The sequence below is a fragment of the Mizuhopecten yessoensis genome, unplaced genomic scaffold (assembly GCF_002113885.1).
Source record: "Mizuhopecten yessoensis strain PY_sf001 unplaced genomic scaffold, ASM211388v2 scaffold716357, whole genome shotgun sequence".
Taxonomy (NCBI): domain Eukaryota; kingdom Metazoa; phylum Mollusca; class Bivalvia; order Pectinida; family Pectinidae; genus Mizuhopecten; species Mizuhopecten yessoensis.
The window spans coordinates 612,485-684,573 of NW_018480076.1; the positions used below are offsets into that span (position 1 = coordinate 612,485).

Genomic DNA, 72,089 nt, shown 5'->3' on the forward strand with positions numbered 1-72,089 from the left:
GGCACTGGAGTGGGGCTAACATACACTACGGTGTGAGGCTTACAGGCACTGTAGGGGGCTGACATACACTACTGGGTAAGGCTTTACCACACTGTAGTGGGGCTAACATACACTACGGTGTGAATTTTACAGGCACTGGAGTGGGGCTAACAAATACTATGGGTTGTGGCTTACAGGCACTTTAGTGGGGCTAACATATACTATGATGTGAGATTACAGGCACTGTAGTGGGGCTAACGTATACTATGGTGTGAGATTTGAGTATCTGTTGGAGCTGACATACACTACGGTGTGAGGCTTACGAGCACTGTAGTTGGGTTAACATATGCTATGGTGTGAGGTTACAGGGACTGAAGTGGGGCTAACATACACTACGGTGTGATGCTTACAGGCACTGTAGGGGGTAACATACGCTACGGTGTGAGGCTTACAGGCACTGTAGTGAGGCTAACATATACTATGGGGTTAGGCTTACAGGCACTGACACTGGAGTGAGGTTAACATATACTATGGTGTGAGGTTACAGACACTGTAGTGGGATAACATACACTATGTTGTGAGGGTACAGGCACTGTTGTGGGCTAACATAGACTATGTTGTAAGGGTACAGGCACTGGAGTGAGGTTAGCATATACTACGGTGTGAGGCTTACAGGCACTGTAGTGGGGCTAATATATACTACAGTGTGAGGCTTACAAGCACTGTAGGGGGTAACATACACTACGGTGTGAGGCTTACAGGCACTGTAGGGGCTGACATACACTACGGTGTGAGGCTCACAAACACTGGAGTGGGGTTAACATATACTACGGTGTGAGGCTTACAGGCATTTTAGTGGGGCTATCATATACTATGGTGTAAGGTTACAGGCACTGCAGTGGGGCTAACATATACTATGGTGTGATATTCGAGTATCTGTTGGGGCTAACATACACTACGGTGTGAGGCTTACAGGCACTGTAGTGGGGCTAACATATACTATGGTGTGAGGCTTACAGGCACTGTAGTGGGCTAACATATACTACGGTGTGAGGCTTACAGGCATTTTAGTGGGGCTAACATATACTATGGTGTAAGGTTACAGGCACTGTAGTGGGGCTAACATATACTATGGTGGGATATTTGAGTATCTGTTGGGCCTACCATCCACTACGGTGTGAGGCTCACAAACACTGGAGTAGGGTTAACATATACTACGGTGTAGTGGGGCTAACATACACTACGGTGTGAGGCTTACAGACACTGTAGTGGGGCTAACATATACTACAGTGTAAGGCTTACAGGCACTGGAGTGGGCTAAAATACACTATGGTGTGAGGGTACAGCCACTGGAGTGAGGTTAGCATATACGACGGTGTGAGGCTTACAGGCACTGGAGTGGGGTTAAAATATACTATGGTGTGATGTTACAGGCACTGCAGTGGGCTAACATACTCTATGGTGTGAGGTTACAGTCACTGGAGTGGGGCTAATATGTATTATGGTGTAATGCTTACAGGCACTGTAGTGGGGCTAACATACACTACGGTGTGAGGCTTACAGGCACTGTAGTGAGGTTAACATATACTATGGTGTGAGGCTTAAAGACACTTTAGTTAGCTAACATACACTATGGGGTGCGGGTAAAGGCACTGTAGTGGGCAGACATACACTATGCTAACATACACTACGGTGTGAGGCTTACAGGCACTGGAGTGGGGTTAACATATACTACGGTGTGAGGCTTACAGGCACTGTAGTGAGGTTAACATATACTATGGTGTGAGGCTTACAGGCACTTTAGTTAGCTAACATACACTATGGTGTGAGGGTAAAGGCACTGTAGTGGGCAGACATACACTATGGTGTGAGGGTACTGGTACTGGAGTGAGGTTAGCATATACTACGGTGTGAGGTTTACAGGCACTGGAGTTGGGCTAACATATACTATGGTGTGAGGTTACAGGCACTGTAGTGGGCTAACATACACTATGGTGTGAGGCTTACAGGCACTGTAGGGGGCTTACATACACTACGTTGTGAGGCTCACAAACACTGGAGTGGGGTTAACATATACTAAGGTGTGAGGCTTACAGGAACTGGAGTGGGGTTAACATATACTACCTTGTGAGGCTTACAGGCACTGTAGTGGGGCTAACATATGCTATGGTGTGAGGCTTACAGGCACTGTAGTGAGGCTAACATATACTATGGTGTTAGGCTTACAGGCACTGTAGTGGGCTAACATATACTACGGTATGAGGTTACAGACACTGGAGTGAGGTTAACATATACTATGGCGTGAGGCTTACAGGCAATTTAGTGGGCTAACATACACTATGGTGTGAGGGTACAGGCACTGTAGTGGGCAGACATACACTATGGTGTGAGGGTACTGGTACTGGAATGAAGTTAGCATATACAACGGTGTGAGGTTTACAGGCACTGGAGTTGGGCTAACATATACTATGGTGTGAGATTACAGGCACTGTAGTGGGGCTAGGCTTACAGGCACTGGAGTGGGGTTAACATATACTACGGTGTGAGGCGGACAGGCACTGTAGTGATGTTAACATATACTATGGTGTGATGCTTACAGGCACTGTAGGGGGTTAACATACACTACGGTGTGGGGCTTACAAACACTGGAGTGGGGTTAACATATACTACGGTGTGAAGCTTACAGGCACTGGAGTGGGGTAAACATATACTACTGTGTGAGGCTTACAGGCACTGTAGTGGGGCTACCATATTCTATGGTGTGAGATTTAGTTGGGTTAACATATACTATGGTGTGGTGCTTACAGGCACTGTAGTGGGCTAACATACGTGTGAGGCTTACAGGCACTGCAGTTCCACTTTAGTGGGGCTAACATATGCTATGGTGTGAGCTTAAAGGCACTGTAGTGGGGCTAACATTCAACGGGTACAGGCACTGGAGTGAAGTTAACATATACTATGGTGTGAGAGTACAGGCAATGTAGTGGGGCTAACATATGGAGTGAGGTTAACATATACTACGGCGTGAAGCGGACAGGCACTGTATGGATGTTAACATATACTATGGTGTGATGCGTACAGGCACTGTAGGGGGCTAATATACTCTATGGTGTGAGGGTACAGGCACTGTAGGGGGCTAATATACTCTATGGTGTGAGGGTACAGGCACTGGAGGGGTGGGGCTAACATATACTACCTTGTGAGGCTTACAGGCACTGTAAGCATCACACCATAGTATATATTAACCTCACTACAGTGCCTGTAACCCTCACACAGGAGTATATGTTTACCCCACTCCAGAGCCTGTAAGCTTCACACCGTAGGATATGTTAACCCCACTCCAGTGCTTGTAAGCCCCACACCGTAGTGTACGTTAACCCCCTACAGTGCCTGTACGCATCACACCATAGTATATGTCAACATCACTACAGTGCCTGTCCGCCTCACACCGTAGTATATGTTTGTCCCCTACATTGTCTGTAAGCCTCACACCGTAGTATATGTTAACCTCACTACAGGCACTGTAGTGAGGTTAGCATATACTATGGTGTGAGGTTACAGGGACTGGTGTGGGGCTAAAATATACTATGGTGTGATGTTACAGGCACTGCAGTGGGCTAACATACTCTATGGTGTGAGGTTACAGGCACTGTAGGGGGCTGACATACACTACTGGGTAAGGCTTTACCACACTGTAGTGGGGCTAACATATACTGTGGTGTGAGGCTTACAGGCACGTTTGTGGGCTAACATACACTATGGTGGGTGTGAGGCTTACAGGCACTTTAGAGGGGCTAACATATGCTATGGTGTAAGATTAAAGGCACTGTAGTGGGGCTAGATTTGAGTATCTGCTGGGGCTCACATACACTACGGTGTGGGGCTTACAAACACTGGAGTGGGGTTAACATATACTACGTAACATACACTACGGTGTGAGGCTCACAAACACTGGAGGGGGGTTAACATATACTACGGTGTGAAGCTTACAGGCACTGGAGTGGGTAAACATATACTACTGTGTGAGGCTTAAAGGAACTGTAGTGGGGCTAACATACAACGGTGTGAGGCTTACAGGCATTGAGTGGGCTAACATATACGACGATGTGTGGCTTACAGGCATTTTAGTGGGGCTAACATATACTACGGTGTGAGGTTACAGACGTGATGTTAGCATATACTACGGTGTTAGGCTTACGGGCACTGGAGTGGGGTTAACATATACTAAGGTGTGAGGCTTACAGGCACTATAGTGGGGCTAACATATGCTATGGTGTGAGATCAAAGGCACTGTAGTGGGGCTAACATTCAACGGGTACAGGCACTGGAGTGAAGTTAACATATACTATGGTGTGGTGCTTACAGGCACTGTAGTGGGGCTAAAATATACTATGGTGTGATGTTACAGGCACTGCAGTGGGCTAACATACTCTATGGTGTGGTGTGAGGTTACAGACACTGGAGTGAGGTTAACATATACTATTGTGTGATGCTTACAGGCACTGTAGACTGGAGTGGGGTTAACATATCCTACGGTGTGAAGCTTACAGGCACTGGAGTGGGTAAACATATACTACTGTGTGAGGCTTAAAGGAACTGTAGTGGGGCTAACATATACTGTGGTGTGAGGCTTACAGGCACGTTTGTGGGCTAACATACACTATGGTGGGTGTGAGGCTTACAGGCACTGGAGAGGCACTGTAGGGGGCTTACATACACTACGGTGTGAGGCTCACAAACACTGGAGTGGGGTTAACATATCCTACGGTGTGAAGCTTACAGGCTCTGGAGTGGGGTAAACATATACTTCTGTGTGAGGCTTACAGGCACTGGAGAGGGCTAAAATACACTATGGTGTGAGGGTACTGGTACTGGAATGAAGTTGGCATATACAACGGTGTTAGGTTTACAGGCACTGGAGTTGGGCTAACATATACTATGGTGTGAAGCTTAAAGGCACTGTAGGGGGCTAACAAACGCTACGGTGTGAGGCTTACAGGCATTGAGTGGGCTAACGTATACGACGATGTGTGGCTTACAGGCATTTTAGTGGGGCTAACATATACTACAGTGTGAGGCTTACAGGCACTTTAGAGGGGCTAACATATGCTATGGTGTAAGATTAAAGGCACTGTAGTGGGGCGAACATATTCTATGGTGTGAGATCTGAGGATCTGTTGAGGCTAACATACACTAAGGTGTGAGGCTTACAGGCACTGCAGTTCCACTTTAGTGGGGCTAACATATAGGGCTAACATACACTATGGTGTAAGGATACAGGCACTGGAGTGAGGTCAGCATATACTACGGTGTGAGGCTTACAGACCATGTAGGGGACAAACATATACTACGGCGTGAGGTTACAGGCACTGGATTGGGGTTAATATGTATTATGGTGTGAGGCTTACAGGCGCTGTAGTGGGGCTAACATTCAACGGGTACAGGCACTGGAGTGAAGTTAACATATACTATGGTGTGGTGCTTACAGGCACTGTAGTGGGGCTACCATATTCTATGGTGTGAGATTTGAATATCTGTTGAGGCTAACATACACTAAGGTGTGAGGCTTACAGGCACTATAGTGGGGCTAACATATGCTATGGTGTGAGATTAAAGGCACTGTAGTGGGGCGAACATATTCTATGGTGTGAGATCTGAGGATCTGTTGAGGCTAACATACACTAAGGTGTGAGGCTTACAGGCACTGGAGAGGCACTGTAGGGGGCTTACATACACTACGGTGTGAGGCTTACAGGCACTTTAGTGGGGCTAACATATGCTATGGTGTGAGATTAAAGGCACTGTAGTGGGGCTAACATATTCTATGGTGTGAGATTTGAGTATCTGTTGAGGCTAACATACACTAAGGTGTGAGGCTTACAGGCACTGCAGTTGGGTTAACATATACTATGGTGTGAGGTTACAGGGACTGGAGTGGGGCTAAAATATACTATGGTGTGAGGTTACAGGCGCTATAGGGGCTAACATATACTACGGTGTGAGATTACAGACACTGGAGTGGGGCTAACAAATACTATGGTGTGAGGCTTACAAGCACTTTAGTGGGGCTAAAACATATCGTATGGTGTGAGATTACAGGCACTGTAGTGGGGCTAACATATACTACGGTGTGAGGTTACAGACACTGGAGCGGGTCTAACAAATACTATGGTGTGAGGCTTACAGGCCCTTTAGTGGGGCTAAAACATATCGTATGGTGTGAGATTACAGGCACTGTAGTGGGGCTAACATATACTATGGTGTGATATTTGAGTATCTGTTGGGGCTAACATACACTACGGTGTGAGGCTTACGAGCACTGTAGTTGGGTTAACATATACTATGGTGTGAGGTTACAGGGACTGGAGTGGGGCTAAAATATACTATGGTGTGAGGTTACAGGCGCTAAAGGGGCTAACATATACTACGGTGTGAGGTTACAGACACTGGAGTGGGTCTAACAAATACTATGGTGTGAGGCTTACAGGCACTTTAGTGGGGCTAAAACATATCGTATGGTGTGAGATTACAGGCACTGTAGTGGGGCTAACATATACTATGGTGTGAGATTTGAGTATCTGTTGGGGCTAACATACACTACGGTGTGAGGCTTACGAGCACTGTAGTTGGGTTAACATATACTATGGTGTGAGGTTACAGGGACCTGAGTGGGGCTAACATACACTACGGTGTGATGCTTATAGGCACTGTAGGGGGCTAACATACACTATGGTGTGAGGGTACAGGCACTGGAGTGAGGTTAGCATATACTACGGTGTGAGGCTTACAGGCACTGCAGTGGGCTAACATACTCTATGGTGTGAGGTTACAGGCACTGGAGTGAGGCTAACATGTATTATGGTGTGAGGCTTACAGGCACTGTAGTGCGGTTAACATATACTATGGTGTGATGCTTACAGGCGCTGTAGTGGGGCTAACATACACTACGGTGTGAGGCTTACAGGCACTGTAGTGGGGCTAACATATACTATGGTGTGAGGCTTACAGGCACTGTAGTGAGGTTAACATATACTATGGTGTGATGCTTACAGGCGCTGTAGTGGGGCTAACATACAACGGTGTGAGGCTTACAGGCACTCTAGTGGGGCTTACATATACAATTTGTACGAGGCTTACAGGCACTGTAGGGGGCTAACATATACTACGGTGTGAGGTTACAGACACTGGAGTGAGGTTAACATATACTATGGTGTGAGGCTTACAGACACTTTAGTGGGCTAACATACACTATGGTGTGAAGGTACTGGTACTGGAGTAAGGTTAGCATATACTACGGTGTGAGGCTTACAGGCACTGGAGTGGGGCTAACATATACTATGGTGTGAGGTTACAGGCAATGTAGTGGGCTAACATACACTATGGTGTGAGGGTACAGGCACTGGAGTGAGGTTAGCATATACTACGGTATGAGGCTTACGGGCACTGGAGTGGGGTTAACATATACTACGGTGTGATGCTTACAGGCACTGTAGTGGGGCTAACATACACTACGGTGTGATGCTTACAGGCACTGTAGGGGGCTAACATACACTATGGTGTGAGGCTTACAGGCACTGTAGAGGGCTAACATACACTACGGTGTGAAGCTTACAGGCCCTGGAGTGGGGCTTACATATACTATGGTGTGAGGTTACAGACACTGTAGTGGGGCTAACATAACTACGGTGTAAGGCTTACAGGCACTGGAGTGGGGCTAACATATACTACGGTGTGCGGCTTACAGGGACTGTGGTGGGGTTAACATATACTACGTTGTGAGGCTTACAGGCACTGGAGTGGGGCTAATATACATTACGGTGTAGGGCTTACAGGCACTGGAGCAGGGCTGACATGCTCTGCGGTGTAGGGCTTAAAAGAACTGTAGTAGAAACTGAATAGTTAGGGGACAGGGTCAACAAGAACTTGTCAGATAGATTATAATTATTCGACTATGGCAAAGGTCAATTTTGTTAGGGCTTACAGTCACTGGAACTGGACTTACAAGTATATGGTGTGTTGAGTAACGTGATTAACCTTTTTTTAAACGAAGTTGAATGTAAGGCTCAAACATCTGATTCTAACCATTTGCACAGTATGCCAAACATGTATTTCACTGCACCATGTAAATGTTTGGTCTCTTTAGGACCTATCGGTAATGCTAGTCGAAAAAACATTGGCAATCCAAAGCGGTCTTAACTACTGTAAAACACCTTATGAACATTATACAAGTTACAGGAGCACTGGTTGATTTCAAATTAATAATGAGTGAGTCAAATGTGTATATTATGAGCAGTGCTACAACTCAAATGAATTATTGTCGTCATCAGGGTTGGGGAAAACTTCCTTGACTTGGAAATCTACAAGCAGAGTCTACAATTTGTTGATTGAAAGGTACACGCGAGACACTTATGTGATTGGACCTTTAAAAGTGTTAGTTAATCATATCTACTTCCTGTATGATAAAATCGACATTGACCTACATTATCGTCACAACTGAAATTCATAGGAGAATAAAAGAAATCTGTCTAGAATCCCTTACATTATATACTACAGTGGTATTGAATTTGTAAGGAAGTATTAAATTCTGCTTTTTGATTGTGCGTTGTAATGCATTTGCAGACAAAGAGGGAAAAGAACAAAGCTTTTAGTCATGACGCCCTTTATATTTCCTTAAACGGGTATCAATTATATACCATAAAGACTACCTTTTATGAAAATGTACCCTAACCGACGTACTTTATCAGCGTCAACATTGTATCACAATGCACATCCATGATAACTGTAAAGTTTAAGGTGCCTCAGGAAGCAGTTTTATCGTCACTACAAACTTGACCTTGATCATCTACCGTAATTAAAACGAATTGCGTCACGAATCAAGCAAAAGGAGAGACGTACATGCCGGGGGAAATATCGCAAAACGTCAGGCAAGGAGATCACGAGAGGTGCTTTAATGTTATAAGTTTAAGTTACCAACAGTTCACAAGATGGGAAACAATATCACTTTGTACACCATCTACTCTTTCGGCATGTTCTACATTTCAGGTAATGTATCAAATACTCTGTGATTTCCAACAAAACTTTGTATTGCTTTATTAGAAATGGTTGGACCTATCTTGTTTTATGCACAGTAACGTTAGACGTGTTAAATATTCAAATTAAGATTTTATAAACATTGAATGTCCTAACGGCCGTATAAGATCATATATGTTTACTTTATTCTATGACGTTAAATAAAACATAAAATCAATAGTAAAACAAAAATCTCCATATAATTCGGAAAGGTGATTTTACCTGGATTAGACCTACATTAAAATTAATGGCGTGTGTCGTCGATGGAGAATATAACACTTAACTTTACGAAACACCAGGTCTATTTCCTCTTGTTCTTTCTTAAGGGTTTTCATTAAATCTTTCCTTTGTTCTGTTTTGCCCTGGTGTAATTCAAAATATGGACACCTGTCTGTTACCTGCGATATAATAACATTAAAAATATAAAAACAAAATTGACATGATCTTACAATGTAACACTTGTTGATACTTTTCTATCTATTTTCTAGCTGGATTGACTGGTTGCTGTAATATCGTCACCATAGGAACTTTGATAAATGTCAAGTGCATAGGATGTCGTCTACAAACTGTACCGGAGGATTTACCAATTAACGCGACTGTGTTAAATCTACAAAACAACAATCTGACTGTATTACATCAGGATTCATTCAGATATCTACAACAACTAGATAGTCTGATATTATCATCAAACGGATTATTAAAGATTTCGTCTGGAGCATTTGATGGTTTGCAGAACCTAAAATTCCTCGATTTATCCAACAACCTTCTCGACAATTCATCGTTTGGTGTATTTTCTTTTCAACCTTTAATACGTTTGACACAACTGGATTTACGACAAAATAGGTTTCGTCTAAAGAAAAGCTATCCAGAGCATGCAATGCCGTATTTGTCACAGGTTGAAACTCTAAAAATAGACGTTTTTAACGGATTCCGTTTCGGCATTGGGTTTTCGAATTGGACCAAGCTGAAACAAATAGAATTAAATAACGTTACACATAGAAGAATAGCATTACTTAATTCGACATTCCTTGGACTTGAGCGGACAGTCATATCTCATTTGACTTTACAATTCCCTATGAAAATGTTTGAAATAAACGCATTGTCCCCATTTCGCCATCTAGTATCACTCTACTTTGATTCAAGGCGAACAATGGAAATCAGAGATGTCCTGACAACAACACTTTACGGATTACAACAGAGAAAAATGGAATATCTAGCACTAACAGGCAACTTCTTTACTTCTACTAGTAGTGTATTGTTGGTGAAATTGGACTTCTTATATCTACGCACAATATGTGTTCGGAACCTTGATCTTACTAGAAATACTATAAAGGGTATAACATTTGGGGCTGTATTGTCATGGTCTAGTAGGAAATGCCTGGAAATATTTGACCTATCCTCAAACAATATCGATTCTTATCAAACTATTTCCCTGCTGGAATTGTTTCCATCTATTACTCATGTTTATGGTTCAAATCAAATTTTTCGAAATTACAGGAAACGTTCAGCAACGATTAGACACGAACCTACGATTTTTCTACCCCATTCTCTTGTATATCTGAACATATCCCGAGTCCCTTTAAGTAAATCACTTTTAAATATATCAATTCATGAAAGTAACAGTCTCGAAGTTCTCGATATAAGTTATCCGTTGAGGCATTCGTCGTGTTCCTATGGACGCTTAAAAGGTTTGGTCAACTTAACAGAATTTTACATATCAGGATATGAGTGTTCAAAACCTAATCAGGAAATGTTTGGCGATATGCCTTACCTTTCAACGTTAGAGGCAAAGCAATGTAACCTCGGACATGCGCTTGCGAAAGACAACAGTTTATTATTCAAAGGAAGATACAATCTCACTATCCTGGATCTTACCGGCAATAACATAGATTTATTGAGCCCCAAAATATTTTCAGATCAGCAATATTCACTGAAAACGTTAATTCTTGCTTCAAATAAATTGATTAGCCTTCAAACGCACATCTTGATGGAACTTCATGCGTTAGAAATGTTGGATGTAAGTCATAATTTCATATCATCGTTGACAAAATCAGACATTGCACTTCTGGATACACATCAAACTAAATCTCCCGCATTCAAAGTCGATATGTCTGGAAACCCGTTGTTGTGCAGCTGTGAAGTATTAGACTTTCTTGACTGGGTTGGCACAACCAACATGTTACATAACAGAGACGATATTTTATGCAGTACACCAGATGGCAGTCAGATAAAGGTAATGACGTTCCTTCAAACTTTTGGTCAATTTCAGGAAAGTTGTGCTTCTCAATTCTGGTTAATCATATCTCTGATATTGATCGTCGTTATCGTTTTTACCGCTTTCCTATCCAGAGTGGCCTGGAAACGCAGTGTGAAATTGAGGGTGTGGTGTAGACAGCCTTTGGAATATAAAGTATTTCCATTCGATGTCTTTATAACCTACTGCGATGAGGATGCTAGATGGGTCACTCAAATACTTGTTCCTTGGCTAGAGCAGGAAAATATTGAATACTGTATCGATGAAAAAGATTTCGATGCGGGATATGACAAATGTGACAACATTATGAATGCTATCGATAAATCACGTAAGTCTGTTTTTGTTGTTAGCTGCAATTATTTTAAGAACGAATGGCAAACTTTCACAATGAAACTAACCAGTGTGTATTGTTTTCGTGACGGACGAGAACATATGAATGTCATTATTCTATTGAATGATATGAGACGAAGTGAATTTCCGAAACTTATTCGTAAAAACTGGGATGAAATACGTCCTATTATATGGTCTGACGAACACAGTTCTGATGAAAATAAGCTCACCACAGCTACATGTACAAAGGGATTTTGGAAAAAGTTGTTGAAACGAATTAATAATGGAAACAGAATATCCGGTGAAAAATCTTTTCCAGAATCAACAGTGTGATCTACGTTCAGTATGCTAACCATAACACGTCAAACTTAAGTCGAGAATTCCTTTTGGGATGGGGGTATGGAAATAGAAATAAAAAAAGGTTTACGTTTAAATCCTTATAGACTTTCATTATCATCCTATGTATTTTGGTGTATTTTCTTTTATTTGTATTTGTGAGTATAGTGTATATCGTGCACTTGTATTCATTATGTCAATATGTATATGATGTACATATGTTAAAAATACTTTTAAGTACCCGGAAGTATATTTTAGAAATATAAAAATCCAGATCGCTTAAATTGCCTTTATGATACCAGGTGTAACTGTACATAGCTTTACGTCTATAGTTGTAAGTTCAATACACATAAAACAGGAGAAACTCAAAGATAGCCTTGTTATTACAACCGTTTGTATATTGTTTATGGTCAGATTATGAGAATGTTCACAGTTTTTAATTCTTTATTAGATTTAACATAATAATATGCTCGTTTATTAGAATACGCGTAGCAATTGTCTTTATTTATAGGAAAAAACATCATTATGGATGATGGATTAGTCGGTTACAGGAATATTTGAATTGATATGTTGTTTTACGCTTCCTAAAAAAATCTGTATTTCATGGCGTGTTGATATGTTATTCGGATATATTATTGCGTTAATCTAGCCAATAGATGTTTCAGTAATAATACAAAGTCAACCTGACATATCCTCCTTACATTAAAGCTCTTCAGTCTATGCAATCTTTGAACTGCGATGTTGTCCTATCAACCAAAACAAAGTAGCAACGTACAATAATGATGATGTAACAACTGTTTTACCGAAATGACTCGATTCAGCTACGCTTTGTACATCAACTATTGTACATACGCTTACAGCGTAGCCGAATTGACATCGTTTGTGTGGACAACTCGTACACAATTTGCACCTTTGTGTTCATACGCTTCACTGGTCATTTTTCCGATGAATGTAACAGTGTACATATAGTACTAGTCATCGAAACGTCACATAGAAAATGTTATTGGTTGTGTAAGAAGAACTGTTTATAACCCATACTTACCAAGCTGAAAATATATATTTTTTTAAAAAGGGGTAGGGATTGAATTTCTTAGCATTAGCTGTCATTGTTTGGCGCTAATGCTATGATCTTCCTTTGTTAAACTTATTATATATATTCATTTCTGCTTGTTAATTAATAGTTATCTGTATTTTGAAACACCTTGTTGAGTTAATGAATCGACTGCTTGTGTTACCAATTCATCCAGCGTACAAACCTGTACTGAAAACAGGTCTGCAACCTGACGAAGTGTCGAGGTCTAGAGAGGACTACAGGGGAAGTCGTTGGCTCGTAATAATAACCAAAAACTATACGATTACGACATAGATTAAACGGAGTGACAACAGTTGCATACCCTCTCCAGACTCCCCTATTACTTTGAATCTGTGAAACTCTATTTAAACAATAACTGGTTGTCTAGATGTAATTATTGTTGATATAATTACAAGTGGCCTCTGGCAAATCCCATAAAACCCGCTAGGGTTAAATTGTAGATTTGCCAGAGACCACTTGTAATTATATCAACAATAATTACATCCAGACAACCAGGTATTTTTTTATATTTATACATTTTTCTTTTTTAAGACATATTCCTACAAAAACCATTTGCCCTGCCTCAAAATACATTTCAGGCGGCCATTTTGTTTGTTTACATATTCCTACACCTGAAACAGGCAGTTGTAATTATAGTCGAGCAGTTGTAATTATAGCCTATGTAATTACAGTTGCCCTCTAACACTGTTGTAATGGGACGGCGCGGGGGCAAATGTAAATATTATATTATGATGAAATGAATTAATCAACAGATCACCTTTTACGTATTATATGATGTTTTCCTTTTTTGTCTTAAAACAATAACAAAATAACATGAAGAACGATATTAATACTGAAGGGACGTTGCTGTCATGTGTATATTTCCAAAAACAGTATAAAGCATATAAGTCGTATTAATATACAAATCGTATTCAGAATATTTACGCAGGGTACTAGAAGTCATCGTCATGAAATAAAAAAGAAACCATGTTACACATGTTCTGATTAATCTCGAAGCTATTCGTGTTTTCCGTGACTGGAATAGTTACTTCCTGCTACATACACGTTATATCCTTTCACCAAATATTCAGGTAACTACTTGTGTCTGTGATAGTAAAATAAAACATAATCGATGTCCTTCCTTGTTCACATATACAATACCGTCGCCATTTTAGCCATGTTAAATAGAAGAAACCTGTCCCGGACAGGTAACAAGATAGCCAGATCATAACATTAGTATGTGATAGCTCCAACAGATATAGTAAGTACCATAGAAAATAGTTAAATCGTGTTCACAAATTCAAAACAGATCCCTTTCCAGAATTAAAACGACTGTACTGGACATCGCGTCACGAGGCCAGCCAAAGGAGAACACTCTCGCATATACTGGGGAGATTATCACAGGACACCAAGCTATGTGATCGCGCCTTGTCGATTAATTTTATATGTTTAAGCTATCGATAATCAACAAGATTGCGAAACAACATGGTGGTGTTCATCATCGGTTCTATTGTTACATTTTTGTATGCTCCACATTACAGTTAGAACTTAGTCTGTGTACGTTATAAAATTAAGTAGTAATACAGCAGGACCTGATCATTCATAGCAATAGGTATGTTAGGGCCTATCCCGTTGTGTAGAGAGAAATATAAGACGCAATCAAGATTTAAATTAACATTTAGCAAAATGTAATGAATTGATGGTATATAATATATGTTAAAAAAATTGTATCATGTCAATATTTTACCAATATGAACAAAAAATGCTATTCCTGTTAATTCTTAATACAATGTATATATTACTATGCATTTTGTCCAAGAGTATGTGATGTATACTATGTTCAGTAAATATATGTTGTACTTGTGTATATTGTGAATATTGCCCAATATACCAATTTTAAGTAATTCGTATATTACAAGCATACGTTTGCAAGGACCCAGTGTTATTTGGGAGGTTACCGTTGATATTACTTCTTTGACCCCGATTGTGAATACAGGATATGATATATACTAGTGTATAATGTGTCAAGGATATATTGCAATCTTATTTTATTGTAAATTCCACGAATCCCTGTATATTGAATGCGTTTCCTAAATGTGTAAATTTGGATTATTGTGATGAATGTGTATATGCTATCTACAGTGTATCTTGTATATTTTTTGTGAATTTGTGTTTATTTTGAACTTGTCGCTGGTGTGTTTATTACGCATTGTATGTTAAGAATTGTGTATAACGTGTATATTGTTTCCAATTTTAAATGTGTACTCATTGATAAATTGTACATTATATGTATTGTGCATATTTTGTGCTTGTGTCCAGTGCTTGCTATCAAGTGCACTATGTAGTGCACAAGTAGTGAACAAGGAAATGTTCAAGACAACATTGAAGTTTACTCCAATGTTAACTCTAGTGCACAACGATGTGAACTCTAGTGCACAACGATGTTAACTCCAGCGCACAGCAATGTTTACTCCAATGCATTACAGTGTTAACCCATCTTTAAAAGACTGAAGTACATATTTCAACAATTGTTTTAATGTCATGGGTTAAACTCTTGATATGAAAATTGAAAGAGTAAGGAAACACTCATTGGACTGAATATTTCAATATATCGATAAACCTAAATTTTCTCATTGCTTGAAATATTAAGTGTACATATACATGTAAATAGAGTTGTACACTATATCTGATGAATGTATAGAAATCCATAGATATCTGTACTATTTCAAATAACATGGTTTATAAGTACAGTTTATCATAGTTAGATTTGTATCAGTTGTAGTGCCAGGATGAGAGAACGGTTATTGTTATGTGATATGGGTTAATGTGGTAAGTTTCGCTATACATTTATACTTTTTTTTTATGAAAATATTAAGCTTCCTACAATAAGGAAAATTTAGAAAAATATGAGTTAATCTGGTTTTGATTTCTTTATTATACTTGTATATACGTCAGGTGCATGTACATGCTGATGGATGATTTAGGAAATACATCCCCCAACCACCATCCCCGACCCTGATTACACTATGTCCCCAGCAACTAATGGATAATCCAGTATACAGTTGGCCTGGTGGCACAGTAATGAATTACCCCTTGTTATCTATGAAATAGGTTTATCAATTTATTAACAACAATCAAATAAATAGAGTTTCTCGGAGAACTTTTAGTTTTATTCACACAGTCAGAACTTTACTTCAATGGCAGGTTGAAGTATGGTTACTACGGCAACGTAGCTATACTCCGAGAGATATTTTCTTTTTAAACATGATATCTACATGAGAATATGGGCAGTGACCACTCACTCGTCATTTACCTAGGGATTCTGATAGGCTGTACCTAATTTTGAAAACCTAGTGTGAAGGCATTTAATATTGTCAATTAATTATGCCCATTGTCTGTACAGTAGATACACAAATAAATCAGTAAACGCTAACAGGTAAGATACTATGCCTGTATCTTTGTCAGGCAAAGACAGCCTCTGGCACAAATCTATTTAAAAGATTAATATTCTGCTTAAAAATATTTACTCTAGCACAACAATTGTACCGAAAAGATTTCATTTTCATCATATTGTAAACCTAGGAATCTGTTTTGCATTAATGAAAGGCATAAATTGATTTGAGTGGGAAAAAAATGTACGCTTTTTTTGTTTAAGTAGTAGTCTGTGGAGTGCACTTTCTGTGCATGGTAATATTAAAAGCATGGACAATCTGTCAAGCATTTATGGTTACCACTGAATTTAACTTGCTTGAATGAATCAGAAGACTCCGGTGAACTGGACTTTGGCTTACATTCACTGTGGTGTGGGGCTAACAAGCACTGGAGTGGGGCTTACGTAAACTTTGGGTTGGGACTAACAGGCACTGGAGTGGGTCTCACATACACTGCGATGTGAACCTTAGCCTCGTACCACAGTGTATGTAAACCCCACTGGAGTGGGGTTAGCATACACGGTGGTGTGATGCTAACAGGCACTTGAATAGAACTTACATACACTGCAGTTTGGAACTAACGGGTCCTTGAGAGGGGCTTACAAACATTGCGGTGTATGGCTTACATGCAATGTAGTGGGGTTCGCATTCTATGTAGTTTAGGGCTAACATGGGGACCGGGCCAATAGGAACTTGTCGGTTGGATTATGATTATTGCACTATGGCAACGGGCAGATTTGTTGGGGCTAACAGTCACTGAAATGGGACTAACAAGTATCTGGGGTGTTGAGTAACGTAATTATCATGTATTTCTTCAACAAAGTTGAATATATGGCAAAAACATCTTATTTTAACAATACAATTTGTTCAATATGCCAAACATACATTACAATGCACCATGCAAAGGTTTCGTCTCTTTAGGATCTATCTCTGATGCTATGAGCCAAAACATTGGCAATCCAAAGCGGTCTTAACTACTGTAAAACACCTTATGAACATTATAAAAGTTACAGGAGCACTGGTTGATTTCAAATTAATAATGAGTGAGTCAAATGTGTATATTATGAGCAGTGCTACTACTCAAATGAGTTATTGTAGTCATCAGGGTTGGGGAAAACTTCCTTGACTTGGAAATCCACAAGCAGAGTCTACAATTTGTTTATTGAAAGGTACACGCGAGACACTTATGTTATTGGACCTTTAAAAGTATTAATAAATCCTATCAAATTCCTGAATGACAAAATTAATATCGACCTACATTACACCCACAATTCAGAGTCATATGAGAATACAAGAAACCTGTGTAGAACCCCTGACATCATATACTACAGTGGTATTGAACTCGTAAGGAAGTATTGAATGCTGCTATTCCATTGAGCGTTGTAACGCAATTGCAGACAAAGAGGAAAAAGAACAAAGCTTTTAGTCATGACGCCCTTCATATTTCCTTAGACGGGCATCAATTATATACCATAAAGACTACCTTTTATGAAAATGTATCCTAACCGACGTACTTTATCGGCGCCAACATTGTATCACAATGCAAATCCATGATAACTGTTAAAGTTGTAGGTGCCTCAGGAAGCAGTTTTATCGTCACTACAAACTTGACCTTGATCATCTTCCGTAATTAAAACGACTTGCGTCACGAATCAAGCAAAACGAGAGACGTATATGCCTGGGAAATATCGCAAATCGCCAGGAAAGGAGATCACGGGAGGTGCTTTATTACATACGATTCATTCAGATATCCAATGGATTATTAAAGATTTCGTCTGGAGTATTTGAAGGTTTGAAGAAATTCAAGTACCTCGATTTATTAAACAACCTTCTCGACAATTCTTAGTTTGATGCGTACACTTTTCAACCTTTAATACATTTGACACACCTGGATCTACGACAAAATAGGTTTCATTTAAAAACAAAATATCCCAAGCATGCAATACCGTATTTGTCAAAGGTTGAAACCCCACAAATAGATGTTTTTGAAGGATTCCGTTTCGGCATTTGGTTTTTGAATTTGACCAAGTTGAAACAAATAGCTTTGAATCTGGTTATATATTATAGTATATCGATTTTGAATTCGACATTCGTTGGCCTTGAGCGGACATTCATATCTCATTGGAGTTTACAATTCCCAATGAAAAGGTTTGAAATAAACGCACTGTCTCCATTTCGCCATCTAATATCACTCAAGTGTAATTTAAGGCGAACATTGAAAATCAGAGATGTCCTAACACCACTAAATGGATTATAAAAGAGAAAAATGGAATATCTATCATTAACACAAACTACTATTCATATGGCAGTGGTGTATTGTTGGTGAAATCGGACTTCTTCGCACGATATGTGTTCGGACCCTTGATCTTCGTAGAAATACTATAAAGGGTATAGAAATGGGCGCTGTAGTGTCGTGGTCTAGTAGGAAATGCATAGAAATATTAGAAATATTCTCAACTAGTTTAAGGCCCACGAAAAAAATGTTATCATTCTTGTTTTGTTTCCGTCTATAATGCATTTGTATGGTTCCAATCAAAGTTCACCATATATAACGAAACGTTCAGCAGTGTTTAAAAGAAAGCGAACATTTTTTCTACCCATTTCTCTAATATATTTAAATTTATCCCGGGAATCTGTAAGTAGATTAAATGGAAATTTTACATTTTATGAAATTCTCAAAGTCCTGGATGTGAGTTATCCGTTGAAGCATCGTTCCTGTGGCCGTTTTAAAGGTTTGGTCAACCTTACAGAATTCTACATATCATGATTTGAGTGTTCATATCCTAATCAGGATTTTTTTGCCGATATGCCCAACCTTTCAACATTAGAAGCAAAGCAATGTAACCTCGGACATGTGCTTGCGAAAGACAACAGTTCATTATTCAAAGGAAGATACAATCTCGCTATCCTGGATTTTTCCGCTAATAAAATAGATTTATTGAGCCCCGTAATATTTTCAGATCAGCAATAATCACTGAAAACGCTAATGCTTACTTCAAATAAATTTATTAGTCTTCAAACACACTTCTTGATGGAACTTCATGCGTTAGAAACGTCGGATATTAGTCATAATTTCATATCATCGTTGACAAAAACAGACATTGAACTTCTGGATACACATCAAACTAAATCTCCAACATTCAAAGTCAATCTGTTTGGAAACCCGTTGTTGTGCAGCTGTGAAGTATTAGACTTTCTTGACTGGGTTGGCACAACCAACATGTTATATAACAGAGACGATCTTTTATGCAGTATAGCGGATGGCAATCATGTAAGAGTTACGACTTTTCTACAAACATGTGATCAATTTAAGGAAAGTTGTGCTTCTCAATTCTGGTTAATCATATCTCTGATAGTTATTTTCGTTTTCGTTTTTACCGCTTTCCTATCCAGAGTGGCATGGAAACGCAGTGAGAAATTGAGGGTGTGTTATAGACAGCCTTTGTAATATGAAGTATTTCCATTCGATTTCTTTATAACCTTTTGCGACGAGGATGTTAGATGAGTCACTAAAATACTTGTTCCTTGGCTAGAGCAGGAACATATTAAATACTGTATTGATGAAGAAAGTTTCGATCTGAGATTGGATCTTTGTGACAATAGAATCTTCCCCTACCTTGAGGGTGTGATAGAGAAATATCCAACCCGAGGGGTGATGCTTTTTGGTTATCTAACCCGAGGCTCTGCCAAGGGTTAGACAACCAAAATAATCACCTCAGAGATTTTCTGTCACCCCCTCAAGGTAGGGGATGATTGTTTTTCTCCCATCCTATTATTTCAATCACAACTCCAACGAAAATACTGTAAACCAAAACACATGTGGGGTATGAAAGTCGTCATACACTTTTGATGACGTCACAATTACCGGTGATGCATTATAATGACGTCACAATTGAACACGTGCTAATCGGCACGAGGCTATCTCCCCCTAGTTGGTGACAAGCTGATCTTTCCCGGCTATAACGGGAGACACACCTGTGAAGGGTGAGAGAAAACATGATGAACGCTATCGATCACTCACGTAGGTCTGTTTTTGTTGTAAGCTGCAATTATTAAACTTTCACAATGAAACTAACCAGTGTATATTATTTTCGTGACGGACTAGAACATATGAATGTCATTATTCTATTAAATGACATGAGACGAAGTAAATTTCCGAAACTTATTAGCAAAAAAATGGGACGAAATAAGTCCTAGTTAATGGCCTGATGAACACAGTTCTGATAAAAATAAGCTCACCGCAGCTAGAAAGGGATTTTGGAAAATATTGTTGAAACGAATTAAAAATGGAAACAGAGTTTTGGGTTAAGAATCTTGTTCCGAATCAGCATAGTGATCTACAATCAATTTAATAACCATAAAACGTTAAACTGAAGTCGTGAATTCTTTTTGGAACGGGATTCTTTAATAGAAAGTTAAAAAAAAAATGGATGTTAAAATAGCTTAAGTTCTACTGGGGGGTTTTATCAAGAAATTGTGATCATTGTGATTACTCTGTATATTTAGTGAACTTGTGTATATTTTGCACTATATTGTTTATTACTCATTGTATTTTTTGTTTAGAATTGTGTATCAAGTGTACAGTATTTCCAACTGTAAAATGTGTACCTATAAATAATGTATATACCATATGTGCATATTAAGTTCAATATATAATTATGTTTGTTATGTGATGTGATAGTTTTGAAAAAACATATTTGAATTTAAAGTCAATTTTTTTTTAAACTTCAAATTCAAGTGTTTAACTGCTTTTAAGCTTTAAGCTTTAAGTTAAGTCAAATTATTCAGAATTACCTATATAATTTCGTTGTTTTGTTCGATTTGTCAGCAATCCTATTCAAATATAATGAACTATAACACTGAACAAAATACAGTTAACTGTCAGGGGAAACAAACGTACAACATGTAACAACCCACAAATCACGTGTTTTCCCGTTTAAAATAGATAGTTACTGTCTCTGTTACTTCTATATAAACCTATTGTGATAAACAATGTCTACCACTTATGCTTTTTCCAACAAACAATTTATTACGTAAGTAAGCAAACTGGGAGTAGAAAAATACTATATAGACAAATAATATATAGACAAATACTATATAGACAAATACAATATAGACAAATACTATATAGAAAAATATTATATAGACAAATACTATATAGACAAATACTATATAGACAAATACAATATAGACAAATACTATATAGACAAGTACTATATAGACAAATACTATATAGAAAAATACTATATAGACAAATACAATATAGACAAATATATAGACAAATACTATATAGACAAATACTATATAGACAAATACCATATAGACAAATACTATATGGACAAATACTATATAGACAAATACTATATAGACAAATACAATACAGACAAATACGACAAATACTATATAGACAAATACTATTTAGACAAATACGACAGATACTATATAGACAAATACTATATAGACAAATACGACAAATACTATATAGACAAATACTATATAGACAAATACGACAATTACTATATAGACAAATACTATATTTAGCTACATTAACGTAATGAATTTAAGCTACCAACGGTTCACAAGATGGCGAACAACATCGTGGTGCAGAGCATCTGACCTTTCGTCAAGTTCACCATTACATGTAATGTATATGTTAGTCCGTGTACCAACTGTATGTATATGTTAGTCTGTGGTACCAACAGTTTGCATATGTTAGTCTGTGGTACCAGCTGTAGGGTTTTCTAGTTGCACAATTTTGATAAATTATTGTGTCAGGTACTACTATAAATATTTACAAAACAACAAATAGTTACGATCTGTTTCATATCATTTTAAACGTTACACTGACAACAGTGTTATTATAGAGATGACGTGGTAAATATTTACTTCAGTGATGGCAGGTCACGTCTTATTGATTGATTAACTTTGAACGTGTATCCCCTTCAGCATATAGCCAAAGCAAAGCAATGGGAGTGATTTAGGGAATGAAATAGTAACAAAATTAGTATTTTACATGTAACAACATGTCATTCCTTACACTAATTACACGGGATATTCTGTTTCAGGTTATTGTTTTAGGCATCAATAAACATTTGGGCAAAAAATGTGCATTTGTTTTAAAAAAAAAAGTATTGTTTGACGTTTACAAATTGTTGCGGTAGGCGAAAAGGACGACTGAGCATTATTTATAAAAAAAAATATATGTTATAACTGGCGTCACAGCTGAACAAATTTCACACGAGCTATATATGTATTCCCACGACTTTATACCATTAAGCATGTTACAATTGAGCTGATGTTTATCAACAAAAGTTATTTTACTTACTAAACACTTGTAGATGTTGGGTCAGTTCTTAGAAGAAACTTATGATTTTACCAACATACTTTGGCTAAGGAACTGTGCCATGAAGCTATATGCTAGATTCGTGTTCTTAGCAATGTGTTTTTATATCTTTATCAAACTCCTGAAAAGGGATGCTTCTTTCCATCTTGCCTATGTTAAATATATGCGACACAAGTTCAAAAGTGATAACATTAGGAAACACGATACACAAGATGGTGGCGATTCTAGCGAACATCCCAAAACTTACAAAGAAATTTATTTGAAACATATATCTTCCAAAAGCCTGGCAGAGAATAACTACACAGACGGAAAAGTTATAGAGACGCTACCTGCAAACCAGACTAGTCGTCTGTTTGGTATCAATGCTGGGAAACTGGTCAAGGTCATCAGAACGAATGGCTCAGTAGGTAAGTTTGATAGTATTGTAACCTTGTGAGGCCTGTAACATTTGTTCTATTTTAATGAAATGGGACGTCTAATTGGTTGATGGCAGCGACACATTTTTGTCATCATTACAACGTCTGTCAAACGAAACTTCGTCAGATAAGTAGTTAAAGAGATCAATTAGGTTAGAAAATAAAAATTCGGTCTTTTCAATATGGCAGACGACACAGAAGAAAATCACTTGTTGTTAAGGGTAATTAAAATAGTAATCACCGCTTACTATCATTATTGTGGGAACAAACACATTGGGCGCCTCTTACAATTATTGTATTGGAGTCAACACGTCTGGCGCCTCATACAGTCAAAGTAGTGGCGTGAATCTGTTGCAGCTTTTATCATTTCAGTAAGATACAGCGTACAAGTAGTTTTTAGTATATTGTTTTTACTGTTAATATCACAATTACATTTATATCATGTTAGAATCACAATGACAATTATGAACTGTTAATGTCATAATTATAATAACACACTGTTAATATCACAGTATCAATTACAAACTTTAAAGTCACATAAACAATTACATACTGTTCCTGTCAAAATTACAATTACCTACTGTTAATTTCACAATTTGATACTGTTCATGTCACAATTACAATTAGATACTGTCCAGATCACGGTTACAATTTTATACGGTTAATGTCACAGTGACAATTACAAATTTATATTTTACAATTAAAACTATATACTGTGCACGTCCCAGTTACAATTACATATTGTTAATGTCACAATTACAATTACGTTCTGTTTATATCAAAATTACAATAATATACTGTTAATGTCACAATTAAAATTAAATACTGTTAATGTCACAATTACAATTACGTTCTGTTATATCAAAAGTACAATAATAAACTGTTAATGTCACAATTACAATTACATATTTTAAATGCCACGATAACAACTATTTATTGTTCACGTCAGAGTTTCAACTATATTCTGTAAATGTCACAATTACAATTATATATTGTTAATGTCACAATTACAATTACATAGTGTTTTTACATACTGTTAATATCACAATTACAATTATAAACTATTAATGTCACAATTACAATTACATAGTGTTATTACATACTGTTAATATCACAATTACAATTATAAACTATTAATATCACAATTACAATTATAAACTATTAATGTCACAATAACAATTACATACTGTTAAAATCATAGTTACGATAACAAACTGTTAATGGCACAATCACAATTACATATTATAAATGTCACCGTCACAATAACACACTTTAAATTTTACAATCACAATTACATACTGTCTATGCCACAATTTCAATTACATACTGTTCATTTCACAATACTGTTAATATCACAGGTATAACTACATGCTGTTAATGTCACGTTTACAATTACATAATGTTATATTATCATTTCTTCGTATTATAAAGAAAACAAGCTTATTACGTCAGGTCGACCACATTTTTAAACTTTATATCATTATTACTTCCAGTGGTGGAGCAGAGAATCGCAAACAAGTATCGTCTTATAAGAAAACTTGGTGAAGGATATTACGGAAAGGTTTATTTGGCCACTGACATCAACAGCGGAAAATCAGTTGCCATCAAAGTAGAGGACACGAAAAAGGTCGCCCCATTCCTTCATGACGAAGAACGGGTTTACCGAATACTTGAAGGTGAAGAAGGCTTCCCTACTGTCAGGTGGAGCGGAAAAGACGGAATTTACAATATAATGGCAATTGATAATCTTGGACCAAGTTTAGGTAGATATTTCGTTCTCTGCAACAAACGTTTCAGTTTGAGTACGACTCTAGTAATAGCGGATCAACTCATACGCAGGCTTGAATACGTCCATTCTAAAGGGTTTGTCCACAGAGATGTCAGGCCTGAAAACTTCCTTGTTGGACTTGGAGATAAGAGTAATGTGATATATGCTATTGATTTCGGTTTGTCAGAGCAGTACCGAAGACAAGGTAATGTCCACATACCTTACAGAGAAAACGCCCAGATAATTGGTACTGCCAACTTTGCAAGTGACAACAAACTGCGCAACATTCCGCAAAGTCGTCGTGACGACATGGAATCAATTGGTTTTATGTTAATGTACTTTCTGCGAGGTCCTTTACCGTGGCAGGACGTACGCAACTCAAACAAGAATAAAAAAGCTGCTAAAATTCTTTCCATCCGAAAATCAGTGACGATCGACGATCTGTGCAAAGGATATCCACAGGAATTCGCCATTTATCTGAAGACGTGTCAATCGCTCCGGTTTGACGAAGAACCTGATTACTACCATCTTCGATTACTTTTCAGCAATTTGTTACAAAGACAAAATTTGTCTTCGGATTATATGTTTGACTGGCAAGTTGCCAACGGAAGGTGCGCAACAACAAGAACTTAAATATGTAGAAACACATAAATCTGATGTTACATTACACTATAATGCATCATTGCTGTTATTCCTTTATGATATTGTTTTATACACACCGTAGTGTAGCTAAATGTACACAAACTTCGTCTTTTACTAAGGTTCTACAGTTTAAATTGAAATGTACAAAAGGACGTCAGTGCTAAGCATTAAGGAGCAAAATGTCAAGTATTCTCTGTTCATTTTTTATCGATTAATTTAAAACAAATCCAATAGAATGTCTTTACATATTACCTATAAATACTTTCACGTTTTTACAGTTTAAAAACAAACTTATTGTTTTAGAGCAACCAGTAACCCATAAAATACCTGAAACTTTGATAAATAAAAGGTTAGGTTTAACAGCTAAAACAAAAGTTCTATCAAAGTAACTTATGCGCTAAGGTTCACTTTCTCATAGATTTATTGATACAATATTTGTATTATTATTTAATTAAGTGTTACACAGAAAGGTTGATGGTAGGTATTTCTGAGTTTCTTTGAATTATATCGGTATCTAGATGTAGAAAGACAACTACAGTGAAAACCCCGTATTAAATGGAACTGGTTTGTTTGGCTATTTACACGAAGGATGAGTTCAAAGTTCTACTTCCCATGTATCACTGTATTAAATATATCGCTGGATACAAACTTGAACCAATATACTTTGCTTTTGTACGAACTACCTTGCTATTAAATAATTAAACGAAATCGCCGGAAGTTGTTATGTAATGCAGTGATGTATGCATACATAACACAATGTTTTTAAATCAGTTTAGAAAAAAAAATATACAAAGTGTCAACATAACCTTTAATATGGTAAAATCTTAATGAAGAAAACAATGCTTGGAGATCCTTACATTTTTACAAGGACCAGGTGTTTCGGAAGGGTAAGCTTCTTCCGCTTCAATGACGTCAATCAAGGTAAACTCCAAGTAGTTCAAGTCTTCAAAGCGAAAAACGGATTACTGACAACAAACAATAAGGCACACTTGAATCGACATTCAGGAACAAAAACAAACCATTTACGTATAAGATCATGATAAATGGTGACCATAACTTACCCATAATCTTCATTAGCCTGCATCTCTGGAAACACTTTGTTGTTAGTTGTCCCTCATCAGTCTATATCAATTACAGAAATGCTGGTATTTGGAGCAAGCTGCTTAATACAAAATCAACTGTGGCATTTAAACGCCGTAAGTTGGGGAACCAGGGATGTTACTATAAAGAAAAGAAACTTCTAAAAGTGAAATTGAAAGACTTGGCAATATATTTGTTACCGGTCCTGAAAAAATCCTTCAATAAATTCAGCCTCTTGAATAGCATTATGTTTATGTTGTTTTTACATTTTAATGCAATATTGCAGTTCACAAGAAATTTCTTGGCATGAGTATATACATGTATTTAAATGTAACTTAACTAGAATTGTACTGTTTTTCTCACGCTAGTATGTTTAGAAATGCAAAACAGGAATTAGATAAATGGAAATAGCATATTTATTATGTGTATCATAAAAACAGTCATTACCGAAATGCTTTGCCTGTGATTAAAATGAGTAAACGAAAGCTCGGTGATGGGAAAATCCTGTTTTCTCGGTTGTCCTGTGTATCACTGGTACACTACCTGTTATTATGTTATTGACAGAAATTGATTTGATATTTCCTTTGTCGATGTCTATGTCATGACCAATATTCTACATTTATTAAGTTTAAAATATTTTAGCTATATTTATTTTACAACAATTATGAAGCAGGTTTTACAAATTATGTAGATATATATTGGCCCAAATGGAAGTGCAAAGGGTGTAAATTTGGGAGGAAACCAGACTACGTAGAGAAAACTAACGTGGTCGGACAAGTGGACGAAATACCTGTTCCCCTCCGATCGGAGAATCGGACCCCTGCCCTACGCGCCTGGGTGAAAGGCGAGTGCACTATGCACTTGACACCCGTCTACCTAGGGATATCAGCTTGGAACGTTTGAGTAGTGTATCTTGTAATATATCACAAATCTTAAGTGACGGTCGAGTTTCTGTGCGGTGTTTAGAGCGAACTTATTATCAGGAAGTGATTAATAGTCAATTGGATTGATGACCTTTAGAAGTCGAAAGCAACGAAAATTGAAAACTTCGAAACGGAGTGAAATAAGATAAAAACAAATCAGAAAACTAGTATTTCTCTGTGCAAAGGCCATACGTCTTTCACAAAGGCACAAACAGTCATATGAAATAAATGTCTTGAGGAATTTCAGAAAATATTGTGGAAAACCATATGAAAGGCCATTCATATTAATTATGTCGACGTTCAAAAGGTCATCAATATGTCAAAAAGTATCTGAATCAGCTGTGAATTGAATTTGATTTGACGCCCTCTATGACGAGGTAAAATACCTTTTTTTCTCAACCACACTTTATTTGTATCAAAGCATTGCGAGAAAAATTATGGAAAACTTTTAACATCAAAAACAAAAAAAATCAATGTACCCTTCGATTGAATTCTACCTAGCAAAGGCCCATACAGAAATGTGTAAGATTGAGGAAATGCAGTAACAATATACTTTTCGGGGCCTTTTACAAAACGTACGAGTTTTCTTTTTAACATATTGAAGGACAGCACAGGGAAAGTCTAGAAACCGTTTATACAGAAATATATCTTAGAACAAGATGATCAGCCGTCGATCGCACTTAGTTGGTAGTCCTTTCTGATGAAGCAACTCACTTTTGGTGAGCTCAAAATTTGAAATCACGACGAAAACTACATATAGGACAGATGAGTCGCAGCCGAAACCTGATGTACACGTTTGTGAGGTATCATCACTGGGTTCAAGACACCAATACATTAGGTTAGTATGTCTGACTAATAATACGTTACTGGTTGTGTATCACCCTGTGACACAGCACTGAAGTCGACCTCCGGGGATGGAACAGATTCGCCAGCGACAAAGGCGTGCAAGTAACTAAACAGCTGTGACGTCGGCGCTAGAAGAGGGTTAGATACAAACGACGGGTTGCGTTCAACATAACCATTTCTTCTCATTGCCACTTAAGAAGCATGGGATGCGTTTAATTGTCAGTTGTGTGTCTATCTCCTAATTAGTCATTTACTTACTGATAAACAAACTAAAATATATGTGTTTACACTGTACACAAACAATTATTTAAAATGTACATAATCCATGTATCGCATGGATAGATAGATATGATCTATGCCCTAGTGAAGTTTGTGTTTATCAACACACTTTATCAAGAAAAATTAACAGAGAAGCTAAATTTAAATTCACCTCAAACATCTGTAAAAATGTAATGAATATCTATTATCTAACTGTGTCCGTCAATGCATTTAGCTGTCGGCAAAAAAAAATTAGAATTGGCGTCACAGCTGAACACATCTTTATTTCCAAGCAAGCTATGTAAGTGTTCACCTGGCTACGTATTGAAAGGATACAGTTGTTGTTGGGGGTGGGGTTTTTTTNTCTTATATAAACTGGTGTCCGTATCAGCCTACTTTGAGTCTAGGAACTCTGCCATGGAAACATTAGCTAGAATTTCTGTGTTGACTGTGTTTTTGTGTGTCTTGATTCAAATACTGTTATAGACGCCTCTTACACTCACGCATATAGCTATTATGAGTGAGACACCACAAGGGTCGCCTTTAGCTATTATACGTGGGAGACAACACATGTGTCGCCTCTTACTATCATTGGTGGGATACACCATACGTGTCGCGTTTAACTATCGTGCTTGGAATACAAAACATGCATCATCATCTACTTTTATCGTAGTGTAGGATTAAAAAGATCAGTACACTAACCACGACAATAAAATTTGTTCATCACTTCTTGCATTTTAGGATAGTTCTTTCTAAGATCGAAAAGTAAGTAAGACTTTGAAATAATGATTCTATTTCATAAACATCATGGACATGTTCTACATTAATCCTGGTCTTTTTCAATTTAAATATGTTCTATCTTATTCAAAATTCTCATCTATCTATATTTATTTAATTTCAAACTAATGAGCAATATTGTCGATACCTCTGCAGATTTATTCACCTCAATGTCACACTAACATTATTAGACTGCTAAAGTCACGATGACGACGTCATACTGCCAATGTCACATTAACGACGTCATACTGTTTATGTCACGATAACGACGTCATAATGTCAATGTCACTATAACGACGTCACACTGTCAATGTCACAATAACGGTGTCATACTGTCAATGTCACATTAACGACGTCATACTGTTTATGTCACGATAACGACGTCATAATGTCAATGTCACTATAACGACGTCATACTGTCAATGTCACAATAACGGTGTCATACTGTCAATGTCACATTAACGACGTCATACTGTTTATGTCACGATAACGACGTCATACTGTTTATGTCACCATACCTATGTAATTCTGTCTATGTCACGATAGCTAGTCATTTTGTTAATGCCATGATACCTGTAACCATGTAATACTATAGATGTCACAATAATGACATCGAACTGTTCCAATCACAATAAGAATGCCATACACACAATGTGTTCTTTTTTCTGTACTATAACTACATAAACATAGATGACGTTACGTCGACAGTGCATCTCTAAACTTGATATTATTGTCCACTTCCAGAGGTGAAGCAGCAAATTTCGAACAAGTACCGTCTCATAAAAAAACTTGATGAAGGAACATTTGGAAAGGTGTACTTGGGCATCGATGTCTACAGCGGATAATCAGTTGCCATCAAAATAGAGACCTTAGTGGAATATCCCGACATCTTTATCACGAAGAAAAGGTTGATCGTCTTTGACCTAGTTTAAGTTGTTATTTCCATCTATGTAAGAAACATTTCAGTTTGAATACGATTTTACTTATAGCAGATCAACTGATACGCAGACTTGAGTATATCCATCCCGCAGGCTTTGTCCATAGAGGTGTCAAGCTAAACAATTTCCTTGTTGGACGTGGTAATAATATTTATAGCATTGATTTCGGCTTGTCCAAACGATACCGACACCAAAACAATGAACACGTGCCCTACATAAACAAAGCTAGGTTTGCGTGCACGATTAGCTATATGAGTACTAACACACAACTCCACATTCAGCAAAGTCGTCGGGATGATATGGAATCAGCTAGTTATATTTAAATGTACGTTCTATTGGGTAAATTACCATGGCAAAAATATGACTCAAGTGAAAAAAACATTCAGATGAAACGTTCGTCGACAGTCGACGACTTTTTAAAAGGAAATCCACAGGAGTTCGCCATTCATATGAAGACGTGTCGATCGCTCCGGTTTGACGAGGAACATTATTACTACCATCTTCGTTTATTTTTCCGCAATTTATTACAAAGACAAAATTTGACTTCGGATAATATGTTTGACTGGCATGATGCAAAAGGTAGATGTAAAAATAAATGAGTTTGTTATTATATTATAATTTAATCTTGCTTGTAACAAGCATTTTCATTTGCTTAAAAAATATGTTATCAGCCCATAACGTAAAATAAATGACGTCGCCGTTTGTAACGTCGCTTTTGATTGGCTGATACAGCAGCGCAATAATTTCTAAGAGAAAAGAGTCCATCAATAAAAGTGGATTTCCACAGGGATTGTGTAAAGTAGATAAAAATATAAGGATTAACTTGAATATATTTTTCATGTTATGGAGATATAACACAAAAAAAACGGAATGTACTCTAAATAAACCGCTAAAAAATAGTATATTGCATTTATTTTTGTTATCAAAGAAGGTATTGGGTCATGCAAGGTGAAGTTTAATATTATGTAAAAGTACGATTTTTTGCGAACTCAAATGTTAACGTTTTATTTAATTTCAACAGATTAGCGTATTGAAGAATTAGCGAACTCGATATATAAGCAACAGAAAAATATATACACTAACTTCAATTAGCGTAGTCATAATTAAGCGCAAGATTTAAAGGGGCTTTTACCGAATATTTCATACACACTAAACAGGGAATCAGTGCTATAAATGATTAAACAGACTGAAAATAAATAGATATGTGCTGCCATACCGTAAACTTAGCTGTATATCGACATATTTTTTCGAGATTGAAATTTTGTTTTTCTCGTAAACAAAACCATACTCGTTTACCTCAAAGATTGCCGAATGGATCAAATGGTCCGTCACGTCACAATTCTGTCTTTACCCCGTCATAGCAAACCGAGGTAAATGTAAACAAAGACACGTGTGTCAGTTTTTCCACTTTGTCTTTCTTTCCTTAAGCTAATATCGTTGTAGGATAATATTATGGGATTTTAAAATCAACCAGATTCTTTTTAAAACACATCCAAAAGAACGTTGATGATTACAAATCAGGACAAGAACAATCATCACGAATGATTATCGTATGTTAAGGTCATAGGAGTGTATTGCTAAACGGAAATAGGAAGTACATCCCTAGTTGAAAATCCAATATAGGGAGACAGTATCACAATTTCCGCATATTCTAATGTTTAATATTAAACTGATGAATATTGTATGCTTATTATTGACAGAACAGTGTGTTCTTTCAATATTAAAGTATTGCAAAGCAATCCAGGCATTAATTACTATGTGTATATGGTTTTATTATAAAATGTCATTTTTTAATCGTTTATAGATGATTAATTTTACACAATTTCAGCAGTTATGAAATTGATATACATTAATGCAATACTAATCTATGTTAGTATCATTTTTATTGAAATTATTTTGCAAAATAAATGTGTGTTTCAAATTTTTTTTCAAAATTCAATCCTTTTTACATAAATTCCAATTTTTGAAAATTTGAATAAATTCTACTGAGAAATGGCGACACAGTCCAATTACCTTAAGGAGAATAGTTCACGTCATCGCTAGCTACGAAATTAGCTAGCGGAGGCCCAAACGGGACTTCGATACTCTATCGCAGAGGCATATATTTTGATAATTATCAAATCCACTTTTTAAGTTTAAGTTCGGAAAGTGACCAAGTGCTTTAAAGGAGAATATGGTCTCTTCCTATCAATTATATTCATTATCTTAATTATAAAACATTAAATTCATACTCTACACCATATATATATAACCACAAGCCCGATACGTTTGACAGTAAAATCAGTTCTTTTGCGGAATAATTTGATTAACTTTGACATAACTCATCAACCGAATATCTCCAGAGTGCATTAGAAATAATGACTTTCAGAATGAAATATATGCATGTTAAGTGATATTTTTCATAATATTCAAAACAGTATGAAACAATTTTGTGAATGTTCACTAAGGTTTACATGCATAATTGTAAAGAGAAAGTTAAAAACTGTTCAAAAAACCGCATACCCACAATAATTTTGACAGGAAGTATCTACTTGAAATCTTCTAGGTAATCTTTTTATATTGATCTTAAAAAATAGAAATCCAGTATACATTGTAATTATGCAGCTGAGTAGATCAATGCATTAACTTTGAGCATGTTCTTCATCATAGCACAGGCTTGTCGACGGATAAAAAAAATATATAAAGTTATAGTCAAGCCACTGATTTGTTAAACCAATCAAATAATCTCTTCGTACTCGGTATAATGAGAATTATTTTTGGTTTTTGAAAATGTGTACAAATCATTATTAGCTCTTAATTGTAGCTCTCTTCATACAAATGATGCTTGCACTTTTTGAAGATCACTATTGTGACAGCAAAATTATGTGAGAAAAAACACAAGCACGTGTTCATGTACTAATTAATATTACACTTATTACTTATACAGACAGGCTGGGAGTGTATCCTAATGTTTCTTTAAATACCTTCGAAAATGTAGAAACTTCAGAGACTTATTGTCTTTTACAATTATAATACTAATGATAATAATTCGAGATTCTTCTATACCGCTTTATCACAACATAGTTCGTAGGTCGTCTCAACGCGGTTCATATTATCCGTGGTTGAAGGGCCTTCGCAACCAGCCAATATCTTTTTCTCAACTCCCTGGGGAGCATACAGCCGGTGCTGCCATTTCGGGTTTCACAGCTAGCATTCAACAATTCAAGCACTGCCCAACCACGTACTCATTTACAACTGAATAGACTGGAACAAGCGGAGTAAAGTATCTTGCTCAAAGATACAACACAGTGCCGTGTCGTGACTCGAAACCGCGACCCTTTGGTCACGAGCCCGGCGTCCTACCACTAGACTACCGTGCCTCCATATATGTTACACATATGTTTTTATTTCTATTTTTGAAATAGTTTTCCATTTCGGCAACAACAACAAAGCCACAAAATATCACTTTCAAACAATTCAATCATTCATTGCAATTACAGCCGCTCCATGCATAGAATGGACGTAGAATGGCGTGTAAACAGTCAAAACACAATAATGCAAATGCCTGTTGTCAAAATATTAAATAAATCAGAAGAAATTTATCTTCTTCAGCATACTTGATTAGATGATTAAATCATTTTCCCTACATTGTAGTTCAGCTATGATTTCATCACTTCTTATAACATAGTTGTTTTCTGGTACCATGGTCTATCTATCCCTGTCTTCCTCTTCTTTTTCACCATCATCCGGTCCTGCTATAGAATCTAACCCAAACTCTGCATCACTTATTGCCATATGCTGTAGGTCTTCCTTCTGATCAGGCCTAAAAACTTAAGATGATGCGAAATGACAGCATTTCAGTGGAACTGTAAACAAATGTATTACACATTTATAGATATATGTTGATGTATGCTTCAATAAGTACTTTATGACATTTTAAACTATTACTATGCAAACGACCTGAAGGGCCTGTATTACACCTAAAAGTGATAATAGCAATTTTTGTCGAAAATACAATAAACAAATCAACATTTTGGACTCGAACAACCCCTGTATGAGACATGTGCGAATTTTTCTCTTCATGTCCTAGTAATTGTTTTATACATTTAAGGGGTGGGGATCTCATGCTTTTCAGGGAATTATCCCAGGGGGAAAATAACAATAAACAAAACATCCTCCGCCTTCCCCAATACCAAATAAGTCCAGATTCTATAATTCTTTTGTTTTAGTGTCCATATTTTCCTAAACACTTGTTCAATTGTTCAATTTATATATACACGTTGTAAGTGTCCTGTTTATTAAGATTTTCTTATTATATGCATGTAGCAATGTGGGAAGAAACGAGAGTACCCGGAGAAAACCGACGTGGTCGGGGTTTTCTCCGGGTACTCCAGTTTCCTCCCACATTAAGACCCAACAAGAGTGATTGATATAAGTTGAACTAACTTGTTTCATAAGTGTTGTGAAATAAATAAAGTTTATACTATATATTGACACTTGGTAATTGTTCTTGTTTACCCGTGTTTGTCTTACGTCCATCTTGTCTAGATACCAGTTGGTTTGGTTTGGTTAAGTATTGTTTAACGTCCTATCTATGGACATTTAAGGACGGCCTCCCCTGTGTGCAACCAGTTGGTAGTCACTGCTTGTGGATTTCCTTGCCCCGAGGTTTGCTGTAACCTTGATGGCCACAGTAAAAGGTAGCACGGGTCATAATATACACACTTTATAGATTATTTAATTTGAAATTAACAAGTTTTTCTCAAAAAAATTAAATTCGTAAGTTAAGGGGTTTTGCGCACATGTCCCTCTGTTTCAACAGTAGTTCAGACAATTTTGATTTTCCAACATGTATCCCCTTGCATCACCGATGAGTCATAAGAGGACGAAAAGCGTTATGATGCAGTGTTATTCATTGTTGGCATTATGTATCTATTGCCAAAAGTGCTATCACCTGTATGTGTACTACGTTCATCTTCCCTTGTAATATAAACGTTTAACATTGACACAGGGTTGGTGTCTTGTTTATACACATTTCATGTGAATTCATTTGAATTATTATTTATTTGATGCTGCGTGGGTGTACATGCAATCTCAAATAAATGTCACACATATCATTAAGAATTGTTTTATGTAATTTTTGTAAATATCCATTTGTCAACTTCGTCACTTTCTTTAGCTTAAACTTACTTCCAAAGTATAACAACGGCACGTGTTGGTCTATTCAGCCCATCTGTGACGTTTGTATAACAGGGACAAGAAATATTGATCAGATATCTTTGGAACTGTCAGCTGTAGGAGGTCGATTCAGTAATGACAAATGATAGTTAATATTCGAAACAAAGTCAATATTACACAAATTAGTACAGCACAACAAAATGAAATGAAAAGTAGAAATTATTTTTTGGAGAAATCCGATCAGAAAAGTGCCTATATTTACATTTCTTTAGGTAAACCTACCAAAACAAAATAGTTGTTATAAATCAATTGTGACAATAACTTATACATGTAAACCACTCTTTTCCAAGCTTTCGGGCTTAGCCCTTCGTCAGTGATTAAATGTCACTGGGCCTCTATGTCACATCCATCTTGACACATAGAGGTCCAGTGACATTTAATCACTGACGAAGGGCTAAGCCCGAAAGCTTGGAAAAGCAGTGTTCATTTTATTAAGTGAAGTATTTCTTCTGGTTCTGTTCATTTCTATACTTTGTAGCTATTATCTGTAAATAATTATGACCTGGTTAATCTAAATATGTCTGTTTGCTACTACTACATACGCCAGAATGATCGATTTCTTGTTTCAAATTGAGTTAGTTTGTTCAAGAATATTGACTATCTGGCCAATATTTGTTTTCAAACTTTTACCAAATGGCCTGTATCGACGAACACGTGTTGTTGTTATAATAAACAGTATTTGTTGTGAAATACGTTTGTGTTTAGGTTTAAGATTAAAGGACGACTTTTGAACAGGTGCATGTATAAGTATTAATAATTGCATAAATTGTACAATGTAATTGTAATAATGGTGATATTAATACACCATGAACGACACTTTTAGAATGTATGAACTCGAATCTATTTACCAACTGATAATAATGTCGTTCTCAGATGGCAAAGGTCAGGAAAAGGAGTTAATATAAACTTTAATTCCTTCAAAATTAAGTTGCATTACACCACATAACATACGAAGTACAGAGGAATGGGATCCGGAAACAAGTTGAAATAACTTATATAAATCCGTTTCTGAGATTTTATCTCATTAAATTAAGGCATGATGGCATAGTTACTGAATTTTATGGAAAGAAATATAATATAATTACTTCAAACAGAAATTTACTTTTAAACGTAGTTCGAGGGATATTTGAAATGTTAGTAAAAGAAGAGGGATAGGAGGGGGTGGGGATGGGGGATAATGATGCCCGTGCCAATAAGAATAGAAGGAGAGGAAATAGGTGATGTGAATCAAAGCATCGTTGTATAATGAATAGAACTTAGTCAAATCTTTTAGATTGGATAATGAAGTTTTGTACAGATGAAAAAATTAAAGCATTTTCATCATCTGTAAACTCATCATTCCCGAACAAAAGTAAATCAGTTGAGAGTGGATGATTGATTTCGTTAAATGTATGTAAACTTAGTTAAGAAATAAGACAACAATGTAATAGATAATGTTCATTGGTTTCATTTGCTTGCATGCAAGAACACAGAGGACCATCAACTAGATTTCTCTGGTAGAGATAAAACTTAATGGAACTACATTCCATTCTTAATCTACCATGATGTATCTGCCCCAGTATGGTAACATTAAAGCAGAAAATTGGAATTTTGTGAGCGGGCTTGCGTAGATAGGATTTAAGTTTATAAATTGAAGGGTCGTTCTTGACATAGTCAGGCAAGGAGTTCCAGATACTGATGACAGATAGCAAAAAAGATTTATTATAGAGACTCGTATGACAAACTATTTGACGAAAATTATTACCCGTGCGAGTATCATGGTTGTGGTAATTTCAGTTACGCTGAGGTAGAATATTTAGAAGATGTTGAGGAGCCAGACCATGAACCATTTTGTGGAAAAGATTAAGCTTGTGCTGTTTACGTCTTTCCTCGAAGGGAAGCCAACCTGTTTCAGTATACAGTTTAATTATACTTGTGCATCTAGTGCCGCCAGTGACTATGCGTGCTGCTTCTAATTGAAGATTTTCTAATAACTCAGATTGAGCTTTAGTAAGGCAGTCCAATAAGATATCGCAATAGTCTAATATAGGTCGAATAAGAGTGTAGTACATAGTTTGGAGACTATACCTGTCCAAAGAGAATTTAAATTTACGTAAGATATTTATTTTAGGTGAAATCTTAGATATCAAATAACTGATGTGTTCATTCCAATGACCATTTCCAGAGAGAAAAATACCTAAATGCTTGTGAGTAGTAACTTCAGAGATGCTAGTATTGTTCATATTTAAGGGAGGGTGAAAAGGTTTAATGGTTTTTCTACTAATGAGCAGGGTTTCTGTTTTGAAAGGGTTAAAATTTACTAACCATCTTTGCTACCAGTTAGGATTTGTATTAAGGTCACTATTAAGAATGTCTGCGCTGACTCTAGGAATATCAACAGTGACGTAAAGAGAGGTGTCATCAGCAAATAACTTTATTTTAACTTGTATATCTTTAACAATATCATTTATATATATCAGAAATAAAAGAGGTCCAAGAATTGAGCCCTGTGGAACACCAGCCTTAACATTTAACCAATTTGATTTTTTTTCATTGATGACAACTCTCTGCTTTCGATTGGAAAGATAATTTTCAAACCAAACTAATAGCGAATTTCGAATCCCATAGCTGGATAATTTACAAAGAAGGCCTTTATGCCAAATACAATCGAAAGCTTTACTAATATCACAAAAGACCATACGTATTTCCTTACCATTGTCTAAAGCTAAATATATATCTTGAATGATCGCAAGAAGTTGATTTGTTGGTGAGTCACCGTGCCTATACCAAATTGATGGGGGGACTAGGAGGGAGTGAGTGTGCAAAACATTGTAGACATATTTGAAGACACATCTTTCCATTAATTTACCAACGATCGATAGCAGTGATATAGGTCTGTAATTAGTTAATATAGACTTGTTATCTTTTTTATGCACAGGGGTGACGTTAGCAAGCTTCCATTCAGATGGAAATACCCAAGATCTTATTGACCTGTTAAAGATATTTCTTAATGGGACACATATGATATTTACTGATTCTTTAAGAAGACGAGGATTTACCAGGTCAGGACCAATGGCCTTAGAACAGTTAGTGGTAAGAATAGCATCTCTGACATCATTAGCTGTGATGTTAATATCAGATAAAGAATTATTATATTCGTCGTTAATGTTAGGGAGATTTACATTGGAATCATCAACTGTAGACTGGGCACAAAAGAAGTCATTAAATAAGCAAGCTTTCTCAAAGTCATCTGAGACAGCGCTATTATTATGAAGCAATGGTGGTATACAAAATTTACCAGAGTTAGGTAATAGTTGCTTTACAGTTTTCCACCATTGTTTAGCACTAATGTTAGAAGGTTTGCGAAGTTCGCTACATAAATTAGAAAACACATTTGTTACGAAGTCGACGAAACTTTGCCCAGTGAGCTTCAGTAACAGTATGCTTGGCTTTTTTATGAGCGCGCTTTCGTTTACGAATTAATCTCCTTATTTCGTTTGATAGCTAAGGGGGTTCGTTAGATCTGATGGTTATTTTTCTATTCGGAATACAAGATTTAGCAATAGTAAGCAAAATATCTAAGAAATGTTTGACAGCATCATTAATATCATCAAAATCACTCAATAAATTCCAGTTAATTGAACTTTGTTTTTCCCTAAATAAATCGTAATTTCCTAGGTCAAAAGGCCAAACGTTTTGCTTAAACACTTGCTGCACTAGCTTTGAAATATTAAAAGAACAGTAAATTTGACAATGATATCTAACCGGTTGGTCAAGGAAGCTTTCTCCAACATAACTTTATTAATAAGTTTATTACTATTAGTAAAGACTATATCTAACAATGACTCAGAGGCTTCTGTATAAAAAGTTGGTGATTCAACAAGCTGAGTTAGATTAAAGGAAACAAACATATCGCGTAAGTGGGACGAATGGTGGTCTACTAGGGCATTTGCATTAAAGTCGCCGGTTATCACAATATGAGAAATACCTGTATTATACGCTTTTTCTATAGAATGCAAGATATGGGACCATATGATGACAGGAGAGTTTGGAGGCCGATAAAAAGTACCATATCATATTTTCTGTGAACCAAGTACAATTTCTAACCAAACACATTCAATGGTAGCTATCTCTATATCTGATCTTCTCTTTGCATGAATATTATATTTTACATAAACCGATATACCACCGCCCAATCGATCAGGTCTACAGTAGCAGAATGGGTCAGAATATCCAGGCAGGTTAGGGTCAGATGAAATATCACTTAAATTTAACCATGTCTCAGTAAAGGATAAAATTGTTATATTACTTAACTCGGTGTAAAGAATATCGAGTTTTTGTTTGAGACTTTGAACATTAAGATGGACAAATGAAAAATTACTTACTGCATCAAGCTGGCCACTAATATTAGAAGATATAGATGAGGAAGACCAGCTAGAAGACATGGGACCAGGATTCAGTTCTATATCTCCAGATAACAACAAATGCCAATAGTCCAAAGCACGGCGTAGAGATATATACCATTTATCAGTAGCGGACATGATAGAAGAGGAGATGAATTTAGCACTTATGTAGTGAATATCAGGTCTGTATTTGAAACTTTTGACGCTAAGATGGACGAAAGAATACCTATCGTTACAGAACTGGATACTTGAAGAGCAAGTAGAAGCAATTGATTGAAAGGTAGAAAAGGGCTGGGAATTTAACTCAATGTCACCTGACAAACACCAGCTGATCAATGCATAATGTATAGATATAAAAGAAAGTAATTCTGCTATAAAAAGATGCGCAGTGGTAACATGAGCTGCTACGGAACCACTCTCTGAATGATGTACTAATTTAATGTAAATAAGACGTAAAAACAAATAACAAAAGTAAGAGTAATGCAATACATAACATGTCGTGAACGGTCACGTAAAGAGCGAGATTTGCGGACTGTATATAGTTACCTTTTCGGCCCTTATTACCAGGAAAAGACTGCCAACATTGACTCCCATTTGATAACGTATGTTTTCCTTTTCTCTAATAATCGCACGATTGAAATCTGGTATTGAGTTTCTCTTACCTACCTCGTTACTTCATCTTTCGAGGGATATGTGTGGATGCCTTATTGATTTACCTGAAAGACAAATTACTTTCACTTGTCATCCAAATAAGAAAAAACACTTATTACCTTATGTTTTTGGATGAACGGTAAAACTATAGAAGAAGACAATAATCTCTGAAGCATAGATAGGTAAAATAAGACGTGACATTGTATCGTTATTTTATGTTCTGTTTTACATTTCCCACCAAAAATTATTCTGACAACTTAATTTTTGTCTGCAGTTGAGCTACTCAGTAACAGTCGAACCGTGTGATAAAGACATTGACCTGGTTTATAGCCGGGTTACCAATGTACATCAAACGTTCGTTATCAGCTCCCTGGAGCATATGTCAATATTGAGTTTAACAACCAAATAGTTTCCCATAGGCAAAAGCATAAATGTTCGACACCTCCTGGTGAAAAATATTGTAATGTGTGTGAATGCATACTAATTGGTATGGAGTTTTGTCAGTTAATGGCACAACAAGCGTTCATGATCATAATGATTAAAATATCAATCCTAACAACGAATTAAAAACTTTAAAATATAGAATATAATTACTATGATTTCAGTAAAATTGTTGGGAAAAAATTGTAATTCTTATATTTCTTAACTTAAAGCGTAATAAAGTTTGCAAAACTAACTACATCTTTGTCAAATATATCAAGAATCTGATTCTTATAATCATTTTATTTTTACGAAGATATAAAGGAAAAAACACTGATGATATCTTATATAATATCATACAGGACATCTTTACTGACGAAAATCCAACCAAGTGTCAATGCTACACGTTCACAATCAAGAAAAAATCAATATATTTATAATACATAAAAACAACTTAAAGTGGACCCCAGTCAAGTGTCAATGATATAGACAACTCAGGTTGGTCTGATAGAGCAGTCGATATCCCATTCGCCTTATACCAAGGCCGCCAGGGTTCGACTCCTCGACCTGACGTGACAAGGTATGGATCAACTGCCCGACTAAGTTGGTTTTCTCCGGGTACTCCAGTGTCCTCCCACATTAATACCCCCAGCGCGCTCTTTTTCGGGCCAAAAAGAGTGATTAATGTAAAGTGAAAACAAAATCATTAGGGTTGTTAAAGAGATAAGGTTTATATCTTAATTCTATTATATACTGTTCTTATATCAAGATATCATACGTTTTATCATAGATTGAATTTTTGTTTCAGAACGGTGATATCGTTATTGCTCAATGTCAGCAAGTAGGACATTTCGTTTTTTCAAAAAGGCTTGTGCAACAGAAAGTTTGTTTCTTGAAAGGAAAACCGTCCATTACTAATTTCTGTACTAATCAATTGTTTATTTAGCTGTCTCAAGAAAGATATAATTAATAATGCAGAGTTTCTAACAGTACAACTTATCAAACCTACATTTTGATATTGATGTTTCATTATATTTCAGACCAATGTCCTGTTATTGTAATTAACGGTTTAGAAAATGACACCTACAGAGAGTTTAACTATTTTATATCTAAATTTTATATAAGTTTTGTTAAATTGGTCTGCTAGACTTGAAATATAAATTGTTTGATCTATTTGGTTTGTTTGTTTTTACGTCCTATTAGCATTTAATGACGTGCCAGGTTTTGGTGATGAAGGAAAGCCAGATCTCCTGGAGAAAAAGTACCGATCTACGGCCACTACCTGGCGACTGCCCCACGTAGGTTTCGAACCCGCGACCCAGTGGTGGTGGGCTAGTGGTAGCAGAATGCCAGAACCCTTAACCTCTTGGCCACCGCGCCCCCTTTGTTTAATCTAGTTTACCAAAGTGTATTGTAAATCAATAATATATTAATGAGGGTTTTTATCAATCAAACAAGTGACTTTGTGTTTTTTCTTGTCACATTAACTATAGAACCAGTTCAACTTATCATAAACATCTTTATTAGCTTGCATGGTTGCGCATAGGGGTGTAGGGGATCGTATATGTGACAGACGTCTAAACTTATTTCTCTAACTGCTCTTTGGTAGTACTGCCACATACAAACAGCATAGTTTACGCAGACAAACGATTCATTCAAGGACTTTTTAGGATAGTCAACAACATTACTTCCCTTTTATAGAAATTAACAAATGACATAAATGAGAGGTAAGACTTGATTGTTAAACTTTGCTAGGTATAAACAAGAACACTACTAATTTGTTATCAAACTATTGTATTTTTACATCTTCCGTTGGCATCTTGCCAGTCAAACGTATTATCCGAAGTCAAATTTTGTCTATGTAATAAATTGCGGAAAAGAAGTCGAAGATTGTAGTAGTCAGGTTTCTCCTCAAACCGGAGAGATCGACACCTCTTTAAATAAATGGCAAATTCTTGTGGATATCCTTTAATCATATCGTCGATTCTCGACGATTGTTTCAGCTGAAGCACTTTTTTGCGTTTTTTATGCTTGTTTTTAATGTTCAACTTTTGCCATGGTAGTTTACGTAGTAGAAAGTACATTAAGACATAACCAAATGATTCCATATCATCACGACGACTTTGCTGTATGCCGAGTAGTGTGTTAATACTCGCATACCTAGTCGTGCCTGCGAACCTAGTTTTGTTTTTGTAGGGCACGTGTTCATTGTTTTGGTTCCGGTACAGTTTGGACAAACCGAAATCAATGCTATAAATTACGTCACTTTTATTTCCATGTCCTACAAGGAAATTTTCTGGTTTGACATCTCTATGGATAAAGCCTGCAGAATGGATATACTCAAGTCTGCGTATCAGTTGATCTGCTATAAGCAAAATCGTTTTCAAAGTGAAATGTTTCTTACAGAGATGGTAATAGTCATATAAACTAGGTCCGAGAAGATCAGTTACTAGAAAATTGTAACTCCCATCTTTACCGCTCCATCTTACAGTAGGGAAGCCTTCTCCGCCTTCAAGTATTCTGTAAACCTTTTCCTCCTCGTGCAAATATGGGTGAGTTATCTCTGTGTCCTCAATTTTGATAGCAACTGATTCTCCGCTGGTGACATCGGTGCCCAAAAACACCTTTCCAAATGACCCTTCACCAAGTTTTCTTATGAGACGGTATCTTTTCCCAATTCGCTGCTCCGACTCTGGAAGCGGATAATAAAATCAAGTTCAATATTGTGAGGCCGACGACATTTCATTAATCATGTCGTCATAGTAGAAAAAGAGTATCAAGAGTGTAACATTAATTGTAAGATTAAAACGTATGACAGTATGGCATCGTTATGGTGACAGTAATTATGTTTTTGTGACATTAACACTATGACATCGTTATGGTGACAGTAATTATGTTTTTTTGACATTAACACTATGACATCGTTATGGTAACAGTGATTATGTTTTTGTGACAATAACACTATGACATCGCTATGGTAGCAGTAATAATGTTTTTGTGACATTAACAGTATCACATCGTTATGGTAACAGTAATTATGTTTTTGGGACATTAACAGTATGCCATCGTTATGGTAACAGTAATAATGTTTTTGTGACATTCACACTATGACATCGTTATGGTAACAGTGATTATGTTTTTGTGACAATAACCCTATGACATCGTTATGGTAACAGTAATTATGTTTTCTGGGACATTAACACTATGACATCGTTATGGTAACAGTAATAATGTTTTTGTGACAATAACACTATGACATCGTTATGGTAACAGTAATAATGTTTTTGTGACATTAACATTATGACATCGTAATGGTAACAGTAATTATGTTTTTGTGACATTCACACTATGACATCGTTATGGTAACAGTAATAATGTTTTTGTGACATTCACACTATGACATCGTTATGGTAACATTAATAATGTTTTTGTGACATTAACACTATGACATCGTTATGGTAACAGTAATTAAGTTTTTGTGACATTAACACTATGACATCGTTATGGTAACAGAAATTATGTTTTTGTGACATTACCAGTATGACATCGTTATGGTAACAGTATTTATGTTTTTGTGACAATAACACTATGACATCGTTATGGTAACAGTAATAATGTTTTTGTGACATTCACACTATGACATCGTTATGGTAACATTAATAATGTTTTTGTGACATTAACACTATGACATCGTTATGGTAACAGTAATTATGTTTTTGTGACATTAACACTATGACATCATTATGGTAACAGTAATAATGTTTTTTTGACAATAACCCTATGACATCGTTATGGTAACGGTAATAATGTTTTTGTGACATTAACAGTATGACATCGTTATGGTAACAGTAATAATGGGTTTTTTGACATTAACACTATGACATCGTTATGGGAACAGTAATTATGTTTTTGTGACATTAACACTATGACATCGTTATGGTAACAGTAATAATGTTTTTGTGACATTAACAGTATGACATCGTTATGGTAACAGTAATAATGTTTTTTTGACATTAACACTATGACATCGTTATGGTAACAGTAATAATGTTTTTTATGACATTCACACTATGACATCGTTATGGGAACAGTAATTATGTTTTTGTGACATTAACACAATGACATCGTTATGGTGACAGTGATTATGTTTTTGTGACATGAACACAATGACATCGTTATGATAACAGTAATAATGTTTTTGTGAAAATAACACTATGACATCGTTATTGGAACAGTAATTATGTTTTAGTGACATTAACACAATGACAGCGTTATGGGAACAGTAATTATTTTTTTGTGACATTAACACAATGACAGCGTTATGGGAACAGTAATTATTTTTTTGTGACATTAACAGTATGACATCGTTATGGTAAAAGTAATAATGTTTTTGTGACAATAACACTATGACATCGTTATGGTAACAGTAATTATGTTTTTGTGACATTCACACTATGACATCGTTGTGGTAACAGTAATTGTGTTTTTGTGACAATAACACTATGACATCGTTATGGTAACAGCAATTATGGTTTTGTGACAATAACACTATGACATCGTTATGGTAACAGTAATAATGTTTTTTGTGACATTACCAGTATGACATCGTTATGGTAACAGTAATTATGTTTTTGTGACATTAACACAATGACATCGTTATGGTAACAGTAATTGTGTTTTGTGACATTAACACAATGACATCGTTATGGTAACAGTAATATTTTTTTTGTGACATTCACACTATGACATCGTTATGGTAACAGTAATGATGATTTTGTGACAATAACACTATGACATCGTTATGGTAACAGTAATAATGTTTTTGTGACATTACCAGTATGACATCGTTATGGTAACAGTAATTGTGTTTTTGTGACATTAACACAATGACATCGTTATGGTAGCAGTAATATTGTTTTTGTGACATCCACACTATGACATCGATATGGTAACAGTAATGATGATTTTGTGACATTCACACTATGACATCGTTATGGTAACAGTAATTGTGTTTTTGTGACAATAACACTATGACATCGTTATGGTAACAGTAATTATGTTTTTGTGACATTAACACTATGATATCGTTATGGGAACAGTAATTATGTTTTTGTGACAATAACACTATGACATCGTTATGGTCTCAGTAGTAATGCTGTTTTTTCCATTAACAGTATTACACAGTAATTATGTTTTTTTGACATTAACACTATGATACCCTTATGGGAACAGTAATTATGTTTTTGGGACATGAACAGTATGCCATCGTTATGGTAACAGAAATTATGTTTTTGTGACAATTACACGATGACATCGTTATGGTAAAAGTAATAATGTTTTTGTGACAATAACCCTACGACATCGTTATGGTAACACTGATTATGTTTTTGTGACAATAACCCTACGACATCGTTATGGTAACAGTGATACACTATGACATCGTTATGGTAACAGTAATTATGTTTTTGTGACAATTACACTATGACATCGTTATGGTATCAGTAGTAATGCTGTTTTTTCCATTAACAGTATTACCTTTTTTCGTGACATTAATAGTACCGCATCGTTATTTTATTTACTGCATGACATCGCAATTGCGACATTGATAGTCGTATTTTGTTATCGTGACATTAACAGTATGCTACGGTGGTACATGTAGGACATGCGCAATTTTAGTTCTACATGAATTATTTCGAGCGCTCGACTTATTATCTCGAGTGCTCGACTTACTATGTCGAGCGCTCCACATATTATCTCGAGCGCCATAGTATGTCATTGTTGTCGTGAGATTTTAACGAAATCTCTGGAAATCGTATCAATTGGTATTGATTAATTACTGTTTTGAAAAAATATATAAAAAAAAGAATTTGAGAACATAATCATTTATTATTGTAAAAGGACTTCTATTAGCGCACTCAAAATTCAAACGCATTATTCAATTTTAACAGAGTAGCGCTATGATGAAAAATACCTAGGCTTCTAATGGTGCATTGATAATTTAGCGAAGCATTTAAAGTGCCAAATGTGTTGCATTCCACTACAATGATATAAGGAGGCGACAAATGTGTTGTATTCCACTACTATGATAGAGGGAGGCAACATATGTGTTGTGTACCACTACAATGATATAAGGAGGCGACATATGTGTTGTATTCCACTACAATGATATAAGGAGGCGACATATGTGTTATATTCTACTACTATGATAGAAGAAGGCGACATATGTGTTGTGTACCACTACAATGATATAAGGAGGCGACATATGTGTTGTGTACCACTACAATGATATAAGGAGGAGACATATGTGTTGTGTAACACTACAATGATATAAGGAGGCGACATATGTGTTATATTCTGCTACTATGATAAAAGAAGGCGACATATGTGTTGTGTACCACTACAATGATATAAGGAGGCGACATATGTGTTGTGTACTACTACAATGATATAAGGAGGCGACATATGTGTTATATTCTACTACTATGAAAGAAGAAGGCGACATATGTGTTGAATATCACTACAATCATAGAAGAAGGCGACATATGTGTTGAATATGACTACAATCATAGAGGGAGGCGACATATGTGTTGTGTTCCACTACAATCATAGAGGGAGGCGACATATGTGTTGTGTACCACTACAATCATAGAGGGAGGCGACATATGTGTTGTGTACCACTACAATGATATAAGGAGGCGACATATGTGTTATATTCTACTACTATGATAGAAGAAGGCGACATGTGTTGTGTACCACTACAATGATATAAGGAGGCGACATATGTGTGGTGTACCACTACAATCATAGAGGGAGGCGACATATGTGTTGTGTACCACTACAATGATATAAGGAGGCGACATATGTGTGGTGTACCACTACAATCATAGAGGGAGGCGACATATGTGTTGTATTCCACTACAATGACATAAGGAGGCGACATATGTGTTGTGTACCACTACAATCATAGAGGGAGGCGACATATGTGTTGTGTACCACTACAATCGGAGGGAGGCGATATATGTGTTGTATTCCACTACAATGACATAAGGAGGCGACATATGTGTTGTGTACCACTACAATCATAGAAGGAGGCGACATCTGTGTTGTATTCCACTACAATGACATAAGGAGGCGACATATGTGTTGTGTACCGCTACAATCATAGAGGGAGACGACATATGTGTTGTATTCCACTACAATGACATAAGGACTAATGTGTTTTTGGTAAACTTACCTATCGAACCATTCCTTCCAATAACTTTGACCACTTTCCCGGCCTTGATACCAAGCAGACGACCAGTCTGGTTTGCAGGTAGCGTCTCTACAATGTTTTCTTCTGCGAAACTGATTTCTCGATGGCCCTTTATAGACAAATGTCTTTGTTTAACTTCCTTATAGCTTTTGGGATGTTCGCTGGAGCCTATTCCAACCAGCTGACTGTCGTATATCCCGTTTTCACCACTGTTTAAATTGTATCGCCTGTATATATTTGGGACGGGATGATAGGAAACATCCCTACTAAATAACAGTATTTGAATAGAGACATACAAAAACATAATTAACACAGAAAATCTAGCAAATGTCTTCATGGCACAGTTCCTAGACTCAGAGTAGGCTGTTGGAACACCAGTTTCTACTAGATACTAACATAACGTACATCTACATGTGTCTTGTTCAGAAGTCAGATCACTTTTTGTTTGTAAAAAAGTATAACGTTATCCCTACAATATGTTTTAGTTGTTAATAGCCACAGGGACACTTAAATAGCTTGCTTGAAAATAAAGATTTGTTCAGCTGTGACGCCAATTAATTTCTAAAACAAATGATGCATAGCCGTATTGCTGGCCGACGGCTATACTGTATTTAGAGACATATGTAATATATACTAAAATCTATTATCTTAATGCATATGTCGGATTTAAATTGCTTTTTAAGGAGAATTTTTCCTGATTAAGTGTGTTGATACAGACAATATTTACTAGGGCATGGAGCATATCTAACTACCCATGCAATACATAGTCTGTGTCTGATTTTTTGATTTTTTTTAGTTTAACATTTGTAATATATCGCACTGTGCCTAAAGGTTGTTTGTATAGCTAAAAACGGATATAGATCAACAAAACACAGAATTACTGATCATTCGACATGTTGTATATTTAAATAAATGATAATGGTTGAACTGAAAAATATACCACGCATACTATATATATTGAGTTCATGTGCGCCGACGTCTTGAGTCCTGCTGTAGATGTCAATTTAAAATTTAGCCACTGAGTAAAATAGGTTTGTCTACTTTATGCTACGCTACGCTTGGTATAATACAAATCCTAAAGGATTAGAAGTAAGTACAACTGTGTGAAGAGTAACATTTAACTGATGTATTTTCACAACTTTATGTTCATGTAATTTTACATCTTACGATTGCGTAAATAATAAGTATTACTCTTATCACCAGATCCAACAACGAACTGTTCAGGTCTAACATCTCTATTGACAAACCCTTTAGAATGGACGTAGTCAAGCCTGCGTATGAGTTGATCCGATATTACCAAAGTCGTAATCAAACTGAAACGTCTGTTACAAAGAACGAAATATCTGCCTAAGCTTGGTCCAAAAGATCAGTTGCTGTTATTTTGTAAATTCCGTCCCTTCCGCTCCACCTTAAGGTAGGGAAACCTTCTTCACCTTCAAGCATTCGGTAAACTTGTTCTCCTTCATACTGGTACGGGACAGCTTTCGGTGTGTCCTCCAATTGGATGGCAACCGATTTACCGCTGGTTATATCAGTGGCCAAATATACTTTTCGTTACTGCACTCACCAAGCTATCTTACGAGATGATACTAGTCCCCAATTCTCTGCTCAACCTCTGGAATAATATAATGATTTCAAGTTCAGAAGTATGTTTTCGACGTGACGTCATTTAGCCTGCTTTCTTTATCGTACAGAGAAAACGAAATATTATAAAGTATGACATCGTAATGTTACTATACATTGTATCGCATTAACATTGCGTCGTCATTTTACTATACATTGTACGGCATTAACATTACGTCATCATTGTGTTGTCAATAAGAGTATGTATTTCTTGTCTTGACATTAAGAGTAAAACATCGTTAAAGTAATGTTAAAAGTATGCCACTGCTTTTTGTGTCTGTGGCAGAGACGATATTTGTGATATCTATATTTATAATATTACGGTATATACATATGTTCTGATATAGTAATAGCGATCTTCATATTGTGGTATAGTTAGTTCCTTATTTTGGCCTCTTTGATTGGTTTGGTTATATATATTTTTATCATTGGTCAGTTTTGTAAGTTATCCCGTTGTCACCTCTTGGGTTAGCCAATGGTCAAGGGTTTCTTTGTTTTCTTTGTGTGACCGGTGGCTTTTGGCGCGATATTTATCAGAGACTACATGACGTCTTGACGAAGCAGACAAGACAGGACACTGGTAAGAAATTCACTAACTTGCACTAATTAATACTTCTAATTCTAAATCGTCTGTTTCCATTTATATTGTCAAATTGATAGATACGATCATACTAGTTAATTCTTGATTCGTTATTAGCTGTACGGTATATATATACTGCGTCATTTTACTTGTATTTTATATATACTTGTTTCTTTGTCATACAGAAATTACGAGTACACGTAATAACCTCGGATAATTCCGTACGACTTCAAATGGCCCTGTTCCACAAATAGGTACAATTTTCTATTTTAAACTTATAGTAATTATTGATGAATGTATTTTATTGTACACTTTGTCTATTTATTAAGTAACCTCCGTATCAATAAATACTGAGCTAAGATAAGATTTACATCATATGTTCAATATTACATGTGTATAAATATCAGTAAATATAGTGTAAATCTAGATGTAATATAACTTTTATAATTTATAGAACTATAATCTTACATGTAACATCTCAAGATAACTTCTTGTGAATTCACAGTGTGCTACATGTATATGTGCGTTATGAATGAGTGGTAGAACCCATACATATATCTGAAATGTAATTATTATATAATTGCAGGGTTTAATCATTTATATCTAAAGAATGGGAACTACGCACAATAAATCGTGAAGAACTCTCACAGTGTTTGTTGATGTTTATCTACAAAATCCACCACTGCTAGATGTCATAAACAGTATTGACTAACTATCGTAAAGTACAAAGTGTGATTTTTGAAACATGACATTGACAGAATTATGCTACACCTGGTGTCAGTTCCAGTACGACATCGTTATTGTTACATAAACAACATGACATTATAATCTTTTTTACAAATGTCATTAAATATATGAAAATAACCATATTACATTGTTGTGACAGTTAAATATAGATATTTCTAAATTACAAAAAAAACACCATTATTTCTATAGTATATATTTGTTTTATTTATATTTCATATATTATATATATGTTTTGTTTTTATAATCATGCTTGATATATATATATATATGATTATGTAAAACGTGACCATACCTTAAATGCATGCAATATGGTTATTTATAGAATGGAACTAAGATTTTAAATGCTTAATAATAGTCACGATAGAACGTTTGATACTTATTATATATATTAATATATACATTTGGAAAATAACATACCCTTGATGTGATTTTGTATTTCTGCTAACCTTGTCTGTCCAGAGAATCTGTTTAAAATCGCTATCATACCGGAACAAATGTAGTAGTCAATGAATTTCTATGAAAACGCCATTAATTTTAAGCAAATTAATTGAGTTGTTGTATCCCACTGCATTAAACTTGAAGACGATGAACATGTTGTGTATCATAACACGATAGTAGGAGTCAACGATCCAATCCCACACAATGGTAGTAATACCGACTTAAGTGTTGTGTTCTACTTCAACAATAGTAAGAGTCGACTTAAGTTGTTTGTCCTACGAACAAAAATAGTAAGAGTCAACTAATGTGTTGTATTATACTACTAAAATAGTAAGAGTCAACTAATGTGTTGTGTCCTACTTCAATTATAGTAAGAGTCGACTTAAGGGTCGTGTCCTACCACAATTATAGTAAGAGTCGACTTAAGTGTCGTGTCCTACCACAATTATAGTAAGAGTCGACTTAAGGGTCGTGTCCTACCACAATAATAGTAAGAGTCGACTTAAGTGTCGTGTCCTACCACAATTATAGTAAGAGTCGACTTAAGTGTCGTGTCCTACCACAATAATAGTAGGAGTCGACTTAAGGGTCGTGTCCTACCACAATTATAGTAAGAGTCGACTTAAGTGTCGTGTCCTACCAAAATTATAGTAAGAGTCGACTTAAGTGTCGTGTCCTACCACAGTTATATTAAGAGTCGACTTAAGGATGTACTCTTCTGAGGTTTCAATCACGTTTAAGTCTCGTTTTGATCTGGTGTAATGGGTTTTTGTAATATTTAACAATCAAGTTTATTAGCAAACACGCATCTGAAAAATATGTCAAAAACTAGATGCCTATTGATGTGTATTTCTTGCGCTTCAAAAAAGACCAAAATTTCACCTTTTTTGGCACTAGATTGATCGCTTAAATTGTCATTGTGTCGTCATTTTTAATTGTAGCAGGTTCAATTTTGCTGTACAACTTTTTAATGTTCAATATGATAAAAATAATATGCAACAAAACTGGAAAATTATACATTATTGATATTTTTTTACGTATTTAGTGGAACTGAAGCACTTTTGATTTTTGACTCGGAAAAAGGTAAAAATAACACAAATGATAATGGGACAAAAAAAGAATCACACTGACCCCCCCATTTTGGTAGATTATTTAGAAAGAAAAACACATTTTCATTTAATTCACTAAATATTTAAAAAAAAGTTTAATACCAGAACTTTTTATATCAAGCGTTTAATCTGCAAAGGAATGGTAAAAAATGTGTATTTTTTCATTAAAAAATAAGGGGGTAGGGGTAACTAAAATTGACTTTCTGAGTTAAAAGAATAAGATGAAGAAATTTTCCTTCCATGATTTAAAAGAAAATAATATTTTCATCAATTCTACAAACATTCATGCATATCTGATAAGACACATGGAAGAAATTGTATGAATTTGTTCTGTAAATGGTCAAAACCCAAAAAATCACCTAAAATCACGTGTTGTGTTAAATTGGTATCTTTGACCGGTCATAGCACAAAAACGAACACACCGACATATAGTTTTTTTTGCATTTTCTACTATGCCATTAACTCCTTTTTCCAAAAATCCATATAAGAAAAAAAGTTTAATACAGGAAATTTCTGACTTCTCAGAGGTGTACATCCTTAAGTGTTGTGTCCCACTACAAAAAAAGTAAGAGTCGACTTTGCTGGGTCCTACTTCAATAAAAGTAAGAGTCAACTAAAGTGCTGTGTACTACTGCAATACTATAACATGTAAGAGTCGACTTAAGTGTTGTGTCTCACTACAATAATAGTAAGAGTCGACTTAAGTGTCGTGTCCTACTTCAATAATAGTAAGAGTCGACTTTTGTGGTGTGTCCTACGTAAAATAATTGTAAGAGTCGATATACGTTTTGTATCTACTACAATGATAGTAAGAGACAACTTATATGCTGTATCCAAAAACATAACCGTAGGATTTTACTGATGTGCTGAATACCACTACAATAATAGTATGAGGCGACTAATGTGTTGTTTCCTGCAACAAATTATGAGTCAAATAATATGTAAATTCCTATAACATAATATGAATGGACTTAAATGTTGATTTCCGCTACAAAATAGTAAGAGGCGCCTAATTTGCAAATTCCTACCATAATGTAATAAGAGGCGAATAATGTATTAGTTCTTACTACAATGATGGTAAGCGGTGATTTATCTTTTTGTTACCTCTAACAATAAGTGATTTTCTTCCGTGTCCTCTGCCAGATTGAAAGAAATCGATTGATTTACTTATTGGAATTGAAAAAAAAAAAGAAAAAAATCTCAGTGTTATTGTCATGGTGACAATAATGTGCTTCAGCTCACAAACAAATGGGCGATCTTTTATTCTTTCCAGAAATGTTGTTACATGGGCCAACGAGGTTACAGTATTAGTAAACTTACCCACTGAGCCATTCGTTCTAATGACCTTGACCAGTTTCCCAGCATTGCTACCAAACAGACGACCAGCCTGGTTAGCAGGTCGCGTCTCTATAACTTTTCCTTCCGTGTAGTTTTTCTCTGCAAGGCGTTTGGAAGATAAATGTTTCAGATATACTTCTTTATAGGTTTTGGGATGTTCGCTGAAGTCGTTACCATCCTGTGTATCGTGTGTCCTATTGTCACCACTGTTGAACTTGTGTCGCATATGTTTACCATGGGCAATATGGAAAGAAGCATCTTTTTTCAGAACCAGAAGTTTGATAAAGATATAAATGCATGCAATTGATAAAACAAATCTAGCATATGTCATCATGGCACAGTCCTAAAGCCAAAATTTGCAGATATAATAACAGTTTCTAGGAACAACGTCAACATAAATATGCTTTGTGTTCAGTTTAAAAAATTAAAATTCACTTTTTTGCTCACAAAACAGCTATGTCTAACTTATTTGTTGATGGTTTGTAGCCTAGGGAACTTCTAAATTGCCTGCTTGAAAATAACGATTTTTTTCAGCTGTGACGTCAATTAACACTTGTTCCTTTCGCCTATGGCTACAATTTGTTAACGTACATGTATATAAACTAGAAATCTACTGTCTTTGTTTGTATGGCTGTGTCGAAATTGAACGGTGCTTTTTTATTCAGTGTTGTGATATACACAATCTTTAAGGAATTTTCCTCTCTGTATACTTTCACAAATCCCCTCAACAGACAACGTATTAGTAAACCACCATATTACTATGCTGGTCATCGCTGGACCCAGGTACAACACGACTTCGTCTCGGATGTAGCTCCCTAAATTATCATTCTATAATAATCATGTTTCAGACACAGACCTATGTAGATGTGGAACTCCTTCCCATTATTTAATGCAGTGTAGACTCTTTAATCAAGCTAGAATGAACACCATAGGTACTTTAAATATCAATTCTGAACCCTGAACGGTTAGTTTATGGTGACCCAAATCTGTCTCAAGATAATAACATACTTATATTTGATAAGGTACAACGTTACATTTTAGAGTCGGGTGCTAGCTGGGATTTGTTCATGCTCTCTCCATTACTGTTTCCTTTCTTCTGTAATACCTACCTATATATGTTGGGTTTTTTGGTTCATCACATAAAATGGTTAATGTTATAACAAACTGTTAATTTAAACAATTTATGTATATGAATTAACTGTATGTTGAAGTACTTCTCTAATGTAATTACATTTCAAGGGAGATGGCTTTATATAAGATTTAAAATCTTGTTGCCAGATTCTATTCCTATTTACCTGTGTACTTGTTATATATGACGAATCAAATAAAATTTTGTTCAAACCAACACAGTCTTTACGATGACATGGCATCTATCGAATTAGCTTTGTAATGCATGAATTATGTATATTTTAAATAATTCTTTATTATATTTATTTATTTTACAGTTAGAGAAACAAAGGTATCAAAAACAGAACACAGTTGACGTAAATGTGTATCCCTGTTGTTCTTCAGAGGAGACAAAGTATTGTGTTGACGAACGATATCGAGGTTTCTGAAACATCAAGTAGATTTGTTGACGCCTCTCATCGTTCGTGTTTGTATTTCCCCGGATTTCGACGTCACATCTATATGATTTCCATACCGGGCACGCCTCTGTCGGAAACGATTCTTTCTATCCCCGAGGGTCGACGCCAGATCTGTTTCACAGGGTGATACACAAGCGGTCTAGTATATATAAATTCCTGAACGTATTTATCGACCAGTTATAGTAAATAGTACCTGCATGTAACGTAGTTTTTATTATCGATCTGAATATACCGTTATACAAAAGTTCCCTGACGATTGATGTTTGATTATCATGATTATCTAAATTGAGTAAGTAAATTGTATAAAGACACGAGGTTTACCGAGTACATTTTACAATTTTAAAATGAACTAACGAAAGTTTGATAAACATGACAATCAACCATCACGGGTTTGGGGGCCTTTTTCTCTTACTTTGTTCAGATACTATGTCTAAAAAACAAGTTTGTTTGGGGAATATGATATTACTGTTTCCGTTTAGGGGAACGATTGCGATTAACAACAACGTCACATTGGAAGATGACGTCGCAAAACATTGTTACCTGATGTAATAATAAGAAGGTTGACCAACGACAATAACGTCGAGGGTGCTACCCACTAGTGGGTAACCGAGCATGTTAACCAACTGCTATAGTTTATCCAACGAAAAGGGAGTGAGGAAAAATATAATGGTAGTGGGAGAAACGCGGTTATCAACCGGTCTCAGGCACTTGTTTAAATACTACTGTATTAGATCAATGTCAACTGGTATGTTGACAGATTGAAACAGCACAGGAACGGGTTTGTGTATCGGCATTGTATCTGCCCGCCAGCTGATGTCTAACCAGCTGATATCTAACCAGCTGGCTGACATTGAGTCTCCCAGTGTATTATATTTCTTAACGTTAATACCTTGTAGCAAAAAATCAATAACAAAGTCAATTGATAATATATCTTTTGTGAGCATCTATTATTACTTAAATATGATGCGTATACCCTGTTCATTTTTTGTAAAGAGAGATTGTTCATGAAAGCATTGTCTGCTGCTCAAATCATGTTGTATCTAATATCTGATCAATGAAATAGTCTGCAATGGAACGAAGCAACAAAGCATAATCAAAATCATCAACCTTCATATCAAATATGACGAAACTAAGTTGTTCCGAAGGTGATCATGATGACCTTGTTCATAACATCCATCAACCTTATCGTTGGAAACCCAATGTTGTAAGTGTATGCCATCAGTCTATATCTATTACTGAGATCATGATATTCGCGGCAAGCTTTTCAATACCGAATCAACAGCGACATGTGTATGCTGGGGAAAAAGGGGAAGTTCCCTATCGTAAACATCGAAATCGTCCAGGACATCATACAGCTAAGTAGTAAGCCGTCCCTGTTGGTCATTTTAAGTAAAGATTAAGGAAAGTGGCTGGAGAAGAAGTCTGTAGTGGTATTGATTTTAAATTTAGGAGGGTGTGTACAACCGAAGAGGTTAAAACTCTCACTTGTTACTCTAAGAAAGCACATCAGCGGTATGTATGAGAGTATGAAAGTATTTGTTACCAGTCCTAATACACTTTGTCACCCTGCTAGCTTGTAACACTCTTTCTGGTTGGATATCTTGCCGGGGTCTATATTTTTAAAGACCCCGCTCTAACGGGTCTATAAAAGCACGTGCGATGGGGAGATAACTAAAACTATAATATCTCTTCATGACAACAAAGAGGGCGTCTACGGGTTCATAGACGGCTTGGGGTCTATAAAAACCAGACGGGGTCTATGAGCCTGTAAAACCCTCCTAACCCAGAGTTAAATGATAATAGAGGTCGGCGAGATCAATGATGGCTATCCTCCAAAATCTTATCACGATGATTTGGATCTCTCTGTCTACATTATACAGATATGATTCTATTTCTCCCGCACTCTTTTAGCGTAAAAGTTGTAAGCGTGAACCAAGTACATCGCACCATTACCAAAGGCGCACGCTATGTGTGACAAATTGATGACATTACCCTGGTAAAGCCACAGTGATGTCAGTGATGACACTATAGTGAATGTTTCAGAATAATAGCGCGCGTGAGCTGTCCTTTTAGGAAGGTAAAGAAAATGTCAATAGCAAACAAAAACGAAACTTCGTCTGCAAAATGTGGTAGAAGTTAATTGTTCTACTCTTTATCCAACCATCCTTTGATATAAGGACTTATCGATGGTGAAGTACTACGTCGATCGTCTCGTCCCAATGTTGTTTTAACTTTCCAACCGAACGTCTCGTCAGAAGTGAGGTTATATCTTTTGGAAACATTTCTGAAAAGCTGTCGTAGGCGGGAGTAATCAGGTTTCTCATCAAATCCCATAGATCGGCATATTCTTATGTAAATGAAAAATTCCAACGGACAACCTTGACACAAAGCCTCCATCGATAACGCCATCTTCTCATCAAGGGTTAATGCATATTTCTCCTTCTTTGTTTCGTATCTTAATTCTAACCATGGTAGCGTACCTCGTAGAAAGTAAACCAAAACGTAGCCCAGAGACTCCATATCGTCTCGCCGACTCTGTTGAATTCCAAGCTGTGCATTGATGCTGGCGTACTCCAATGATCCAACGAAACTTTTGTTAGTGAGGTATGGTATGTGTTCATGCGTTTTAGCATCACGAAACCGTTTTGATAATCTAAAGTTTGATACATATATAACGTTTTCTTTATCTCCCGAACCTGTCAGAAAGTTATGTGGTTTCACATCGCGGTAGATGAAACCTTTTGAGTGAATGTATTCAAATACATTTATGAATGCCTCAGCCAAAAATAGAACTCTTCTTAAACAAAACTTCCCGGATTGCGTGACTAAGCGATCCTTGAGGCTTGCTCCCAGTAGTTCCATCACCATTATATCATATTGTCCTTCCCTGCCGCGCCAAATGACTTTGGGAATGCCAACTCCACCCTTCATAACGTTGTATACTTTGTGCTCGAGTCGGAGGTACGAATGTTTTCTCCACGCTTGTTCGATTTTGATAGCCACTTGCCTCCCAGTGTTGTTTAAGTCGGTACCAAGATAGATCTCTCCAAAATAGTCTTTGCCAATTATCTTTTCCAACCGGTATCTGTTCGCAACTATTTGTTCCAACTCTGAAATAGGACATGAACATCCTGTTGTAATTAAGAGCAACATAGCGACAGCATGGAAGTAAGTGAAATATGTAATACTTAAGCAGCTGATAGCACCTTCCGTGGCAATGTCAACGTTGAACTTACACTTAGCAAACGACGATCAAGCTTTGGCTAACTGACTAGCTCGCCTTTTCTTTACACAACGGTTGACGTTTGGATTCAACTAGCACAGCTGACCCTGTTTTCAGTTAAAAAAAATGCCCTTAGATTAGATTGTTCAATAATCCGTGTTTTTTTTTCAAAACTTGGAAAAATACTTGTGCTTATATCTGCTTTTGTGGGCCAAAATATCGAGCGAACTTAAACAATCAATTAACATTCTGCCTGGTAAACAACAGAAAATCGTACTTACTCCTCGTCCCATTTCCTAAGTCGACCATAATTGGGGTTCCAATTTTGATTTTTTTAGAATCTCTCCTGTAATTTGACAGATATCCCTGGTTTTCCTCTCCGAAATCTCTAACATAATCACGGTGACGTGAACTGGCTGCGGGAGACTCCCTTTCGGCGTAGTATGATGAATAGTCTCGAGAGTACACAACTCTGTCTATCATGTGATAGGTTTCATTAATGCTTACAGTGTATTGGTGACTGTTCAGAATTAAGAACATCCAGTTACTTCCCTTTGAATACTTTCCTGTGACGTTACTTCCTTTTTGCATTGGTAAGGCGTAACTCTCCCGTGTAACTCTTTCGGTAAAGACGACGTCCTCAAGAAGAAGTAGACATATACAAATGTATAAGCAAACAGCAAACAACAACACGATTAAAATATATCCGTTTTGAGAATGCATGACAGAAGGCGAAACAAACATTCTGCTCGATTTTTTCTTCTTGGCAAAAACAAATTGGTTTCCTTTTTGACCAAATACAGTGAAATAGAATTGCACTTGCTACCAGTGTAAGGAATGACACTTTATAAAAAAAAATACATATTCAGTAACTGTCAGTGTTCTCTAAAACAAAACTCTTACATTGCTTTGGTTACTGCTGAAGGGAATACATGATTAACTTTGAAGGTTTATCTGTGTACCATTAAGAAGTGTTCTCCGCTAGGCATATGCATATACATGTAAAACATTAATGACAGTATGTAAACGAGGCTTGTGTTTTAGGCTATAGAGATCTGTCCTTCATTACAATCACTTCTAAACTCAAATGTGTAAAAAAAATCGCCAGTATTCTAAAACAATTTTATTACATATCGGCCCTTCACTGAGTAAGTAACTAAATATCTATCTACTGAGGTAAATGTTTAATACTCTTGCACATGAGTTATTGATAGGAGGGACTTTACCGTATGGGTTTTCATAGGATTTACACTAATACGAGGGTGATATTTTTCTTTTTTACATCCCTGGCCATTAAAGAACATTTGTCTTTCGGTCTTATCACCAGAAGTGACTCGAAACACAAATAAGGGAGTCGGTAGTTTCCGCATCAGAACATTGGCATGTTCCAGATTCCAAACAACCTTTTCTTTTCTTTGTCACTTGTAAATCATACGTGGAGAGTGTAAAGCATATGTACAATAGTTGTTATATATGTACCGACATGACTCGATTGTTTAATACTTAGTCATAGATGTGCGAGTCTTTGAGCCCCCTCGTCTCGATTAAGACTATCGCACATCTATGACCAAGTATTAAACAAAGCGTAGTTGAATCGAGTCATTTCTGTACATATATAGGCCTAACAACTATTGTACATACGCTTACAACGTAGCCGAATCGACATTGTTTTTTGTGGACAACTCTTACACATTTCACACTTTTGTGTGCATACGCTTCACTGGTCATTTGTCTGATGAAGTTGACAGTGTATATATCGTACTAGTCATCGAAATGTCACATAGACAATTGTATTGGTTGTGTAAAAGAACATTCCATAATCCACACTTACCAACTTGAAGAAAATATTTAGAAATATATAAGAATGGCACTCACGGGTGCTAGAAGTGGCATAGGAAGTTGTACAGGCTCCACAAGTATCGCAGAGGATGTAAGCTATATTTTGTCTCCTCACATACATTGGCAGTAATTATTTACCAACCGACGTTTTTTAGGAGTACCTATGTCGTCCAGATGCTTCTCCAGCACCGTATGAATGAAATAACTTATACAGCTCAGATAATCGTCTGACATGACAAGAGATGACGACCTTGGTATGATGTCATTAAGTCTGCAGTCATTCTGACAAAAACATTAGGGAAACCCTGATATCTAGAATAGGATTTTAATACAGGGAATTTAATCGTGATAGATGGCATATTGTTTACAATCTAGACGGATCATACAAATCATTCAGAAAACTTGTCCTTTGAACTTGCCCAGAAGAGAAACTGATATTACGAAACAGATGTAAGTATGAAATATACAGGTAGGTATTTCATTTCAACCTTTTTTTTTTAAATATATATATATACATATATATATATGTGTAATTGGATTAAACGACTGTAAATGTCTATAGATTCACTTTACTTTCGGTAAAGATTTGCATCATAGGCATAGTTAAGTATGAAGTATGATGTGTACTTTTATCAGTTTTTGTCATTATGAGTTCATTATTGTAGCCATTATTCATAAATAGAGGTAGGCCTACAATGTAGTTAAATGGGTAAGGAGGTTAAATGGATACATCTGTGACTGACCTTTATTCTAGTGAAGATAATTCTTAAATGGGAATAGGATAAACAAAAATTGGTATACGTATATACATGTTTACTTAATATTTGATGACTTAAAGAATAAAAGTTGATGTTTCCATATTGATATTGACAGTGAAAGCTTCAGTTTAGACATGCAATTTACGTAACTCTTCAGTATATATAAACATCATTTAAATATTGATTATGTATGTCCTGTCTGTCCCAGAAATGTTTTAGGATTGAAAAATCACGGAGGAATGTGTTTGATAAACAGTGTGTTTTTTTTTACCTTAACCTGAGAATCCAACCTGATGCAGGGACGCGTGTGATATCTTCTTGTATCAATTAAGGTATAAGGGGAAATAACTCCATTCCGGATATTATATCCTTTTCCTTTTGGTTTTTATTAGTTTGACATTATTCCGGATAAGTTATCCGGCACTGAAATTATAATTAATTGTGAGAGAACAAATAAAAACTAAATGGCGACACAACGCTGTTGAGTTGGATAGTTAATTATGTTGGACTATGTAACATTATTCAATTATAGCCTTTGACTGAGGTCGATACCTGGATTTATCAACCCGAGAAAGGAACTGCGTCATCGGTTAATAATTCTTTTCTCGGGTTGATAAATCCAGGTATTGACCGAAGTTAAAGGCTACAATTGTTTTATTATTTTAGAAAACAGCAATGTAAGCAATCTGGAAAAAAAAAGCTTCGGAAAAGGGACGGTGCATTGTTTGGAGACACGTCATAATTCTATTTTTAGAAACACCCTGTCCTTCAACAAAAAATACGCGCTCCAAGTCAATATCGGTTTTAATAGGTGGACACGTGATGCACTCCTGGCCAACCACTTGTCGGGAATAATATGTAAAAATAATAAACCACGTTATAACACGCGCTGGAATGACAAAGTGTCTCACACTGAGATAAGCTTACAGTGTTATGTATTTGATTTTGATTTACGTCATAGTTTAAGTCTAGTTCGAAACATTATTTCCATACGATCGCGAAACTTTGTAAACATAAACATCCAGGGAAAGTGGAGGGTTGCACACTAAAACTACGTCACTATTACCTATATTCGAACCATTTCACTTTATCGCTGAAAAAAGGGTAAGTAGCATAACATCTATACATACAGTATAAAACATTAAAACAATAAACTTTGTAGACGTTTGGTATGGCTTAGTATAGTTTAACGTCCTATCAACAGCTATGGTCATTTAAGGACGGCCTCCCCTAGCCTGTGTGCAAGATGTATGCGTGGTGTGTGTGTGCTTTGGGAGGCTGCGATATGTTCGTGTTTTTCTCCTTGTGATAGCGAGGAACTGATGCCGACTTTATAGTGCTACCTCACTGAAACATACTGCCGAAGACTCCCACGGATAACTCGTTGTACAGCGGAGTGTCACATACTGAAGGTAGGTCAACAGGCCGTTAGTTAACATTTGACCTCTTTACCAAAAGTTATTTTCACACTCAAAACTTTCAAATATTTCATACAGGCTCAATTTCTCAGATGGCGGAGTGTCGGATATTGAAATAATGTTATAAGTTCTAGTGTTTTTATATTGCTCGACCTCTATGTAATAGTTCAATGGACACGAAACTTGGTACAGGGGTACATGTATGACCCATGAATTTGGATTTTCAACTAGGGACGCACTTCCTATTTCCGTTTATCAATACACTCCTATGACCTTAAGATAATATTCTTGTCCGGAGCTTAACTTTCAGATTATAACAAAAAGGAACAAGTCTTGTAAATTATGATGTACGTAGGTCTTTGAAAATGTGTTGCGTACTTAAAATACGTCGCCGTGACAAATTATCTCTATCAATGGACACGTTTTCTGGAACAAGGCTAAATAACCGATGGTGGAGTGTCGTATTTGAAAATGAGGTCACTTTGCCCATTACATCTTGACATATAAGTAAATGGCCTATGGTAATTAAAACAAAACTCTGCTGGCCAAATAATGCTAATAAACCAATCGAATATAAAGGAAAAACTTTTTCTTTCCTTAAACCGATTTTCAAATAGATTGTGGCGTTCATATATGACACAAACAGAAAATAAATTTATTTCACTTTTTGAAGAAGCATTCGTTGTTATCGATACTTTTGAAGTAAAAAACTTACAAATCTTTGTGATGCTGATGGTTTACCTAAAGCATATTGTCTACGAAAAAATATTGGCCACCTAAAGTATATTGTCTACCTAAGAATATTGTCTACCTTAAGTATATATGGTCTACATGTGGTATATGGTCTTCATGTGGTATATGATCTTCATGTGGTATATTGTCTACTTGAAGTATATTGTCTACCTAACGTATATTGTCTACCTAAAGTATATTGTCTACCTAAAGTATATTGTCCACCTAAAGTATATTGTCCACCTAAAGTATATTGTCTACCTAAAGTATATTGTCCACCAAAAGTATATTGTCCACCTAAAGTATATTATCTACCTAAAGTATATTAACTACCTAAAGTATATTATCCACCTAAAGTATATTGTCTACCTAAATTATAACTGAATTTGGTCTCCATGAAGTTTATATGTATTTGGTCTCCATGAAGTATATGTGTATTTGGTCTCAATGATGTATATATGTATTTGGTCTTCATGAAGTATGTATGTATTTGGTCTCCATGAAGTATATATGCATTTGGTCTCCATGAAGTATATGTGTATTTGGTCTACATGAAGTATATATGTATTTGGTCTCCATGAAGTATATGTGTATTTGGTCTACATGAATTATATATGTCTTTGGTCTGCATGAAGTATATATGTATTTGGTCTCCATGTAGTATATACGTATTTGGTCTCCATGAAGTATATATGTATTTGGTCTTCATGAAGTATATATGTATTTGGTCTCCATGAAGTATATATTTATTTGGTCTCCATGAAGTATATATGTATTTGGTCTCCATGAAGTATATGTGTATTTGGTCTACATGAATTATATATGTATTTGGTCTGCATGAAGTATATATGTATTTGGTCTCCATGAGGTATATGTGTATTTGGTTTACATGAAGTATATATGTATGTATTTGGTCTCCACGTAGTATATATGTATTTGGTTTCCATGAAGTATATATGGATTTGGTCTCCATGAAGAATATGTGTATTTGGTCTCCATGCAGTATATGTGTATTTGGTTTACATGAAGTATATATGTAGTTGGTCTTCATGAAGTATATATTTATTTGGGCTCCATGAAGTATATGTGTATTTGGTTTACATGAAGTATATATGTATGTGGTCTCCATGAAATATATATGTAATTGGTATCCATGAAGTATATGTTTATTTGGTCTTCATGAAGTTTATATGTATTTGGTCTCAATGAAGTATATGTGTATTTGGTCTACGTGAATTATATATGTATTTGGTCTCAATGAAGTATATGTGTATTTGGTCCACATGAAGTATATATGTAGTTGGTCTTCATGAAGTATATGTGTATTTGGTTTACATGAAGTATATATGTAGTTGGTCTTCATGAAGTATATATGTAATTGGTATCCATGAAGTATATGGGTATTTGGTCTCCATGAGGTATATGTGTATTTGGTTTACATGAAGTATATATGTAGTTGGTCTCCATGTAGTATATATGTATTTTGTCTGCATGAAGTATATATGTAATTGGTATCCATGAAGTATATGTTTATTTGGTCTTCATGAAATATATGTGTATTTGGTCTTCATGTAGTATATACGTATTTGGTCTCCATGAGGTATATGTGTATTTGGTTTACATGAAGTATATATGTATTAGGTCTCCATGAAGTATACGTGTATTTGGTCTCCAGGAAGTATATGTGTATTTGGTTTACATGAAGTATATATGTATTTAGTCTACATGTATATATGTATTTGGTCGCCATGAAGTATATATGTACTTGGTCTCCATGAAGTATGTGTGTATTTGGTCTACATGAATTATATATGTATTTTGTCTGCATGAAGTATATATGTATTTAGTCTCCATGAAGTATATACGTATTTGGTCTCCATGAGGTATATGTGTATTTGGTTTACATGAAGTATATATGTAATTGGTATCCATGAAGTATATGGGTATTTGGTCTCCATGAGGTATATGTGTATTTGGTCCACATGAAGTATATATGTACTTGGTCTCCATGAAGTATATATGTATTTGGTCTCCATGAAGTATACGTGTATTTGGTCCTCATGAAGTATTTATGTATTTGGTCTCCATGAAGTATATGTGTATTTGGTCTACATGAAGTATATATGTATTTGGTCTCCATGAAGTATATATGTATTTGGTCTCCATGAAGTAAATATGTAATTGGTATCCATGAAGTATATGTGTATTTGGTCTTCATGAAGTATATATGTATTTGGTCTTCATGAAGTTTATATGTATTTGGTCTCCATGAAGTATATGTGTATTTGGTCTCCATGAAGTATATATGTATTTGGTCTCCATGAAGTATATATGTATTTGGTCTCCATGAAGTATATATGTATTTGGTCTCCATGAAGTATATATGTAATTGGTATCCATGAAGTATATATGTATTTGGTCTCCATGAAGTATATATGTATTTGGTCTCCATGAAGTATATATGTATTTGGTCTACATGAAGTATATATGTATTTGGTCTACATGAAGTATATATGTATTTGGTCTACATGAAGTATATATGTATTTGGTCTACATGAAGTATATATGTATTTGGTCTACATGAAGTATATATGTATTTGGTCTACATGAAGTATATATGTATTTGGTCTACATGAAGTATATATGTATTTGGTCTACATGAAGTATATATGTATTTGGTCTACATGAAGTATATATGTATTTGGTCTACATGAAGTATATATGTATTTGGTCTACATGAAGTATATATGTATTTGGTCTACATGAAGTATATATGTATTTGGTCTACATGAAGTATATATGTATTTGGTCTACATGAAGTATATATGTATTTGGTGTACGTGTAGTTTTCGTCTTTCATTAGAAAGGAAGATCTTTTTGAACGCTCCAAAACGGTAAGTCTGTCACCGAATCACTTTTCTATTCAGTATGACTTACTTTGCATTACAACATTCACACGTGTCTCTGAAGAACAAACAGCTGTTCCCATATTAAGAACATTTATTTGTCTTAAAAACAAAATGACTGGTTAAAAATTGTATTTTTAATATATTAATGTAGATGAAAGATACGATAAACGTTTGTGTTTATGTTTTTTCATCACCAAGGCTAGGCACTGAAGCTATATAATTCACCTTTGTTTACAAATCATAAATAACACAAAGCGAAACGCAGATGTATGAGCATGTTAAAGAAATTATAATTGATTTTGTTAAAACAAAGGACGTCACCAAAAGTGGTAACAGATGTCCATATTTGAATACTTCGAGCTTGTTTATATATTGCTTCATCGAATTTTACAGAAACTTAGAAATGACTAATGTATAAAGATGACAGTTTTTTTATTGTTTGATTTATTTGATTAACGTCCTATAAACAGCTAAGGTTATATAAGGACGTACTTACCTTTTTATATGACCTTAACTTTTAAAGACATTAAACCCAATTAACCAAACCAAACATAATCTTAGATTAGTGTCTTTCTCATTAAACAGCAGTTTTTAATTAATTCGATCACGGATATCTAAGTCCGTGATTCGATGAACCTTTTTTTAATAGACTCGCAGTTTATGTAAACTGTGGCCACTTTTAGGGGACGTGATTGTCTATTTGCTGTGTAATATTTAACGAATCATTATTTCTTTCTGTACTGAAAAGAAATTATTTTGATTTGTGTAAGTCAATTTTAGGCAAAAGGTCATACGAGAGTTTTAAATTTAAAAACAAATGTATCAATGGCCTAATATATAGTTGTTTCTCATCAGAATCCTCGCATGTTTCAGACCGATCTCCGTCAACGCCACTTGAGTGTCCTGTTATTGTTATTGATTAATATGCATTTATATACCAGTTAACGTTTTGTTCATGAAAACATGTCATACATTTATAATTCCAAATTTGATTTAGTGTTTTGTTACAAGTTCTGTGAATGGGCAATACTAGCAAATGTGACCAACAAGATTACATTGTCGTTCGAGTTGTCTCCCATTGCATAAACCAAAACTCGATGTGGAAATAACAGCTAGATAAACTGCTGCTGATTATTTTTTATTATTGTATTTTTGTCTTATTCTTTGCTATTATAAGGATAAAAGTTTAAAAAATGAATAAGTTTAAACTACAGTTGACCATATTCACAGCAGTGACACGATCTGTCGTCTGACGTATCTACGATATCAATCTGACAAAGCTCAAACTAACAAGGTTTATGGGTCTGCACATATTGATCCAAATAAAGGCGATATAAGGTATTTTAATCATCAACTGAGATGAATTAACTTCCACATAATTATATCCATGAATTTCCACCAACACTCAAACTACGGCCGCTCTTGTGGTTTAATTTCCCTCAAATTCGTTTATTCGACAAATTTCTTATCAGTGCTCAGAAACTTGACATGCAATGCTACCAGTCTATGGTTCCCTTTTCAGAGTCGTCATTTTGGTGTTAAACTCACTGTTTGGAAATTTTGGTAAACTTTGAGCTATGGTGGATTGCTATGCGTATAACTCAATAGCTGTGATCCGCTAGTGCGCGCGTGCCACCGTGTGCTGTCATGAAGCTTTATCGGAATCATGAGTCTAAGAATAGATTATTGTAAGCAAGCGATTTTAAGGCCATGGCTATTAATACATGCGTTTCACGATAATCACTCAACAAAATGCTTATTTCGCGTTATTTATATAGATTTAAAACAAAGCATATGCTGTATGTAACACAAGATCGTGGATTTAATTTTCATTACTACCGTCTGCGTCATGCCGTTACCTGTTTTCTTTAACAGCACAGATATTGGTTTTGTTCTTCCTGCACCTATGGTTGGCAAAAGTACATATTATTTTCGAATATCGCGTCTTACACATGTATTGCGCTCCATACTTTGTGCTTCAGTCTTCCTGCATTTCAAACAAATGAGACTGTCCTCGACGATGAATATTCCCGCATTTTCGGTAATAAATCTGCGATAATAACAGGTGGGGTTTTTTCTTGCTTGACCTTTTTTTATATTGACGCAAAGATTCCACATATTTTGTATTTCGGCATCAGTTGTTTGTGTTTAAATAATAAATAATGATACTAGAGCCAATTGGAGGGTAAAACAATTCATAAATATCATTTAAAATGATGTCTTATCTTCAAAGCGTAGCCGTACGGTATACGTGTACAGGGATTTCTTGACATGATTCCATAGAAAATGTATCAATATGTATGTTATTAAAATATCAATAAAATTTTCCAATGATTTGAAAAATATTTCATTACTTAATTCAGGAAAATATAACATGCCTTAATATTAAAAAAAGGTGAATCTGAACGTGGATTCGGACATGCAAACGTGCACTACTACTGATCACAAGTAAATTGCGTTACACATTCGGCTACATCGGACATAGACGATAATAGAAATAATCCAAGAAACATCTGTTGCAGTTTTTGAAAAACTTGATCAACCATGTTGTTTTTTTTTATTATTTTGAGCACTTTCCCAAAGAAGGACAACTTTTCCGTCATACGATTTGTTTTTGCATGTTAAATCACGGAATCAAAAAATTTAATTCAAAAGTTGGTCCTTGGATGGGAAAGTGTTGAAAGTATTTTTTTGAAGTCTGGGAAACCCAATCACTTTCACAGATATAATGAATATGGCTATATTTGCAGTATTATATAAGCAATACCTTATATCCCAGCAATTCAAATATGTATATTCAATTGGTTTGATATCTATCCATGCATTTTCGCTAATAGAAATTATTTATCTTTTTTTCTTCTTCCGTTTTCATAAATGCCGACCTATGGAAATATGGGGCAGTTTTCTGCCATAGCTCTTTGATATGGCTGGTTACCCTCTCCATAATGTCATATTCAGCATTAACTGATTCCTCCAAACTCATATTAATTCACAATCTGACGCTTATTGTTGTTCTTGATCTCGCCTTTTCCTGCTACAGTCGTTGGACTTGTGACGTCACAGCCGATAGGGTCCCATTCACAGCGAGTTACGATCAAGCTACATTGTATAATAAGTAGTAGAATCGTACACTTTACACGTCAATATCTCGGGATATAGAATAATACTATATCCATTTCTATTTTCGTTCCGAGTACACCTAAGGTTGAGACGTTGTGACGGTAATCAGAGAAAAAATGGAACAGCTAGCAGGTGACTGTGTGTGTCTTTCTATTTTATGCAAGATTGACATCAAGTCAACAATGAATTCAAAATGTGAGACTGTTGTCACAAATCGATAAGAGATGTGTGTTTTTCATCAAGACTGATCTTTGGTGCTTGAACAATTTACTCAGTATTTCAATCATAACAAATCTTTAGCGCAGAATGAACGAGTATGTTAAAGACATTGTATTGCTTATCTACAAAAAAACGCATCGTCTTATAAATAAAGTGGTCATAGTTTGTCTCTATAGGAATACCGCGAGACCCAGTGTGATGTTGAACAGAAAGAATAGCCCATTTATTGAAAAGGAGATTATTTTATCGATGTTTGACGGATAAGACAAAGAAATGTGATACGATGTCCTTTCTCAACCAGACAGATGTGTTTGTTATGAATAAACCTACGTAAAGTAATACATCGAAAAGAAAATGAATCAATGGACAGCTGTTAACAATTGGTGTTTCCTTCATCAAAAGATGTCGGATATATGCGAATAGACAACTCGCGAATGCATGCACATTTGATTCTATGATCCAATCAATCATTGAATGTAAACCTCAGGACTCTCACGGAGACACCAGGTGACTGAGTTTAGTGTTTTCATCACTTACACCAAATGGACGTATTTCTTATAGACACCATTCACATTAAGTTGTACGTAACATAAATAGTTTATTGAATAATTTTGATTTGATGAAGTGCTGAGTGAGCTTTAAAAAATTTAATGATGAGGAAAATTCAATCTATGTTTTTTTTACCTTTAACTGCATGTGTACTTATTATCATCGCAACAATTCAAATAGTGGCAAACAACAACTCCTACAAATTAGAAACCAATTTGTACCGTCTCCAAGGACAACCACTCCGCTTGTTACGCAGTACGGACGGTCTTCAATTAGAAAACCCTGTAGAAAAAGATGTCTCGCAGGGTGACGAAGGAAATCAGTTTCACAACAATTCGTTTCGCAGTAATTTTCACCAACAAACGACCGAAAGATTAAATATTAAGACCGTGATAGCAAATGGTACAATATCAGGCGCCAATCAAACGGACTACCCGCTAGGTATCAAGGTTGGGACACTAGTAAAGGTTGTCAGAGAAAACGGAACAGCAGGTAAGAACACATGGTTAGAATTGATATTAAATGTGTTCACATAGCTATTGGTTTTCATCATATTAAGCAAACCATTTTTGTTTAAATTAGAGATTACCGAAACGCAGAGGTTGAACACATTATTCTTTTTGATATTTTTATGTTATGTTAAATATTAAAACATGACATTTAAGTATTACATGACTTCGCTTAGATCTTGTTATTTACTCCATGAAAAGTGTATGTGTTTGTACAATTCCGTTCAATAGATTAGGTAAAAACAATTATGAACAAGTTACTTTTGAATACCAACTAAATTATACGTTATAATATTGTAGTCCAAATCAACTTTTTTCTCCTTAGAATCTTGGTCAAACATTTCGTATGATGCATTAGAAAGCCATTGAATAAAACAATGTTTTGTACCAAAATATAAACAGACATAAATTGTATTTGATTTTTTTTTTTTTTTTTTTTTTTGGTAATGCCTGTCNTGGTAATGCCTGTCACATTGTTGTAACCCTTTAAGCGATAATAGTTTACACACTACAAACAGGAAATCATAATTTTTGGTGAATATCAAAAAATGGATTTGAGTTTTCAAGTTTGTTGGTGAACCATATCAAAATAAATAAATAACAACCCTATATTCTTTTAGAATTCAAGACAATGTTGCTATTTGATTAACATTTCCAATACCTTTGCGACACAGTATAGCACCTTGCTTTACGTCACTCATATAATCCCAGATATTGTATATTCCAGAGGTTGAGCAAAGAGTCGGTAACAAATATCGTCTACTTAAAAGAGTTGGAGGTGGAGGTTTTGGCCATATCTTCCTTGGTACCGACATGACAAGCGGAGAAAAGGTTGCTGTCAAAGTCGACCGTTTCGAGAAGATAAACTCGACTGTGAGTAAAGAAAGCATTATTTACCGCATACTTCAGAGCGGGGAAGGTTTCCCGAAGGTCAGGTGGAGCGGGAGAGAGGGAAGCTACAATGTCATGGTAATTGATCTTCTAGGACCAAGTCTTCAGAAATGCTTT

General features: G+C 35.8%; 3 protein-coding genes and 1 pseudogene across 3 annotated transcripts in view; 3 read left to right on the top strand and 1 right to left on the bottom strand.

Annotated features, from left to right (window-relative positions):
- The first annotated feature begins 9,925 nt into the window (after window positions 1-9,925).
- LOC110443669 (toll-like receptor 3) lies at window positions 9,926-12,017 on the top strand. Its single transcript, XM_021488032.1, has one exon. It carries the CDS (start codon window positions 9,926-9,928, stop codon window positions 11,963-11,965), a length of 2,040 nt encoding a protein of 679 aa, XP_021343707.1. The 3' UTR covers window positions 11,966-12,017.
- Window positions 12,018-22,977: 10,960 nt separating this feature from the next.
- On the top strand, window positions 22,978-25,631 carry LOC110443670 (annotated as a pseudogene).
- Window positions 25,632-34,149: 8,518 nt separating this feature from the next.
- Window positions 34,150-48,802, bottom strand: LOC110443671. Its single transcript, XM_021488033.1, has 3 exons — window positions 48,367-48,802; window positions 43,537-43,824; window positions 34,150-34,271 (listed from the first exon to the last, which is right to left on the bottom strand). Exons 1-3 carry the CDS (start codon window positions 48,719-48,721, stop codon window positions 34,150-34,152), a joined length of 765 nt encoding a protein of 254 aa, XP_021343708.1. The 5' UTR covers window positions 48,722-48,802.
- A 21,711-nt stretch (window positions 48,803-70,513) lies between these two features.
- Window positions 70,514-72,089, top strand: part of LOC110443708 (casein kinase I-like) — a 2,417-nt gene continuing 841 nt past the window's right edge. The window contains exons 1-2 of the mRNA XM_021488098.1: window positions 70,514-71,064; window positions 71,809-72,089. The exon at window positions 71,809-72,089 is cut by the window's right edge and continues 841 nt beyond it. Coding sequence (XP_021343773.1) covers window positions 70,674-71,064; window positions 71,809-72,089 — 672 coding nt within the window. The 5' untranslated portion in view covers window positions 70,514-70,673. The remainder of the gene's footprint in view (window positions 71,065-71,808) is intronic.

Coding starts and splice junctions, on each gene's coding strand:
- LOC110443669 (XM_021488032.1), top strand. CDS start 9,926: ATGCCGTATTTGTCACAGGTTGAAACTCTAAAAATAGACGTTTTTAAC.
- LOC110443671 (XM_021488033.1), bottom strand. CDS start 48,721: ATGAAGACATTTGCTAGATTTTCTGTGTTAATTATGTTTTTGTATGTC. Junction 43,825..48,366: donor TGGAAGGAATGGTTCGATAG/GTAAGTTTACCA, acceptor ATCCGCTTCCAG/AGTCGGAGCAGCGAATTGGG. Junction 34,272..43,536: donor ATATGACTATTACCATCTCT/GTAAGAAACATT, acceptor CATCATCTTAAG/TTTTTAGGCCTGATCAGAAG.